The sequence below is a fragment of the Pelodiscus sinensis genome, chromosome 27, assembly GCF_049634645.1.
Source record: "Pelodiscus sinensis isolate JC-2024 chromosome 27, ASM4963464v1, whole genome shotgun sequence".
In the NCBI taxonomy this organism is placed as follows: Eukaryota; Metazoa; Chordata; order Testudines; family Trionychidae; genus Pelodiscus; species Pelodiscus sinensis.
Window position 1 is genome coordinate 9273435 of NC_134737.1, and position 60534 is coordinate 9333968.

Consider the following 60534-nt stretch of genomic DNA (forward strand, 5'->3'; position numbering starts at 1 on the left):
CGTGACAGGTGTTGGCCGTCCGGCGGCATCGGCGCACGAGTCGCAGTGTTGGTTCTTGCACAGGGGTGCCCCTAACCCTACTAACGGGACTGTGTAAGGAGTAAGGCGCGTGTGTCTTGGAAAAGGGTAGGGTCACAAAGTTGTCCTTTTCTTGGTGGGGTGGATTGGTCCGTCGGGAAGGGCCTAAGAGAGGGAGGAAGGCTTTCTTGAGAAGGGGAGACCTCCTCACCGGTTCATTTCCAGACCTTTTCCCCTTTGCCATTTCTTTCCCCTTCTTCAAAGGGAGTAAGATTTGGCGGAAGTAAGGCTGACCCCCCCGTAAACGGGCTTTGGGTCTCTCTCCTTTTTGCCCTCTCTGCCTGGGCCCAAAGTGAGCTCCCTCTAACTAGGGTTTGCGTCTTCACTTGCCCAGCCTTCCTCCCCCGCAAGGACGCTAAAACAAAAGGCAGGACTAGGCAGCACTTTAAAGCTAGCTCTAGAAACAAGCCCCTTTTAGTGAATTGGGGGTTGGTCCTGTCGCCCTCCCGTCACCCTGACCTGCACGCACTCTCAACCGCGTCCACGCCGAGCGAAGCCTGCACCCAGCTGGCCACCACTTCTGCCGCTGCCAGGACTCCTGCTCACTGCCGCAGGTAGGCGCGGAAGTCGGGCTGCGGGGATCATTTCAAAGAGGGGCCTCGTGCACTGACTCTGAACGGATGTTGCCGTGCAGCGTAGGGAGTCGGCGCCTCACTTTCCTTCTCCTCTTTTCTCTCCCTAGCAGCTGAAAGGAGGAAACGGACAAGAAGACAGCAGCGCTGAAGAAAGAGCGGGAAAAGAGAGCGGAAGCAGAAGCCACGGGAAAAGGACGCCCACGTGACACGCATGGCTCTCCCTGTATCGGGGACGCTGGCCTTCCACTTCAACTTCCTTCCCCTTTGAGGCGGCAGGTCCAGGGACCTCCCTGTAAACAGGGATGAAGGTCCACCCCTTAGAGCAAAACTGCTTCATGAGGAAGCTAGAGCTGAGTGACCCCCCTTTAAGAAGGGGAGCGGTCGCTCTGTGGGTTTCGGCTCTTTAGGAGCTAGCCTTTTAAATAGATCTGGGACGGTGACCTGTGCCTGTAACTGGGGTGCAGGTGTCCCTTTTTCGCCTCGCCTCGTCTTGTCCCGCCTGGACTTGCTTGGCAAAAAGACCACCCTCTCCTGAGGGCATGGAGGTCTGGGCTTTTTTCCTCCGCTGCCACCTAAAAGCTTCACGACCACCCTGTAAGGAGGGTTTGGGTCACTTTGCCACACTGCGTTAGCCACAGGTCGCTTTGACGTGCCAGGCCAAACAGCTGCCCTGTAAGCAGAGGGCAAGGTCTTTCCCCTCTTCAAGTAGGGAGGCCTTTCCATGGCTGTGGCTGAAGGACCGCCCCCCCTTTAAAAAGGGCGGCGGTCTCCTAGGCTTGAAGCTGCCAGGTGCCACTGACCTCTCCCTTTAAGCAGGGGTTCAGGTCTCCCCTTTTTAGCCTGTCTATGGAGGCTGGCACATGCCGGACACAGAGACTGCCCCCTCTACAGAGGGCAGTGGCGGTCTCTCCCATTGCACACTTTTCTCCTCTGACCCGTCATTGTTGTCCGGCTTAAGGGCCACCCTGTACGGAGGGTTTGGTTCTCCTTTGCCACGCTTCTTTCTCCCAGGGGAACTTTGCACGGCCAGGCAAACTTAGCAAGGGAAAATGGCTTCTCCCTCTCCCTCCTCAACTAGTGGGACCTTTTGGGGCTAAGGGACTCCCCCTTTAAGAAGGGTTGAGAGCCTCTCCTTTCCTTAGCCCTAGTAAACTGCCCCCAGCAGGATTTCTCCTTGGCTTTTTTGGAATTTCTCGTCCCGTGGTGTTAGGGACCTCTCTGAATGAAGCCGGGGTCTCCCGGAACACGGTGTGGCGAAGGGGCGGCTGTAAGGGGCTGGTGGAGGCCGTGATCAATTCGACCCTTTTTCCAAAAAAGCCAAGAAAGACCCACCGGCAGCGATCCCAATGTTCCCAGGTCTGGAAATGAGCAGGTCAGGCAGGGGGGCGCCTTTCAGCTTCTCCCTTCCATGTCCCGCCTCCTCCTTTCCTCGTGCCCTTCCTACGTGACACTGCCCCGCCAACCTCAGCTTTGACCCTTGCTTTTCTTCTGCACACCAATCACGTTGCTGGCTGTAGGTGTATTGAGTGAGAAGGGGCTGTCCTCGGTGTCCCCGTTACAGCCCTTTTGTCTCTGTGCTGGTAGACACGGGCTCTGTTTCGGACTGTGTTTGACATGCTTGAGAACTGTCCTTCGTGACAGGTGTTGGCCGTCCGGCGGCATCGGCGCACGAGTCGCAGTGTTGGTTCTTGCACAGGGGTGCCCCTAACCCTACTAACGGGACTGTGTAAGGAGTAAGGCGCGTGTGTCTTGGAAAAGGGTAGGGTCACAAAGTTGTCCTTTTCTTGGTGGGGTGGATTGGTCCGTCGGGAAGGGCCTAAGAGAGGGAGGAAGGCTTTCTTGAGAAGGGGAGACCTCCTCACCGGTTCATTTCCAGACCTTTTCCCCTTTGCCATTTCTTTCCCCTTCTTCAAAGGGAGTAAGATTTGGCGGAAGTAAGGCTGACCCCCCCGTAAACGGGCTTTGGGTCTCTCTCCTTTTTGCCCTCTCTGCCTGGGCCCAAAGTGAGCTCCCTCTAACTAGGGTTTGCGTCTTCACTTGCCCAGCCTTCCTCCCCCGCGAGGACGCTAAAACAAAAGGCAGGACTAGGCAGCACTTTAAAGCTAGCTCTAGAAACAAGCCCCTTTTAGTGAATTGGGGGTTGGTCCTGTCGCCCTCCCGTCACCCTGACCTGCACGCACTCTCAACCGCGTCCACGCCGAGCGAAGCCTGCACCCAGCTGGCCACCACTTCTGCCGCTGCCAGGACTCCTGCTCACTGCCGCAGGTAGGCGCGGAAGTCGGGCTGCGGGGATCATTTCAAAGAGGGGCCTCGTGCACTGACTCTGAACGGATGTTGCCGTGCAGCGTAGGGAGTCGGCGCCTCACTTTCCTTCTCCTCTTTTCTCTCCCTAGCAGCTGAAAGGAGGAAACGGACAAGAAGACAGCAGCGCTGAAGAAAGAGCGGGAAAAGAGAGCGGAAGCAGAAGCCACGGGAAAAGGACGCCCACGTGACACGCATGGCTCTCCCTGTATCGGGGACGCTGGCCTTCCACTTCAACTTCCTTCCCCTTTGAGGCGGCAGGTCCAGGGACCTCCCTGTAAACAGGGATGAAGGTCCACCCCTTAGAGCAAAACTGCTTCATGAGGAAGCTAGAGCTGAGTGACCCCCCTTTAAGAAGGGGAGCGGTCGCTCTGTGGGTTTCGGCTCTTTAGGAGCTAGCCTTTTAAATAGATCTGGGACGGTGACCTGTGCCTGTAACTGGGGTGCAGGTGTCCCTTTTTCGCCTCGCCTCGTCTTGTCCCGCCTGGACTTGCTTGGCAAAAAGACCACCCTCTCCTGAGGGCATGGAGGTCTGGGCTTTTTTCCTCCGCTGCCACCTAAAAGCTTCACGACCACCCTGTAAGGAGGGTTTGGGTCACTTTGCCACGCTGCGTTAGCCACAGGTCGCTTTGACGTGCCAGGCCAAACAGCTGCCCTGTAAGCAGAGGGCAAGGTCTTTCCCCTCTTCAAGTAGGGAGGCCTTTCCATGGCTGTGGCTGAAGGACCGCCCCCCCTTTAAAAAGGGCGGCGGTCTCCTAGGCTTGAAGCTGCCAGGTGCCACTGACCTCTCCCTTTAAGCAGGGGTTCAGGTCTCCCCTTTTTAGCCTGTCTATGGAGGCTGGCACATGCCGGACACAGAGACCGCCCCCTCTACAGAGGGCAGTGGCGGTCTCTCCCATTGCACACTTTTCTCCTCTGACCCGTCATTGTTGTCCGGCTTAAGGGCCACCCTGTACGGAGGGTTTGGTTCTCCTTTGCCACGCTTCTTTCTCCCAGGGGAACTTTGCACGGCCAGGCAAACTTAGCAAGGGAAAATGGCTTCTCCCTCTCCCTCCTCAACTAGTGGGACCTTTTGGGGCTAAGGGACTCCCCCTTTAAGAAGGGTTGAGAGCCTCTCCTTTCCTTAGCCCTAGTAAACTGCCCCCAGCAGGATTTCTCCTTGGCTTTTTTGGAATTTCTCGTCCCGTGGTGTTAGGGACCTCTCTGAATGAAGCCGGGGTCTCCCGGAACACGGTGTGGCGAAGGGGCGGCTGTAAGGGGCTGGTGGAGGCCGTGATCAATTCGACCCTTTTTCCAAAAAAGCCAAGAAAGACCCACCGGCAGCGATCCCAATGTTCCCAGGTCTGGAAATGAGCAGGTCAGGCAGGGGGGCGCCTTTCAGCTTCTCCCTTCCATGTCCCGCCTCCTCCTTTCCTCGTGCCCTTCCTACGTGACACTGCCCCGCCAACCTCAGCTTTGACCCTTGCTTTTCTTCTGCACACCAATCACGTTGCTGGCTGTAGGTGTATTGAGTGAGAAGGGGCTGTCCTCGGTGTCCCCGTTACAGCCCTTTTGTCTCTGTGCTGGTAGACACGGGCTCTGTTTCGGACTGTGTTTGACATGCTTGAGAACTGTCCTTCGTGACAGGTGTTGGCCGTCCGGCGGCATCGGCGCACGAGTCGCAGTGTTGGTTCTTGCACAGGGGTGCCCCTAACCCTACTAACGGGACTGTGTAAGGAGTAAGGCGCGTGTGTCTTGGAAAAGGGTAGGGTCACAAAGTTGTCCTTTTCTTGGTGGGGTGGATTGGTCCGTCGGGAAGGGCCTAAGAGAGGGAGGAAGGCTTTCTTGAGAAGGGGAGACCTCCTCACCGGTTCATTTCCAGACCTTTTCCCCTTTGCCATTTCTTTCCCCTTCTTCAAAGGGAGTAAGATTTGGCGGAAGTAAGGCTGACCCCCCCGTAAACGGGCTTTGGGTCTCTCTCCTTTTTGCCCTCTCTGCCTGGGCCCAAAGTGAGCTCCCTCTAACTAGGGTTTGCGTCTTCACTTGCCCAGCCTTCCTCCCCCGCGAGGACGCTAAAACAAAAGGCAGGACTAGGCAGCACTTTAAAGCTAGCTCTAGAAACAAGCCCCTTTTAGTGAATTGGGGGTTGGTCCTGTCGCCCTCCCGTCACCCTGACCTGCACGCACTCTCAACCGCGTCCACGCCGAGCGAAGCCTGCACCCAGCTGGCCACCACTTCTGCCGCTGCCAGGACTCCTGCTCACTGCCGCAGGTAGGCGCGGAAGTCGGGCTGCGGGGATCATTTCAAAGAGGGGCCTCGTGCACTGACTCTGAACGGATGTTGCCGTGCAGCGTAGGGAGTCGGCGGCTCACTTTCCTTCTCCTCTTTTCTCTCCCTAGCAGCTGAAAGGAGGAAACGGACAAGAAGACAGCAGCGCTGAAGAAAGAGCGGGAAAAGAGAGCGGAAGCAGAAGCCACGGGAAAAGGACGCCCACGTGACACGCATGGCTCTCCCTGTATCGGGGACGCTGGCCTTCCACTTCAACTTCCTTCCCCTTTGAGGCGGCAGGTCCAGGGACCTCCCTGTAAACAGGGATGAAGGTCCACCCCTTAGAGCAAAACTGCTTCATGAGGAAGCTAGAGCTGAGTGACCCCCCTTTAAGAAGGGGAGCGGTCGCTCTGTGGGTTTCGGCTCTTTAGGAGCTAGCCTTTTAAATAGATCTGGGACGGTGACCTGTGCCTGTAACTGGGGTGCAGGTGTCCCTTTTTCGCCTCGCCTCGTCTTGTCCCGCCTGGACTTGCTTGGCAAAAAGACCACCCTCTCCTGAGGGCATGGAGGTCTGGGCTTTTTTCCTCCGCTGCCACCTAAAAGCTTCACGACCACCCTGTAAGGAGGGTTTGGGTCACTTTGCCACGCTGCGTTAGCCACAGGTCGCTTTGACGTGCCAGGCCAAACAGCTGCCCTGTAAGCAGAGGGCAAGGTCTTTCCCCTCTTCAAGTAGGGAGGCCTTTCCATGGCTGTGGCTGAAGGACCGCCCCCCCTTTAAAAAGGGCGGCGGTCTCCTAGGCTTGAAGCTGCCAGGTGCCACTGACCTCTCCCTTTAAGCAGGGGTTCAGGTCTCCCCTTTTTAGCCTGTCTATGGAGGCTGGCACATGCCGGACACAGAGACCGCCCCCTCTACAGAGGGCAGTGGCGGTCTCTCCCATTGCACACTTTTCTCCTCTGACCCGTCATTGTTGTCCGGCTTAAGGGCCACCCTGTACGGAGGGTTTGGTTCTCCTTTGCCACGCTTCTTTCTCCCAGGGGAACTTTGCACGGCCAGGCAAACTTAGCAAGGGAAAATGGCTTCTCCCTCTCCCTCTTCAACTAGTGGGACCTTTTGGGGCTAAGGGACTCCCCCTTTAAGAAGGGTTGAGAGCCTCTCCTTTCCTTAGCCCTAGTAAACTGCCCCCAGCAGGATTTCTCCTTGGCTTTTTTGGAATTTCTCGTCCCGTGGTGTTAGCGACCTCTCTGAATGAAGCCGGGGTCTCCCGGAACACGGTGTGGCGAAGGGGCGGCTGTAAGGGGCTGGTGGAGGCCGTGATCAATTCGACCCTTTTTCCAAAAAAGCCAAGAAAGACCCACCGGCAGCGATCCCAATGTTCCCAGGTCTGGAAATGAGCAGGTCAGGCAGGGGGGCGCCTTTCAGCTTCTCCCTTCCATGTCCCGCCTCCTCCTTTCCTCGTGCCCTTCCTACGTGACACTGCCCCGCCAACCTCAGCTTTGACCCTTGCTTTTCTTCTGCACACCAATCACGTTGCTGGCTGTAGGTGTATTGAGTGAGAAGGGGCTGTCCTCGGTGTCCCCGTTACAGCCCTTTTGTCTCTGTGCTGGTAGACACGGGCTCTGTTTCGGACTGTGTTTGACATGCTTGAGAACTGTCCTTCGTGACAGGTGTTGGCCGTCCGGCGGCATCGGCGCACGAGTCGCAGTGTTGGTTCTTGCACAGGGGTGCCCCTAACCCTACTAACGGGACTGTGTAAGGAGTAAGGCGCGTGTGTCTTGGAAAAGGGTAGGGTCACAAAGTTGTCCTTTTCTTGGTGGGGTGGATTGGTCCGTCGGGAAGGGCCTAAGAGAGGGAGGAAGGCTTTCTTGAGAAGGGGAGACCTCCTCACCGGTTCATTTCCAGACCTTTTCCCCTTTGCCATTTCTTTCCCCTTCTTCAAAGGGAGTAAGATTTGGCGGAAGTAAGGCTGACCCCCCCGTAAACGGGCTTTGGGTCTCTCTCCTTTTTGCCCTCTCTGCCTGGGCCCAAAGTGAGCTCCCTCTAACTAGGGTTTGCGTCTTCACTTGCCCAGCCTTCCTCCCCCGCAAGGACGCTAAAACAAAAGGCAGGACTAGGCAGCACTTTAAAGCTAGCTCTAGAAACAAGCCCCTTTTAGTGAATTGGGGGTTGGTCCTGTCGCCCTCCCGTCACCCTGACCTGCACGCACTCTCAACCGCGTCCACGCCGAGCGAAGCCTGCACCCAGCTGGCCACCACTTCTGCCGCTGCCAGGACTCCTGCTCACTGCCGCAGGTAGGCGCCCAAGTCGGGCTGCGGGGATCATTTCAAAGAGGGGCCTCGTGCACTGACTCTGAACGGATGTTGCCGTGCAGCGTAGGGAGTCGGCGGCTCACTTTCCTTCTCCTCTTTTCTCTCCCTAGCAGCTGAAAGGAGGAAACGGACAAGAAGACAGCAGCGCTGAAGAAAGAGCGGGAAAAGAGAGCGGAAGCAGAAGCCACGGGAAAAGGACGCCCACGTGACACGCATGGCTCTCCCTGTATCGGGGACGCTGGCCTTCCACTTCAACTTCCTTCCCCTTTGAGGCGGCAGGTCCAGGGACCTCCCTGTAAACAGGGATGAAGGTCCACCCCTTAGAGCAAAACTGCTTCATGAGGAAGCTAGAGCTGAGTGACCCCCCTTTAAGAAGGGGAGCGGTCGCTCTGTGGGTTTCGGCTCTTTAGGAGCTAGCCTTTTAAATAGATCTGGGACGGTGACCTGTGCCTGTAACTGGGGTGCAGGTGTCCCTTTTTCGCCTTGCCTCGTCTTGTCCCGCCTGGACTTGCTTGGCAAAAAGACCACCCTCTCCTGAGGGCATGGAGGTCTGGGCTTTTTTCCTCCGCTGCCACCTAAAAGCTTCACGACCACCCTGTAAGGAGGGTTTGGGTCACTTTGCCACGCTGCGTTAGCCACAGGTCGCTTTGACGTGCCAGGCCAAACAGCTGCCCTGTAAGCAGAGGGCAAGGTCTTTCCCCTCTTCAAGTAGGGAGGCCTTTCCATGGCTGTGGCTGAAGGACCGCCCCCCCTTTAAAAAGGGCGGCGGTCTCCTAGGCTTGAAGCTGCCAGGTGCCACTGACCTCTCCCTTTAAGCAGGGGTTCAGGTCTCCCCTTTTTAGCCTGTCTATGGAGGCTGGTACATGCCGGACACAGAGACCGCCCCCTCTACAGAGGGCAGTGGCGGTCTCTCCCATTGCACACTTTTCTCCTCTGACCCGTCATTGTTGTCCGGCTTAAGGGCCACCCTGTACGGAGGGTTTGGTTCTCCTTTGCCACGCTTCTTTCTCCCAGGGGAACTTTGCACGGCCAGGCAAACTTAGCAAGGGAAAATGGCTTCTCCCTCTCCCTCTTCAACTAGTGGGACCTTTTGGGGCTAAGGGACTCCCCCTTTAAGAAGGGTTGAGAGCCTCTCCTTTCCTTAGCCCTAGTAAACTGCCCCCAGCAGGATTTCTCCTTGGCTTTTTTGGAATTTCTCGTCCCGTGGTGTTAGCGACCTCTCTGAATGAAGCCGGGGTCTCCCGGAACACGGTGTGGCGAAGGGGCGGCTGTAAGGGGCTGGTGGAGGCCGTGATCAATTCGACCCTTTTTCCAAAAAAGCCAAGAAAGACCCACCGGCAGCGATCCCAATGTTCCCAGGTCTGGAAATGAGCAGGTCAGGCAGGGGGGCGCCTTTCAGCTTCTCCCTTCCATGTCCCGCCTCCTCCTTTCCTCGTGCCCTTCCTACGTGACACTGCCCCGCCAACCTCAGCTTTGACCCTTGCTTTTCTTCTGCACACCAATCACGTTGCTGGCTGTAGGTGTATTGAGTGAGAAGGGGCTGTCCTCGGTGTCCCCGTTACAGCCCTTTTGTCTCTGTGCTGGTAGACACGGGCTCTGTTTCGGACTGTGTTTGACATGCTTGAGAACTGTCCTTCGTGACAGGTGTTGGCCGTCCGGCGGCATCGGCGCACGAGTCGCAGTGTTGGTTCTTGCACAGGGGTGCCCCTAACCCTACTAACGGGACTGTGTAAGGAGTAAGGCGTGTGTGTCTTGGAAAAGGGTAGGGTCACAAAGTTGTCCTTTTCTTGGTGGGGTGGATTGGTCCGTCGGGAAGGGCCTAAGAGAGGGAGGAAGGCTTTCTTGAGAAGGGGAGACCTCCTCACCGGTTCATTTCCAGACCTTTTCCCCTTTGCCATTTCTTTCCCCTTCTTCAAAGGGAGTAAGATTTGGCGGAAGTAAGGCTGACCCCCCCGTAAACGGGCTTTGGGTCTCTCTCCTTTTTGCCCTCTCTGCCTGGGCCCAAAGTGAGCTCCCTCTAACTAGGGTTTGCGTCTTCACTTGCCCAGCCTTCCTCCCCCGCAAGGACGCTAAAACAAAAGGCAGGACTAGGCAGCACTTTAAAGCTAGCTCTAGAAACAAGCCCCTTTTAGTGAATTGGGGGTTGGTCCTGTCGCCCTCCCGTCACCCTGACCTGCACGCACTCTCAACCGCGTCCACGCCGAGCGAAGCCTGCACCCAGCTGGCCACCACTTCTGCCGCTGCCAGGACTCCTGCTCACTGCCGCAGGTAGGCGCGGAAGTCGGGCTGCGGGGATCATTTCAAAGAGGGGCCTCGTGCACTGACTCTGAACGGATGTTGCTGTGCAGCGTAGGGAGTCGGCGGCTCACTTTCCTTCTCCTCTTTTCTCTCCCTAGCAGCTGAAAGGAGGAAACGGACAAGAAGACAGCAGCGCTGAAGAAAGAGCCCGAAAAGAGAGCGGAAGCAGAAGCCACGGGAAAAGGACGCCCACGTGACACGCATGGCTCTCCCTGTATCGGGGACGCTGGCCTTCCACTTCAACTTCCTTCCCCTTTGAGGCGGCAGGTCCAGGGACCTCCCTGTAAACAGGGATGAAGGTCCACCCCTTAGAGCAAAACTGCTTCATGAGGAAGCTAGAGCTGAGTGACCCCCCTTTAAGAAGGGGAGCGGTCGCTCTGTGGGTTTCGGCTCTTTAGGAGCTAGCCTTTTAAATAGATCTGGGACGGTGACCTGTGCCTGTAACTGGGGTGCAGGTGTCCCTTTTTCGCCTCGCCTCGTCTTGTCCCGCCTGGACTTGCTTGGCAAAAAGACCACCCTCTCCTGAGGGCATGGAGGTCTGGGCTTTTTTCCTCCGCTGCCACCTAAAAGCTTCACGACCACCCTGTAAGGAGGGTTTGGGTCACTTTGCCACGCTGCGTTAGCCACAGGTCGCTTTGACGTGCCAGGCCAAACAGCTGCCCTGTAAGCAGAGGGCAAGGTCTTTCCCCTCTTCAAGTAGGGAGGCCTTTCCATGGCTGTGGCTGAAGGACCGCCCCCCCTTTAAAAAGGGCGGCGGTCTCCTAGGCTTGAAGCTGCCAGGTGCCACTGACCTCTCCCTTTAAGCAGGGGTTCAGGTCTCCCCTTTTTAGCCTGTCTATGGAGGCTGGCACATGCCGGACACAGAGACCGCCCCCTCTACAGAGGGCAGTGGCGGTCTCTCCCATTGCACACTTTTCTCCTCTGACCCGTCATTGTTGTCCGGCTTAAGGGCCACCCTGTACGGAGGGTTTGGTTCTCCTTTGCCACGCTTCTTTCTCCCAGGGGAACTTTGCACGGCCAGGCAAACTTAGCAAGGGAAAATGGCTTCTCCCTCTCCCTCTTCAACTAGTGGGACCTTTTGGGGCTAAGGGACTCCCCCTTTAAGAAGGGTTGAGAGCCTCTCCTTTCCTTAGCCCTAGTAAACTGCCCCCAGCAGGATTTCTCCTTGGCTTTTTTGGAATTTCTCGTCCCGTGGTGTTAGGGACCTCTCTGAATGAAGCCGGGGTCTCCCGGAACACGGTGTGGCGAAGGGGCGGCTGTAAGGGGCTGGTGGAGGCCGTGATCAATTCGACCCTTTTTCCAAAAAAGCCAAGAAAGACCCACCGGCAGCGATCCCAATGTTCCCAGGTCTGGAAATGAGCAGGTCAGGCAGGGGGGCGCCTTTCAGCTTCTCCCTTCCATGTCCCGCCTCCTCCTTTCCTCGTGCCCTTCCTACGTGACACTGCCCCGCCAACCTCAGCTTTGACCCTTGCTTTTCTTCTGCACACCAATCACGTTGCTGGCTGTAGGTGTATTGAGTGAGAAGGGGCTGTCCTCGGTGTCCCCGTTACAGCCCTTTTGTCTCTGTGCTGGTAGACACGGGCTCTGTTTCGGACTGTGTTTGACATGCTTGAGAACTGTCCTTCGTGACAGGTGTTGGCCGTCCGGCGGCATCGGCGCACGAGTCACAGTGTTGGTTCTTGCACAGGGGTGCCCCTAACCCTACTAACGGGACTGTGTAAGGAGTAAGGCGCGTGTGTCTTGGAAAAGGGTAGGGTCACAAAGTTGTCCTTTTCTTGGTGGGGTGGATTGGTCTGTCGGGAAGGGCCTAAGAGAGGGAGGAAGGCTTTCTTGAGAAGGGGAGACCTCCTCACCGGTTCATTTCCAGACATTTTCCCCTTTGCCATTTCTTTCCCCTTCTTCAAAGGGAGTAAGATTTGGCGGAAGTAAGGCTGACCCCCCCGTAAACGGGCTTTGGGTCTCTCTCCTTTTTGCCCTCTCTGCCTGGGCCCAAAGTGAGCTCCCTCTAACTAGGGTTTGCGTCTTCACTTGCCCAGCCTTCCTCCCCCACGAGGACGCTAAAACAAAAGGCAGGACTAGGCAGCACTTTAAAGCTAGCTCTAGAAACAAGCCCCTTTTAGTGAATTGGGGGTTGGTCCTGTCGCCCTCCCGTCACCCTGACCTGCACGCACTTTCCATGGCTGTGGCTGAAGGACCCCCCCCCCCCTTTAAGAAGGGTGGCGGTCTCCTAGGCTTGAAGCTGCCAGGTGCCACTGACCTCTCCCTTTAAGCAGGGGTTCAGGTCTCCCCTTTTTAGCCTGTCTATAGAGGCTAGCACACAAGGAAGCTAAAACAAAAGGCAGCACTATGCAGCACTTTAAAGCCAGCTCTAGAAACAAGCCCTTTTAGTGAATTGAGGGGTTATCCTGTCGCCTCCTGTCACCCTGACCTGCACGCACTCTCCACCGCGTCCACGCCGTGCGAAGCCTGCATCCAACTGGCCACGACTTCTGCTGCTGCCAGGACTCCTGTTCCCTGCCGCAGGTTGGTGTGGAAGTCAGGGAGCGGGGCTAATTTCAGAGAGGGGCCTTGTGCACTGACGCTGAACGGATCTTGTCGTGCAGTGTAGGGAGTCGGCGTCTCACTTTCCTTCTCCTCGTTTGCTCTCTCTAGCAGCTGAAAGGAGAACACGGACAAGAAGACAGCAGCGCTGTAGAAAAAGCGGGAAAGAAGAGCAGAAGCAGAAGCCACGGGAAAAGGACATCCACTTGGTATGCGTGGGTCTCCCTGTATCGGGGACGCTGGCCTTCCCTTTAAACTTTCCTCCCGTTTGAGGCGGCAGGTCCAGGGACCTCCCTGTAAACAGGGATGAAGGTCCACCCCTTAGAGCAAAGCTCCTTTATAAGGAAGCTGGAGCTGGATGAACTCCCTTTAAGAAGGGGAGCGGTCTCTCTGTAGGTTTCATCTCTTCAGTAATTATCCTTTCAAGTACTCTGTTATAGTTACCGCTCCCTCTATGGAGGGTTTGGTTTTCGTTTGCCATGCTTCTTTCTCAACGGGTAATTTTGCATCGCCAGGGAAATCACTTCCTCTGTCAGCAGGAAAAATGTCTTCTCCCTCTCCGTGGGTCCCTTTTGGGCCTTTCGCCAAAGGACTCCCGTTTAAGAAGGGTTGAGAGCATCTCTTTTCTTAGTCCTATAAATTGCCCTTTAAGAGTAAAAGCTGGGATTTTATTGTCAAGTGTGTGTGTGTTTTTATGTAGAATGGGGCATGCATTTTTATTTTGCAAATTGAATATCGGTCCTGTGATCTTAAGCCTGACTAGAAAGGTTTTCCCGCCTTTTTTCATTACAGCCATGGGTAAACGAGTTCCAGTCGGAACCGGAATCTCCTCAGGAATGTTGCAAGCTTTTCCTGTAAGGATAGATTCCATAGGTTCTCTTACAGGAGTTTCTCAGCCACAGGTTTTATAAAAAGGCTAGCAGTTACTCAGATCTCCGCTGCCCATCCTAGTGACAGGTTGCATGGATCTTCCTTTCTAGGCCACCTGGACTGCGGACCAGCTAAGCCGATGCGAAGACTTCCCTCAGTTCCAGCAGGCATCATCTCTCCAGCAGCCTTGCCAATCACATATCACCTACAGCTGTGGAAGGACCAGGCTGCGTGGGATCTCCTCAGAGTTCTTCTCTCAAGGCTCTCATGAGCAAAGAGATTGAGGTCCTGAGCAACCAACTTGGGAACTAAGGAAGAAGGTTTCTATGAAATTGTCTCTTGTTACTTTCTTTCTCTTCTTGTTATTTGTTATCTAGCCAAGGGTGTTTGTTTAATGGGTCCTGGTTTCATACCAACACGGGACTGACTACTGTGCTTGTGAAAGTGATTTTATGTTGTTCTACTGTTCTTTAGTTACCCGTCCCACACCCTCTTTTGTAAACTTTTCCCCAAGTAAACCTATACCTCTTTGGTTTACATACAATGAATCTTCCATTGGTTGTTAAAGGGAAAGGGAGGCACCGCACCAATTGATAGATGCTGGCAGTCCCAGTAAAGGACAGAAGATCTGTTTTAGTTAGGGCATCCCCTGCAGCCTAACTTCTCAATCCTTTTGATACCTAAGAAATGGTGACTGCGGCAGGACTTCTGTGATTGGTTGTTGTCTTAAGGGAGGTCCTGTCAGTTTTGTTTTCTTTGGTACAGTAGTCAGTGAGGCCCAACGGCTCTGGGAGGGATTTTTACGGTCCTGGTCCCTGACCGCAAGCGAAGCTTGGGCACCCCGGAACCAGGGGAGTCCCATGGTGGAAGAAGCGTATGCCTTGCTAGAGCAAATAGGGAGAGCCCGTTAACCCTTTCATTCCCTTTTCATTGTGGCCGAGGATAAGTTTTTTTTATTGAAAAGTCTCGAGAAGAGACAAGTTTGGGGACGGCGCAGGTCACCCCAGAAGCAAGCGTGTCTCTGGCTGCCTGTCAGTAGCGGCTGCTTGTCAGCAAGCGACAGGGACTAGTCGGGATAAGCTTTTTGTCAGGATATATTCTTTTTCTAGAGGGCAGAGGTAAGGCCCTTAGGAGATCTCGAGCCACGATGGAGCGTATATTTTCATGGAAAGGATGGAAGATGGAGTCTAATAAATTGTCTTTGGAGTTTGGTGTGAATTTATTTGGGAAATCTAGGAGTCCTTGCAAAGAGGGCGTGAACAAATGGTACTAGATGTTAATGCTGAGACAGCAAGAGCCACCTCATTAACCAATCAGCTCTCACAATTGGAAACACAACTAGCTGAAGCCCAAAGTGTGTCCATGACAGCACACCTGACACATGATGATTTTAAAATACTGCTAAGAGCATGTGAAACAGGACTTTGTAGCGCTTTAAAGACTAACAAGTTGGTTTATTGATGAGCATTCGTGGGCCAGACCCACTTCCTCAGATCAAATAGTGGAATTTTCTTCCACTATTTGATGTGAGGAAGTGGGTCTGGCCCACGAAAGCTCATCACCTAATAAACCATCTTGTTAGTCTTTAAAGTGCTACATAGTCCTGTTTTGGGTTTCAGCTACACCAGACTAACACGGCTACATTTCTATCACTATTTAAAAAGCATGTGTGCAAGCAGAAGATGTTTTGCCATATTCAATTAGCATGATCACACGTAGACATCCAAGGTAAAATAACTGCAGTCTAATGAGAGAACAAGATCATTTCCCTCTTGAACTAGGAAGGCCGGCATCCAATCTTAAACGACAGAAGCCTTGATACAGGTATCCCCGCGTTTTGCTGCTGCCAGAACTCCTGCTTACTACCACAGGTTGGTGCGGAAGTCAGGGAGCGGGGCTAATTTCAAAGAGGGGCAGTGTGCAATAATTCTCAACGGATGTTGCCGTGCAGCGTAGGGAGTCGGCGCCTCACTTTCCTTCTCCTCTTTTCTCTCCCTAGCAGCTGAAAGGAGGAAACGGACAAGAAGACAGCAGCGCTGAAGAAAGAGCGGGAAAAGAGAGCGGAAGCAGAAGCCACGGGAAAAGGACGCCCACGTGACACGCATGGCTCTCCCTGTATCGGGGACGCTGGCCTTCCACTTCAACTTCCTTCCCCTTTGAGGCGGCAGGTCCAGGGACCTCCCTGTAAACAGGGATGAAGGTCCACCCCCTAGAGCAAAACTGCTTCATGAGGAAGCTAGAGCGGAGTGACCCCCCTTTAAGAAGGGGAGCGGTCGCTCTGTAGCTTTCGGCTCTTTTTTAAGAGCTAGCCTTTCAAATAGATCTGGGACGTGACCTGTGCCTATAACTGGGGTGCAGGTGTCCCTTTTTCGCCTCGTCTTGTCCCGCCTGGACTTGCTTGGCAAAAAGACCACCCTCTCCTGAGGGCATGGAGGTCTGGGCTTTTTTCCTCCGCTGCCACCTAAAAACTTCACGACCACCCTGTAAGGAGGGTTTGGGTCACTTTGCCACGCTGCGTTAGCCACAGGTCGCTTTGACGTGGCAGGCCAAACAGCTGCCCTGTAAGCAGAGGGCAAGGTCTTTCCCCTCTTCAGGTAGGGAGGCCTTTCTATGGCTGTGGCTGAAGGACCCCCCCCTTTAAGAAGGGCGGCGGTCTCCTAGGCTTGAAGCTGCCAGGTGCCACTGACCTCTCCCTTTAAGCAGGGGTTCAGGTCTCCCCTTTTTAGCCTGTCTATGGAGGCTGGCACATGCCGGACACAGAGACCGCCCCCTCTACAGAGGGCAGTGGCGGTCTCTCCCATTGCACACTTTTCTCCTCTGACCCGTCATTGTTGTCCGGCTTAAGGGCCACCCTGTACGGAGGGTTTGGTTCTCCTTTGCCACGCTTCTTTCTCCCAGGGGAACTTTGCACGGCCAGGCAAACTTAGCAAGGGAAAATGGCTTCTCCCTCTCCCTCTTCAACTAGTGGGACCTTTTGGGGCTAAGGGACTCCCCCTTTAAGAAGGGTTGAGAGCCTCTCCTTTCCTTAGCCCTAGTAAACTGCCCCCAGCAGGATTTCTCCTTGGCTTTTTTGGAATTTCTCGTCCCGTGGTGTTAGCGACCTCTCTGAATGAAGCCGGGGTCTCCCAGAACACGGTGTGGCGAAGGGGCGGCTGTAAGGGGCTGGTGGAGGCCGTGATCAATTCGACCCTTCTTCCAAAAAAGCCAAGAAAGACCCACCGGCAGCGATCCCAATGTTCCCAGGTCTGGAAATGAACAGGTCAGGCAGGGGGGCGCCTTTCAGCTTCTCCCTTCCATGTCCCGCCTCCTCCTTTCCTCGTGCCCTTCCTACGTGACACTGCCCCGCCAACCTCAGCTTTGACCCTTGCTTTTCTTCTGCACACCAATCACGTTGCCGGCTGTAGGTGTATTGAGTGAGAAGGGGCTGTCCTCGGTGTCCCCGTTACAGCCCTTTTGTCTCTGTGCTGGTAGACACGGGCTCTGTTTCGGACTGTGTTTGACATGCTTGAGAACTGTCCTTCGTGACAGGTGTTGGCCGTCCGGCGGCATCGGCGCACGAGTCGCAGTGTTGGTTCTTGCACAGGGGTGCCCCTAACCCTACTAACAGGACTGTGTAAGGAGTAAGGCGCGTGTGTCTTGGAAAAGGGTAGGGTCACAAAGTTGTCCTTTTCTTGGTGGGGTGGATTGGTCTGTCGGGAAGGGCCTAAGAGAGGGAGGAAGGCTTTCTTGAGAAGGGGAGACCTCCTCACCGGTTCATTTCCAGACATTTTCCCCTTTGCCATTTCTTTCCCCTTCTTCAAAGGGAGTAAGATTTGGCAGAAGTAAGGCTGACCCCCCCGTAAACGGGCTTTGGGTCTCTCTCCTTTTTGCCCTCTCTGCCTGGGCCCAAAGTGAGCTCCCTCTAACTAGGGTTTGCGTCTTCACTTGCCCAGCCTTCCTCCCCCGCGAGGAAGCTAAAACAAAAGGCAGGACTAGGCAGCACTTTAAAGCTAGCTCTAGAAACAAGCCCCTTTTAGTGAACTGGGGGTTGGTCCTGTCGCCCTCCCGTCACCCTGACCTGCACGCACTCTCAACCGCGTCCACGCCGAGCGAAGCCTGCACCCAGCTGGCCACCACTTCTGCCGCTGCCAGGACTCCTGCTCACTGCCGCAGGTTGGTGTGGAAGTCAGGGAGCGGGGCTAATTTCAAAGAGGGGCCTCGTACACTGACTCTGATCGGATGTTGCCGTGCAGCGTAGGGAGTCGGCGCCTCACTTTCCTTCTCCTTTTTTCTCTCCCTAGCAGCTGAAAGGAGGAAACGGACAAGAAGACAGCAGCGCTGAAGAAAGAGCGGGAAAAGAGAGCGGAAGCAGAAGCCACGGGAAAAGGACGCCCACGTGACACGCATGGCTCTCCCTGTATCGGGGACGCTGGCCTTCCACTTCAACTTCCTTCCCCTTTGAGGCGGCAGGTCCAGGGACCTCCCTGTAAACAGGGATGAAGGTCCACCCCTTAGAGCAAAACTGCTTCATGAGGAAGCTAGAGCGGAGTGACCCCCCTTTAAGAAGGGGAGCGGTCGCTCTGTAGCTTTCGGCTCTTTTTTAAGAGCTAGCCTTTCAAATACATCTGGGACGGTGACCTGTGCCTGTAACTGGGGTGCAGGCTTCCCTTTTTCGCCTCGTCTTGTCCCGCCTGGACTTGCTTGGCAAAAAGACCACCCTCTCCTGAGGGCATGGAGGTCTGGGCTTTTTTCCTCCGCTGCCACCTAAAAGCTTCACGACCACCCTGTAAGGAGGGTTTGGGTCACTTTGCCACGCTGCGTTAGCCACAGGTCGCTTTGACGTGCCAGGCCAAACAGCTGCCCTGTAAGCAGAGGGCAAGATCTTTCCCCTCTTCAGGTAGGGAGGCCTTTCCATGGCTGTGGCTGAAGGACCCCCCCCCCCCTTAAGAAGGGCGGCGGTCTCCTAGACTTGAAGCTGCCAGGTGCCACTGACCTCTCCCTTTAAGCAGGGGTTCAGGTCTCCCCGTTTTAGCCTGTCTAGGGAGGCTGGCACATGCCGGACACAGAGACCGCCCCCTCTACAGAGGGCAGTGGCGGTCTCTCCCATTGCACACTTTTCTCCTCTGACCCGTCATTGTTGTCCGGCTTAAGGGCCACCCTGTACGGAGGGTTTGGTTCTCCTTTGCCACGCTTCTTTCTCCCAGGGGAACTTTGCACGGCCAGGCAAACTTAGCAAGGGAAAATGGCTTCTCCCTCTCCCTCTTCAACTAGTGGGACCTTTTGGGGCTAAGGGACTCCCCCTTTAAGAAGGGTTGAGAGCCTCTCCTTTCCTTAGCCCTAGTAAACTGCCCCCAGCAGGATTTCTCCTTGGCTTTTTTGGAATTTCTCGTCCCGTGATGTTAGGGACCTCTCTGAATGAAGCCGGGGTCTCCCGGAACACGGTGTGGCGAAGGGGCGGCTGTAAGGGGCTGGTGGAGGCCGTGATCAATTCGACCCTTTTTCCAAAAAAGCCAAGAAAGACCCACCGGCAGCGATCCCAATGTTCCCAGGTCTGGAAATGAGCAGGTCAGGCAGGGGGGCGCCTTTCAGCTTCTCCCTTCCATGTCCCGCCTCCTCCTTTCCTCGTGCCCTTCCTACGTGACACTGCCCCGCCAACCTCAGCTTTGACCCTTGCTTTTCTTCTGCACACCAATCACGTTGCCGGCTGTAGGTGTATTGAGTGAGAAGGGGCTGTCCTCGGTGTCCCCGTTACAGCCCTTTTGTCTCTGTGCTGGTAGACACGGGCTCTGTTTCGGACTGTGTTTGACATGCTTGAGAACTGTCCTTCGTGACAGGTGTTGGCCGTCCGGCGGCATCGGCGCACGAGTCGCAGTGTTGGTTCTTGCACAGGGGTGCCCCTAACCCTACTAACGGGACTGTGTAAGGAGTAAGGCGCGTGTGTCTTGGAAAAGGGTAGGGTCACAAAGTTGTCCTTTTCTTGGTGGGGTGGATTGGTCTGTCGGGAAGGGCCTAAGAGAGGGAGGAAGGCTTTCTTGAGAAGGGGAGACCTCCTCACCGGTTCATTTCCAGACATTTTCCCCTTTGCCATTTCTTTCCCCTTCTTCAAAGGGAGTAAGATTTGGCGGAAGTAAGGCTGACCCCCCCGTAAACGGGCTTTGGGTCTCTCTCCTTTTTGCCCTCTCTGCCTGGGCCCAAAGTGAGTTCCCTCTAACTAGGGTTTGCGTCTTCACTTGCCCAGCCTTCCTCCCCCGCGAGGAAGCTAAAACAAAAGGCAGGACTAGGCAGCACTTTCAAGCTAGCTCTAGAAACAAGCCCCTTTTAGTGAACTGGGGGTTGGTCCTGTCGCCCTCCCGTCACCCTGACCTGCACGCACTCTCAACCGCGTCCACGCCGAGCGAAGCCTGCACCCAGCTGGCCACCACTTCTGCCGCTGCCAGGACTCCTGCTCACTGCCGCAGGTAGGCGCGGAAGTCGGGCTGCGGGGATCATTTCAAAGAGGGGCCTCGTGCACTGACTCTGAACGGATGTTGCCGTGCAGCGTAGGGAGTCGGCGCCTCACTTTCCTTCTCCTCTTTTCTCTCCCTAGCAGCTGAAAGGAGGAAACGGACAAGAAGACAGCAGCGCTGAAGAAAGAGCGGGAAAAGAGAGCGGAAGCAGAAGCCACGGGAAAAGGACGCCCACGTGACACGCATGGCTCTCCCTGTATCGGGGACGCTGGCCTTCCACTTCAACTTCCTTCCCCTTTGAGGCGGCAGGTCCAGGGACCTCCCTGTAAACAGGGATGAAGGTCCACCCCTTAGAGCAAAACTGCTTCATGAGGAAGCTAGAGCTGAGTGACCCCCCTTTAAGAAGGGGAGCGGTCGCTCTGTGGGTTTCGGCTCTTTAGGAGCTAGCCTTTCAAATACATCTGGGACGGTGACCTGTGCCTGTAACTGGGGTGCAGGTGTCCCTTTTTCGCCTCGTCTTGTCCCGCCTGGACTTGCTTGGCAAAAAGACCACCCTCTCCTGAGGGCATGGAGGTCTGGGCTTTTTTCCTCCGCTGCAACCTAAAAGCTTCACGACCACCCTGTAAGGAGGGTTTGGGTCACTTTGCCACGCTGCGTTAGCCACAGGTCGCTTTGACGTGCCAGGCCAAACAGCTGCCCTGTAAGCAGAGGGCAAGGTCTTTCCCCTCTTCAACTAGGGAGGCCTTTCCATGAATGTGGCTGAAGCACCCCCCCCCCCCTTTAGGAAGGGCGGCGGTCTCCTAGGCTTGAAGCTGCCAGGTGCCACTGACCTCTCCCTTTAAGCAGGGGTTCAGGTCTCCCCGTTTTAGCCTGTCTCTAGAGGCTGGCACACGAGGAAGCTAAAACAAAAGGCAGCACTATGCAGCACTTTAAAGCCAGCTCTAGAAACAAGCCCTTTTAGTGAATTGAGGGGTTATCCTGTCGCCTCCTGTCACCCTGACCTGCACGCACTCTCCACCGCGTCCACGCCGAGCGAAGCCTGCATCCAACTGGCCACGACTTCTGCTGCTGCCAGGACTCCTGCTCACTGCCGCAGGTTGGTGTGGAAGTCAGGGAGCGGGGCTAATTTCAAAGAGGGGCCTTGTGCACTGACGCTGAACGGATGTTGTCGTGCAGTGTAGGGAGTCGGCGTCTCACTTTCCTTCTCCTCGTTTGCTCTCTCTAGCAGCTGAAAGGAGAACACGGACAAGAAGACAGCAGCGCTGTAGAAAAAGCGGGAAAGAAGAGCAGAAGCAGAAGCCACTGGAAAAGGACATCCACTTGGTATGCGTGGGTCTCCCTGTATCGGGGACGCTGGCCTTCCCTTTAAACTTTCCTCCCGTTTGAGGCGGCAGGTCCAGGGACCTCCCTGTAAACAGGGATGAAGGTCCACCCCTTAGAGCAAAGCTCCTTTATTAGGAAGCTGGAGCTGGATGAACTCCCTTTAAGAAGGGGAGCGGTCTCTCTGTAGGTTTCATCTCTTCAGTAATTATCCTTTCAAGTACTCTGTTATAGTTACCGCTCCCTCTATGGAGGGTTTGGTTTTCGTTTGCCATGCTTCTTTCTCAACGGGTAATTTTGCATCGCCAGGGAAATCACTTCCTCTGTCAGCAGGAAAAATGTCTTCTCCCTCTCCGTGGGTCCTTTTTGGGCCTTTCGCCAAAGGACTCCCGTTTAAGAAGTGTTGAGAGCATCTCTTTTCTTAGTCCTATAAATTGCCCTTTAAGAGTAAAAGCTGGGATTTTATTGTCAATTGTGTGTTTGTTTTTATGTAGAATGGGGCATGCATTTTTATTTTGCAAATTGAATATCGGTCCTGTGATCTTAAGCCTGACTAGAAAGGTTTTCCCGCCTTTTTTCATTACAGCCATGGGTAAACGAGTTCCAGTCGGAACCGGAATCTCCTCAGGAATGTTGCAGGCTTTTCCTGGAAGGATAGATTCCATAGGTTCTCTTACAGGAGTTTCTCAGCCACAGGTTTTATAAAAAGGCTAGCAGTTACTCAGATCTCCGCTGCCCATCCTAGTGACAGGTTGCATGGATCTTCCTTTCTAGGCCACCTGGACTGCGGACCAGCTAAGCCGATGCGAAGACTTCCCTCAGTTCCAGCAGGCATCATCTCTCCAGCAGCCTTGCCAATCACATATCACCTACAGCTGTGGAAGGACCAGACTGCGTGGGATCTCCTCAGAGTTCTTCTCTCAAGGCTCTCATGAGCAAAGAGATTGAGGTCCTGAGCAACCAACTTGGGAACTAAGGAAGAAGGTTTCTATGAAATTGTCTCTTGTTACTTTCTTTCTCTTCTTGTTATTTGTTATCTAGCCAAGGGTGTTTGTTTAATGGGTCCTGGTTTCATACCAACACGGGACTGACTACTGTGCTTGTGAAAGTGATTTTATGTTGTTCTACTGTTCTTTAGTTACCCGTCCCACACCCTCTTTTGTAAACTTTTCCCCAAGTAAACCTATACCTCTTTGGTTTACATACAATGAATCTTCCATTGGTTGTTAAAGGGAAAGGGAGGCACCGCACCAATTGATAGATGCTGGCAGTCCCAGTAAAGGACAGAAGATCTGTTTTAGTTAGGGCATCCCCTGCAGCCTAACTTCTCAATCCTTTTGATACCTAAGAAATGGTGACTGCGGCAGGACTTCTGTGATTGGTTGTTGTCTTAAGGGAGGTCCTGTCAGTTTTGTTTTCTTTGGTACAGTAGTCAGTGAGGCCCAACGGCTCTGGGAGGGATTTTTACGGTCCTGGTCCCTGACCGCAAGCGAAGCTTGGGCACCCCGGAACCAGGGGAGTCCCATGGTGGAAGAAGCGTATGCCTTGCTAGAGCAAATAGGGAGAGCCCGTTAACCCTTTCATTCCCTTTTCATTGTGGCCGAGGATAAGTTTTTTTATTGAAAAGTCTCGAGAAGAGACAAGTTTGGGGACGGCGCAGGTCACCCCAGAAGCAAGCGTGTCTCTGGCTGCCTGTCAGTAGCGGCTGCTTGTCAGCAAGCGACAGGGACTAGTCGGGATAAGCTTTTTGTCAGGATATATTCTTTTTCTAGAGGGCAGAGGTAAGGCCCTTAGGAGATCTCGAGCCACGATGGAGCGTATATTTTCATGGAAAGGATGGAAGATGGAGTCTAATAAATTGTCTTTGGAGTTTGGTGTGAATTTATTTGGGAAATCTAGGAGTCCTTGCAAAGAGGGCGTGAACAAATGGTACTAGATGTTAATGCTGAGACAGCAAGAGCCACCTCATTAACCAATCAGCTCTCACAATTGGAAACACAACTAGCTGAAGCCCAAAGTGTGTCCATGACAGCACACCTGACACATGATGATTTTAAAATACTGCTAAGAGCATGTGAAACAGGACTATGTAGCGCTTTAAAGACTAACAAGTTGGTTTATTGATGAGCATTCGTGGGCCAGACCCACTTCCTCAGATCAAATAGTGGAATTTTCTTCCACTATTTGATCTGAGGAAGTGGGTCTGGCCCACGAAAGCTCATCACCTAATAAACCATCTTGTTAGTCTTTAAAGTGCTACATAGTCCTGTTTTGGGTTTCAGCTACACCAGACTAACACGGCTACATTTCTATCACTATTTAAAAAGCATGTGTGCAAGCAGAAGATGTTTTGCCATATTCAATTAGCATGATCACACGTAGACATCCAAGGTAAAATAACTGCAGTCTAATGAGAGAACAAGATCATTTCCCTCTTGAACTAGGAAGGCCGGCATCCAATCTTAAACGACAGAAGCCTTGATACAGGTATCCCCGCGTTTTGCTGCTGCCAGAACTCCTGCTTACTACCACAGGTTGGTGCGGAAGTCAGGGAGCGGGGCTAATTTCAAAGAGGGGCAGTGTGCAATAATTCTCAACGGATGTTGCCGTGCAGCGTAGGGAGTCGGCGCCTCACTTTCCTTCTCCTCTTTTCTCTCCCTAGCAGCTGAAAGGAGGAAACGGACAAGAAGACAGCAGCGCTGAAGAAAGAGCGGGAAAAGAGAGCGGAAGCAGAAGCCACGGGAAAAGGACGCCCACGTGACACGCATGGCTCTCCCTGTATCGGGGACGCTGGCCTTCCACTTCAACTTCCTTCCCCTTTGAGGCGGCAGGTCCAGGGACCTCCCTGTAAACAGGGATGAAGGTCCACCCCTTAGAGCAAAACTGCTTCATGAGGAAGCTAGAGCTGAGTGACCCCCCTTTAAGAAGGGGAGCGGTCGCTCTGTAGGTTTCGGCTCTTTATGAGCTAGCCTTTCAGATAGATCTGGGACGTGACCTGTGCCTGTAACTGGGGTGCAGGTGTCCCTTTTTTGCCTCGCCTCGTCTTGTCCCGCCTGGGCTTGCTTGGCAAAAAGACCACCCTCTCCTGAGGGCATGGAGGTCTGGGCTTTTTTCCTCCGCTGCGACCTAAAAGCTTCACGACCACCCTGTAAGGAGGGTTTGGGTCACTTTGCCACGCTGCGTTAGCCACAGGTCGCTTTGACGTGCCAGGCCAAACAGCTGCCCTGTAAGCAGAGGGCAAGGTCTTTCCCCTCTTCAACTAGGGAGGCCTTGCTGTGGCTGAAGGACCCCCCCCTTTAAGAAGGGCGGCGGTCTCCTAGGCTTGAAGCTGCCAGGTGCCACTGACCTCTCCCTTTAAGCAGGGGTTCAGGTCTCCCCTTTTTAGCCTGTCTATGGAGGCTGGCACATGCCGGACACAGAGACCGCCCCCTCTACAGAGGGCAGTGGCGGTCTCTCCCATTGCACACTTTTCTCCTCTGACCCGTCATTGTTGTCCGGCTTAAGGGCCACCCTGTACGGAGGGTTTGGTTCTCCTTTGCCACGCTTCTTTCTCCCAGGGGAGCTTTGCATGGCCAGGCAAACTTAGCAAGGGAAAATGGCTTCTCCCTCTCCCTCTTCAACTAGTGGGACCTTTTGGGGCTAAGGGACTCCCCCTTTAAGAAGGGTTGAGAGCCTCTCCTTTCCTTAGCCCTAGTAAACTGCCCCCAGCAGGATTTCTACTTGGCTTTTTTGGAATTTCTCGTCCCGTGGTGTTAGGGACCTCTCTGAATGAAGCCGGGGTCTCCCGGAACACGGTGTGGCGAAGGGGCGGCTGTAAGGGGCTGGTGGAGGCCGTGATCAATTCGACCCTTCTTCCAAAAAAGCCAAGAAAGACCCACCGGCAGCGATCCCAATGTTCCCAGGTCTGGAAATGAGCAGGTCAGGCAGGGGGGCGCCTTTCAGCTTCTCCCTTCCATGTCCCGCCTCCTCCTTTCCTCGTGCCCTTCCTACGTGACACTGCCCCGCCAACCTCAGCTTTGACCCTTGCTTTTCTTCTGCACACCAATCACGTTGCCGGCTGTAGGTGTATTGAGTGAGAAGGGGCTGTCCTCGGTGTCCCCGTTACAGCCCTTTTGTCTCTGTGCTGGTAGACACGGGCTCTGTTTCGGACTCTGTTTGACATGCTTGAGAACTGTCCTTCGTGACAGGTGTTGGCCGTCCGGCGGCATCGGCGCACGAGTCGCAGTGTTGGTTCTTGCACAGGGGTGCCCCTAACCCTACTAACGGGACTGTGTAAGGAGTAAGGCGCGTGTGTCTTGGAAAAGGGTAGGGTCACAAAGTTGTCCTTTTCTTGGTGGGGTGGATTGGTCTGTCGGGAAGGGCCTAAGAGAGGGAGGAAGGCTTTCTTGAGAAGGGGAGACCTCCTCACCGGTTCATTTCCAGACATTTTCCCCTTTGCCATTTCTTTCCCCTTCTTCAAAGGGAGTAAGATTTGGCGGAAGTAAGGCTGACCCCCCCGTAAACGGGCTTTGGGTCTCTCTCCTTTTTGCCCTCTCTGCCTGGGCCCAAAGTGAGCTCCCTCTAACTAGGGTTTGCGTCTTCACTTGCCCAGCCTTCCTCCCCCGCGAGGAAGCTAAAACAAAAGGCAGGACTAGGCAGCACTTCAAAGCTAGCTCTAGAAACAAGCCCCTTTTAGTGAACTGGGGGTTGGTCCTGTCGCCCTCCCGTCACCCTGACCTGCACGCACTCTCAACCGCGTCCACGCCGAGCGAAGCCTGCACCCAGCTGGCCACCACTTCTGCCGCTGCCAGGACTCCTGCTCACTGCCGCAGGTAGGCGCGGAAGTCGGGCTGCGGGGATCATTTCAAAGAGGGGCCTCGTGCACTGACTCTGAACGGATGTTGCCGTGCAGCGTAGGGAGTCGGCGCCTCACTTTCCTTCTCCTCTTTTCTCTCCCTAGCAGCTGAAAGGAGGAAACGGACAAGAAGACAGCAGCGCTGAAGAAAGAGCGGGAAAAGAGAGCGGAAGCAGAAGCCACGGGAAAAGGACGCCCACGTGACACGCATGGCTCTCCCTGTATCGGGGACGCTGGCCTTCCACTTCAACTTCCTTCCCCTTTGAGGCAGCAGGTCCAGGGACCTCCCTGTAAACAGGGATGAAGGTCCACCCCTTAGAGCAAAACTGCTTCATGAGGAAGCTAGAGCTGAGTGACCCCCCTTTAAGAAGGGGAGCGGTCGCTCTGTGGGTTTCGGCTCTTTTTTAAGAGCTAGCCTTTCAAATAGATCTGGGACGGTGACCTGTGCCTGTAACTGGGGTGCAGGTGTCCCTTTTTTGCCTCGCCTCGTCTTGTCCCGCCTGGACTTGCTTGGCAAAAAGACCACCCTCTCCTGAGGACATGGAGGTCTGGGCTTTTTTCCTCCGCTGCCACCTAAAAGCTTCACGACCACCCTGTAAGGAGGGTTTGGGTCACTTTGCCATGCTGCGTTAGCCACAGGTCGCTTTGACGTGCCAGGCCAAACAGCTGCCCTGTAAGCAGAGGGCAAGGTCTTTCCCCTCTTCAACTAGGGAGGCCTTTCCATGGCTGTGGCTGAAGGACCCCCCCCTTTAAGAAGGGCGGCGGTCTCCTAGGCTTGAAGCTGCCAGGTGCCACTGACCTCTCCCTTTAAGCAGGGGTTCAGGTCTCCCCGTTTTAGCCTGTCTATGGAGGCTGGCACATGCCGGACACAGAGACCGCCCCCTCTACAGAGGGCAATGGCGGTCTCTCCCATTGCACACTTTTCTCCTCTGACCCGTCATTGTTGTCCGGCTTAAGGGCCACCCTGTACGGAGGGTTTGGTTCTCCTTTGCCACGCTTCTTTCTCCCAGGGGAGCTTTGCACGGCCAGGCAAACTTAGCAAGGGAAAATGGCTTCTCCCTCTCCCTCTTCAACTAGTGGGACCTTTTGGGGCTAAGGGACTCCCCCTTTAAGAAGGGTTGAGAGCCTCTCCTTTCCTTAGCCCTAGTAAACTGCCCCCAGCAGGATTTCTCCTTGGCTTTTTTGGAATTTCTCGTCCCGTGGTGTTAGGGACCTCTCTGAATGAAGCCGGGGTCTCCCGGAACACGGTGTGGCGAAGGGGCGGCTGTAAGGGGCTGGTGGAGGCCGTGATCAATTCGACCCTTTTTCCAAAAAAGCCAAGAAAGACCCACCGGCAGCGATCCCAATGTTCCCAGGTCTGGAAATGAGCAGGTGAGGCAGGGGGGCGCCTTTCAGCTTCTCCCTTCCATGTCCCGCCTCCTCCTTTCCTCGTGCCCTTCCTACGTGACACTGCCCCGCCAACCTCAGCTTTGACCCTTGCTTTTCTTCTGCACACCAATCACGTTGCTGGCTGTAGGTGTATTGAGTGAGAAGGGGCTGTCCTCGGTGTCCCCGTTACAGCCCTTTTGTCTCTGTGCTGGTAGACACGGGCTCTGTTTCGGACTGTGTTTGACATGCTTGAGAACTGTCCTTCGTGACAGGTGTTGGCAGGTGTCCGGCAGCATCGGCGCACGAGTCGCAGTGTTGGTTCTTGCACAGGGGTGCCCCTAACCCTACTAACGGGACTGTGTAAGGAGTAAGGCGCGTGTGTCTTGGAAAAGGGTAGGGTCACAAAGTTGTCCTTTTCTTGGTGGGGTGGATTGGTCCGTCGGGAAGGGCCTAAGAGAGGGAGGAAGGCTTTCTTGAGAAGGGGAGACCTCCTCACCGGTTCATTTCCAGACATTTTCCCCTTTGCCATTTCTTTCCCCTTCTTCAAAGGGAGTAAGATTTGGCGGAAGTAAGGCTGACCCCCCCGTAAACGGGCTTTGGGTCTCTCTCCTTTTTGCCCTCTCTGCATGGGCCCAAAGTGAGCTCCCTCTAACTAGGGTTTGCGTCTTCACTTGCCCAGCCTTCCTCCCCCGCGAGGAAGCTAAAACAAAAGGCAGGACTAGGCAGCACTTTAAAGCTAGCTCTAGAAACAAGCCCCTTTTAGTGAATTGGGGGTTGGTCCTGTCGCCCTCCCGTCACCCTGACCTGCACGCACTCTCAACCGCGTCCACGCCGAGCGAAGCCTGCACCCAGCTGGCCACGACTTCTGCCTCTGCCAGGACTCCTGCTCACTGCCGCAGGTAGGCGCGGAAGTCGGGCTGCCGGGATCATTTCAAAGAGGGGCCTCGTGCACTGACTCTGAACGGATGTTGCCGTGCAGCGTAGGGAGTCGGCGCCTCACTTTCCTTCTCCTCTTTTCTCTCCCTAGCAGCTGAAAGGAGGAAACGGACAAGAAGACAGCAGCGCTGAAGAAACAGCGGGAAAAGAGAGAGGAAGCAGAAGCCACGGGAAAAGGACGCCCACGTGACACGCATGGCTCTCCCTGTATCGGGGACGCTGGCCTTCCACTTCAACTTCCTTCCCCTTTGAGGCGGCAGGTCCAGGGACCTCCCTGTAAACAGGGATGAAGGTCCACCCCTTAGAGCAAAACTGCTTCATGAGGAAGCTAGAGCTGAGTGACCCCCCTTTAAGAAGGGGAGCGGTCGCTCTGTAGGTTTCGGCTCTTTAGGAGCTAGCCTTTCAAATACATCTGGGACGGTGACCTGTGCCTGTAACTGGGGTGCAGGTGTCCCTTTTTCGCCTCGTCTTGTCCCGCCTGGACTTGCTTGGCAAAAAGACCACCCTCTCCTGAGGGCATGGAGGTCTGGGCTTTTTTCCTCCGCTGCCACCTAAAAGCTTCACGACCACCCTGTAAGGAGGGTTTGGGCCACTTTGCCACGCTGCGTTAGCCACAGGTCGCTTTGACGTGCCAGGCCAAACAGCTGCCCTGTAAGCAGAGGGCAAGGTCTTTCCCCTCTTCAACTAGGGAGGCCTTTCCATGGCTGTGGCTGAAGGACCCCCCCCTTTAAGAAGGGCGGCGGTCTCCTAGGCTTGAAGCTGCCAGGTGCCACTGACCTCTCCCTTTAAGCAGGGGTTCAGGTCTCCCCTTTTTAGCCTGTCTAGGGAGGCTGGCACATGCCGGACACAGAGACCGCCCCCTCTACAGAGGGCAGTGGCGGTCTCTCCCATTGCACACTTTTCTCCTCTGACCCGTCATTGTTGTCCGACATAAGGGCCACCCTGTACGGAGGGTTTGGTTCTCCTTTGCCACGCTTCTTTCTCCCAGGGGAACTTTGCACGGCCAGGCAAACTTAGCAAGGGAAAATGGCTTCTCCCTCTCCCTCTTCAACTAGTGGGACCTTTTGGGGCTAAGGGACTCCCCCTTTAAGAAGGGTTGAGAGCCTCTCCTTTCCTTAGCCCTAGTAAACTGCCCCCAGCAGGATTTCTCCTTGGCTTTTTTGGAATTTCTCGTCCCGTGGTGTTAGGGACCTCTCTGAATGAAGCCGGGGTCTCCCGGAACACGGTGTGGCGAAGGGGCGGCTGTAAGGGGCTGGTGGAGGCCGTGATCAATTCGACCCTTTTTCCAAAAAAGCCAAGAAAGACCCACCGGCAGCGATCCCAATGTTCCCAGGTCTGGAAATGAGCAGGTGAGGCAGGGGGGCGCCTTTCAGCTTCTCCCTTCCATGTCCCGCCTCCTCCTTTCCTCGTGCCCTTCCTACGTGACACTGCCCCGCCAACCTCAGCTTTGACCCTTGCTTTTCTTCTGCACACCAATCACGTTGCTGGCTGTAGGTGTATTGAGTGAGAAGGGGCTGTCCTCGGTGTCCCCGTTACAGCCCTTTTGTCTCTGTGCTGGTAGACACGGGCTCTGTTTCGGACTGTGTTTGACATGCTTGAGAACTGTCCTTCGTGACAGGTGTTGGCCGTCCGGCGGCATCGGCGCACGAGTCGCAGTGTTGGTTCTTGCACAGGGGTGCCCCTAACCCTACTAACGGGACTGTGTAAGGAGTAAGGCGCGTGTGTCTTGGAAAAGGGTAGGGTCACAAAGTTGTCCTTTTCTTGGTGGGGTGGATTGGTCTGTCGGGAAGGGCCTAAGAGAGGGAGGAAGGCTTTCTTGAGAAGGGGAGACCTCCTCACCGGTTCATTTCCAGACATTTTCCCCTTTGCCATTTCTTTCCCCTTCTTCAAAGGGAGTAAGATTTGGCGGAAGTAAGGCTGACCCCCCCGTAAACGGGCTTCGGGTCTCTCTCCTTTTTGCCCTCTCTGCCTGGGCCCAAAGTGAGCTCCCTCTAACTAGGGTTTGCGTCTTCACTTGCCCAGCCTTCCTCCCCCGCGAGGAAGCTAAAACAAAAGGCAGGACTAGGCAGCACTTTAAAGCTAGCTCTAGAAACAAGCCCCTTTTAGTGAACTGGGGGTTGGTCCTGTCGCCCTCCCGTCACCCTGACCTGCACGCACTCTCAACCGCGTCCACGCCGAGCGAAGCCTGCACCCAGCTGGCCACCACTTCTGCCGCTGCCAGGACTCCTGCTCACTGCCGCAGGTAGGCGCGGAAGTCGGGCTGCGGGGATCATTTCAAAGAGGGGCAGTGTGCAATAATTCTCAACGGATGTTGCCGTGCAGCGTAGGGAGTCGGCGCCTCACTTTCCTTCTCCTCTTTTCTCTCCCTAGCAGCTGAAAGGAGGAAACGGACAAGAAGACAGCAGCGCTGAAGAAAGAGCGGGAAAAGAGAGCGGAAGCAGAAGCCACGGGAAAAGGACGCCCACGTGACACGCATGGCTCTCCCTGTATCGGGGACGCTGGCCTTCCACTTCAACTTCCTTCCCCTTTGAGGCGGCAGGTCCAGGGACCTCCCTGTAAACAGGGATGAAGGTCCACCCCTTAGAGCAAAACTGCTTCATGAGGAAGCTAGAGCGGAGTGACCCCCCTTTAAGAAGGGGAGCGGTCGCTCTGTAGGTTTCGGCTCTTTTTTAAGAGCTAGCCTTTCAAATACATCTGGGACGGTGACCTGTGCCTGTAACTGGGGTGCAGCTGTCCCTTTTTCGCCTCGTCTTGTCCCGCCTGGACTTGCTTGGCAAAAAGACCACCCTCTCCTGAGGGCATGGAGGTCTGGGCTTTTTTCCTCCGCTGCCACCTAAAAGCTTCACGACCACCCTGTAAGGAGGGTTTGGGTCACTTTGCCACGCTGCGTTAGCCACAGGTCACTTTGACGTGCCAGGCCAAACAGCTGCCCTGTAAGCAGAGGGCAAGGTCTTTCCCCTCTTCAACTAGGGAGGCCTTTCCATGGCTGTGGCTGAAGGACCCCCCCCCTTTAAGAAGGGCGGCGGTCTCCTAGGCTTGAAGCTGCCAGGTGCCACTGACCTCTCCCTTTAAGCAGGGGTTCAGGTCTCCCCTTTTTAGCCTGTCTATGGAGGCTGGCACATGCCGGACACAGAGACCGCCCCCTCTACAGAGGGCAGTGGCGGTCTCTCCCATTGCACACTTTTCTCCTCTGACCCGTCATTGTTGTCCGGCTTAAGGGCCACCCTGTACGGAGGGTTTGGTTCTCCTTTGCCACGCTTCTTTCTCCCAGGGGAGCTTTGCATGGCCAGGCAAACATAGCAAGGGAAAATGGCTTCTCCCTCTCCCTCTTCAACTAGTGGGACCTTTTGGGGCTAAGGGACTCCCCCTTTAAGAAGGGTTGAGAGCCTCTCCTTTCCTTAGCCCTAGTAAACTGCCCCCAGCAGGATTTCTCCTTGGCTTTTTTGGAATTTCTCGTCCCGTAGTGTTAGGGACCTCTCTGAATGAAGCCGGGGTCTCCCGGAACACGGTGTGGCGAAGGGGCGGCTGTAAGGGGCTGGTGGAGGCCGTGATCAATTCGACCCTTTTTCCAAAAAAGCCAATAAGACCCACCGGCAGCGATCCCAATGTTCCCAGGTCTGGAAATGAGCAGGTCAGGCAGGGGGGCGCCTTTCAGCTTCTCCCTTCCATGTCCCGCCTCCTCCTTTCCTCGTGCCCTTCCTACGTGACACTGCCCCGCCAACCTCAGCTTTGACCCTTGCTTTTCTTCTGCACACCAATCACGTTGCTGGCTGTAGGTGTATTGAGTGAGAAGGGGCTGTCCTCGGTGTCCCCGTTACAGCCCTTTTGTCTCTGTGCTGGTAGACACGGGCTCTGTTTCGGACTGTGTTTGACATGCTTGAGAACTGTCCTTCGTGACAGGTGTTGGCCGTCCGGCGGCATCGGCGCACGAGTCGCAGTGTTGGTTCTTGCACAGGGGTGCCCCTAACCCTACTAACGGGACTGTGTAAGGAGTAAGGCGCGTGTGTCTTGGAAAAGGGTAGGGTCACAAAGTTGTCCTTTTCTTGGTGGGGTGGATTGGTCCGTCGGGAAGGGCCTAAGAGAAGGAGGAAGGCTTTCTTGAGAAGGGGAGACCTCCTCACCGGTTCATTTCCAGACATTTTCCCCTTTGCCATTTCTTTCCCCTTCTTCAAAGGGAGTAAGATTTGGCGGAAGTAAGGCTGACCCCCCCGTAAACGGGCTTTGGGTCTCTCTCCTTTTTGCCCTCTCTGCCTGGGCCCAAAGTGAGCTCCCTCTAACTAGGGTTTGCGTCTTCACTTGCCCAGCCTTCCTCCCCCGCGAGGAAGCTAAAACAAAAGGCAGGACTAGGCAGTACTTTAAAGCTAGCTCTAGAAACAAGCCCCTTTTAGTGAACTGGGGGTTGGTCCTGTCGCCCTCCCGTCACCCTGACCTGCACGCACTCTCAACCGCGTCCACGACGAGCGAAGCCTGCAGCCAGCTGGCCACCACTTCTGCCGCTGCCAGGACTCCTGCTCACTGCCGCAGGTAGGCGCGGAAGTCGGGCTGCCGGGATCATTTCAAAGAGGGGCCTCGTGCACTGACTCTGAACGGATGTTGCCGTGCAGCGTAGGGAGTCGGCGCCTCACTTTCCTTCTTCTCTTTTGTTCCCTAGCAGCTGAAAGGAGGAAACGGACAAGAAGACAGCAGCGCTGAAGAAAGAGCGGGAAAAGAGAGAGGAAGCAGAAGCCACGGGAAAAGGACGCCCACGTGACACGCATGGCTCTCCCTGTATCGGGGACGCTGGCCTTCCACTTCAACTTCCTTCCCCTTTGAGGCGGCAGGTCCAGGGACCTCCCTGTAAACAGGGATGAAGGTCCACCCCTTAGAGCAAAACTGCTTCATGAGGAAGCTAGAGCTGAGTGACCCCCCTTTAAGAAGGGGAGCGGTCGCTCTGTAGGTTTCGGCTCTTTAGGAGCTAGCCTTTCAAATACATCTGGGACGGTGACCTGTGCCTGTAACTGGGGTGCAGGTGTCCCTTTTTCGCCTCGCCTCGTCTTGTCCCGCCTGGACTTGCTTGGCAAAAAGACCACCCTCTCCTGAGGGCATGGAGGTCTGGGCTTTTTTCCTCCGCTGCCACCTAAAAGCTTCACGACCACCCTGTAAGGAGGGTTTGGGTCACTTTGCCACGCTGCGTTAGCCACAGGTCGCTTTGACGTGGCAGGCCAAACAGCTGCCCTGTAAGCAGAGGGCAAGGTCTTTCCCCTCTTCAACTAGGGAGGCCTTTCCATGGCTGTGGCTGAAGGACCCCCCCCTTTAAGAAGGGCGGCGGTCTCCTAGGCTTGAAGCTGCCAGGTGCCACTGACCTCTCCCTTTAAGCAGGGGTTCAGGTCTCCCCTTTTTAGCCTGTCTAGGGAGGCTGGCACATGCCGGACACAGAGACCGCCCCCTCTACAGAGGGCAGTGGCGGTCTCTCCCATTGCACACTTTTCTCCTCTGACCCGTCATTGTTGCTTAAGGGCCACCCTGTACGGAGGGTTTGGTTCTCCTTTGCCACGCTTCTTTCTCCCAGGGGAGCTTTGCATGGCCAGGCAAACTTAGCAAGGGAAAATGGCTTCTCCCTCTCCCTCTTCAACTAGTGGGACCTTTTGGGGCTAAGGGACTCCCCCTTTAAGAAGGGTTGAGAGCCTCTCCTTTCCTTAGCCCTAGTAAACTGCCCCCAGCAGGATTTCTCCTTGGCTTTTTTGGAATTTCTCGTCCCGTGATGTTAGGGACCTCTCTGAATGAAGCCGGGGTCTCCCGGAACACGGTGTGGCGAAGGGACGGCTGTAAGGGGCTGGTGGAGGCCGTGATCAATTCGACCCTTTTTCCAAAAAAGCCAAGAAAGACCCACCGGCAGTGATCCCAATGTTCCCAGGTCTGGAAATGAGCAGGTGAGGCAGGGGGGCGCCTTTCAGCTTCTCCCTTCCATGTCCCGCCTCCTCCTTTCCTCGTGCCCTTCCTACGTGACACTGCCCCGCCAACCTCAGCTTTGACCCTTGCTTTTCTTCTGCACACCAATCACGTTGCTGTCTGTAGGTGTATTGAGTGAGAAAGGGCTGTCCTCGGTGTCCCCGTTACAGCCCTTTTGTCTCTGTGCTGGTAGACACGGGCTCTGTTTCGGACTGTGTTTGACATGCTTGAGAACTGTCCTTCGTGACAGGTGTTGGCCGTCCGGCGGCATCGGCGCACGAGTCGCAGTGTTGGTTCTTGCACAGGGGTGCCCCTAACCCTACTAACGGGACTGTGTAAGGAGTAAGGCGCGTGTGTCTTGGAAAAGGGTAGGGTCACAAAGTTGTCCTTTTCTTGGTGGGGTGGATTGGTCCGTCGGGAAGGGCCTAAGAGAGGGAGGAAGGCTTTCTTGAGAAGGGGAGACCTCCTCACCGGTTCATTTCCAGACATTTTCCCCTTTGCCATTTCTTTCCCCTTCTTCAAAGGGAGTAAGATTTGGCGGAAGTAAGGCTGACCCCCCCGTAAACGGGCTTTGGGTCTCTCTCCTTTTTGCCCTCTCTACCTGGGCCCAAAGTGAGCTCCCTCTAACTAGGGTTTGCGTCTTCACTTGCCCAGCCTTCCTCCCCCACGAGGAAGCTAAAACAAAAGGCAGGACTAGGCAGCACTTTAAAGCTAGCTCTAGAAACAAGCCCCTTTTAGTGAACTGGGGGTTGGTCCTGTCGCCCTCCCGTCACCCTGACCAGCACGCACTCTCAACCGCGTCCACGCCGAGCGAAGCCTGCACCCAGCTGGCCACCACTTCTGCCGCTGCCAGGACTCCTGCTCACTGCCGCAGGTAGGCGCGGAAGTCGGGCTGCGGGGATCATTTCAAAGAGGGGCCTCGTGCACTGACTCTGAACGGATGTTGCCGTGCAGCGTAGGGAGTCGGCGCCTCACTTTCCTTCTCCTCTTTTCTCTCCCTAGCAGCTGAAAGGAGGAAACGGACAAGAAGACAGCAGCGCTGAAGAAAGAGCGGGAAAAGAGAGAGGAAGCAGAAGCCACGGGAAAAGGAAGCCCACGTGACACGCATGGCTCTCCCTGTATCGGGGACGCTGGCCTTCCACTTCAACTTCCTTCCCCTTTGAGGCGGCAGGTCCAGGGACCTCCCTGTAAACAGGGATGAAGGTCCACCCCTTAGAGCAAAACTGCTTCATGAGGAAGCTAGAGCTGAGTGACCCCCCTTTAAGAAGGGGAGCGGTCGCTCTGTAGGTTTCGGCTCTTTAGGAGCTAGCCTTTCAAATAGATCTGGGACGTGACCTGTGCCTGTAACTGGGGTGCAGGTGTCCCTTTTTCGCCTCGTCTTGTCCCGCCTGGACTTGCTTGGCAAAAAGACCACCCTCTCCTGAGGGCATGGAGGTCTGGGCTTTTTTCCTCCGCTGCCACCTAAAAGCTTCACGACCACCCTGTAAGGAGGGTTTGGGTCACTTTGCCACGCTGCGTTAGCCACAGGTCGCTTTGACGTGCCAGGCCAAACAGCTGCCCTGTAAGCAGAGGGCAAGGTCTTTCCCCTCTTCAACTAGGGAGGCCTTTCCATGGCTGTGGCTGAAGGACCCCCCCCTTTAAGAAGGGCGGCGGTCTCCTAGGCTTGAAGCTGCCAGGTGCCACTGACCTCTCCCTTTAAGCAGGGGTTCAGGTCTCCCCTTTTTAGCCGGTCTATGGAGGCTGGCACATGCCGGACACAGAGACCGCCCCCTGTACAGAGGGCAGTGGCGGTCTCTCCCATTGCACACTTTTCTCCTCTGACCTGTCATTGTTGTCCGGCTTAAGGGCCACCCTGTACGGAGGGTTTGGTTCTCCTTTGCCACGCTTCTTTCTCCCAGGGGAACTTTGCACGGCCAGGCAAACTTAGCAAGGGAAAATGGCTTCTCCCTCTCCCTCTTCAACTAGTGGGACCTTTTGGGGCTAAGGGACTCCCCCTTTAAGAAGGGTTGAGAGCCTCTCCTTTCCTTAGCCCTAGTAAACTGCCCCCAGCAGGATTTCTCCTTGGCTTTTTTGGAATTTCTCGTCCCGTGGTGTTAGGGACCTCTCTGAATGAAGCCGGGGTCTCCCGGAACACGGTGTGGCGAAGGGGCGGCTGTAAGGGGCTGGTGGAGGCCGTGATCAATTCGACCCTTTTTCCAAAAAAGCCAAGAAAGACCCACCGGCAGCGATCCCAATGTTCCCAGGTCTGGAAATGAGCAGGTCAGGCAGGGGGGCGCCTTTCAGCTTCTCCCTTCCATGTCCCGCCTCCTCCTTTCCTCGTGCCCTTCCTACGTGACACTGCCCCGCCAACCTCAGCTTTGACCCTTGCTTTTCTTCTGCACACCAATCACGTTGCTGGCTGTAGGTGTATTGAGTGAGAAGGGGCTGTCCTCGGTGTCCCCGTTACAGCCCTTTTGTCTCTTTGCTGCTAGACACGGGCTCTGTTTCGGACTGTGTTTGACATGCTTGAGAACTGTCCTTCGTGACAGGTGTTGGCAGGTGTCCGGCAGCATCGGCGCACGAGTCGCAGTGTTGGTTCTTGCACAGGGGTGCCCCTAACCCTACTAACGGGACTGTGTAAGGAGTAAGGCGCGTGTGTCTTGGAAAAGGGTAGGGTCACAAAGTTGTCCTTTTCTTGGTGGGGTGGATTTGTCCGTCGGGAAGGGCCTAAGAGAGGGAGGAAGGCTTTCTTGAGAAGGGGAGACCTCCTCACCGGTTCATTTCCAGACATTTTCCCCTTTGCCATTTCTTTCCCCTTCTTCAAAGGGAGTAAGATTTGGCGGAAGTAAGGCTGACCCCCCCGTAAACGGGCTTTGGGTCTCTCTCCTTTTTGCCCTCTCTGCATGGGCCCAAAGTGAGCTCCCTCTAACTAGGGTTTGCGTCTTCACTTGCCCAGCCTTCCTCCCCCGCGAGGAAGCTAAAACAAAAGGCAGGACTAGGCAGCACTTTAAAGCTAGCTCTAGAAACAAGCCCCTTTTAGTGAACTGGGGGTTGGTCCTGTCGCCCTCCCGTCACCCTGACCTGCACGCACTCTCAACCGCGTCCACGCCGAGCGAAGCCTGCACCCAGCTGGCCACCACTTCTGCCGCTGCCAGGACTCCTGCTCACTGCCGCGGGTAGGCGCGGAAGTCAGGGAGCGGGGCTAATTTCAAAGAGGGGCAGTGTGCAATAATTCTCAACGGATGTTGCCGTGCAGCGTAGGGAGTCGGCGCCTCACTTTCCTTCTCCTCTTTTCTCTCCCTAGCAGCTGAAAGGAGGAAACGGACAAGAAGACTCTTAAACCACCACTGCGCCAGAACAACCCAAATACATGGTGTCACCCCGAGACACACCCCAACTCTTACAGCAAACTGCCTTCAAGCATACACAGGACTTTGTGCAATACCTTAGGGTATGTCTACACTAGCCCCCTAGTTCGAACTAAGGAGGCTAATGTAGACATACCTTTAGCTCCCAAGCTGAGAGTAAAGGGGAAAGGGGAGTTTGTATTAAGTTATATACATGATGAGTTAGAGTTTCAGAGAATGTACTATGCATGTGCATTTAAGATTCTATTATGGTATTTGTGCTTAATGTTGCTATCTCAAATATCAGAAAAAGGCATGCCGATAGCTTCCCAATAGGGATGTTGTGGTGAGACAGTATGCGTATGTCTAGGAACTCAGGGAACTGTTAAGAAAGTGCTTGATGAGAAAAATAGCACATATGGGAAAAAGAATAAAGCTTGAAAGTTGCACTGTTGTGACTCGTTTTATGCTTCCTCACTGAATGTGGTATTGGAAAAGAGAGAGCTCCTGCAGGTCCATGAAACCAGAGGGGTTCAAACAAAGAGAAAGTCATTGCAATCAACATGGCAACATATGAGACTCCTGTCCCCGAGCACAGGAACATAAAAGGAGATGCATTTAGCCACAGTCTAGCCTAGCAGGAGGGTAGTTAATACATATGTTCTTTCTACTCACCGTAAGGCCCCTTTATACAGTGTGGTGTCAAGTAGCCTTAGAGCCAACAAGAATCCAGCCCATCTAAGCATCTAATAAATCAAGCAAAATTCACATCTCCCTACAATACGTTTCTGTACTGCAGAGATGAAACATGCCCATTTCAACATCACCTTCAAATGTATACGTTGGCTTTTAATTCTGACCTTTTCAAGCCTGAAAAACAAAACTCCATATCACTCCTTCATAGAACAAAGCCATTGCAATGTTGACTGAGCTTTACATTTCTCTGCATTTACCTTCCCACCATTTTCTGCGTAATCTCAGGAGCAAGGGCAGGTGGAACAGAGGACTTACATAAAGAAACAGACCTTATATGCTAAGGTGACCGGTATTTTCCCAATTTGTGTTTTTAAATCACTTTTGTTATCGCACCATCTCAGAAGCATGTTGAAAAAAAATTCCCAGAAGGCTCTACTCTCTCACCTCTATTACATAAAAATCATTTGAAAGGACCGCCTTCCTCTTATGAACGGGCATTGAAGTGAGTTTGGAATTAGCGTGTGACATGGGATGGTTTGAAAATTCCTTTTTTGTGCCCTGCCCCCCCAGATTCTCAAACAAAGTCTAGGTGACCTGGTGAAAATTCTCCGTCACTTCATTTATTACAAAACATGGTACATGGTACAAGGTTTAGACTGCTTCTGTTGTGTGTTTCCACCACTATTTTCACTAGTATAGTTTGTGTTTCACGTTCCAGCATCTGAGCTTGGACGTTGGTGGCTATTGGGCAGAGAGACTACAGGGGCAAGATTACTGCACCATGATGCAATCATCACAAGGAGATGGTGACCAGTTATAGCGCTCTGAAATCACCCCAGTGGTGAACAAAGAGGCAAACATATAATGTGAGGTCAGTGAGACTCATATAAAAGAGACAGCTGTCAGTCTTGTGTCAAGGTCAGTATCACGAACTGAACAGAGTTATGCCCAAACCAAAAAGGAATATGTTGCAATACTGCTCTCATGTCCAGAGTTTGACCAGTGTATTCAAGGATGGGAAACTATTTAGGTAGAAAGTGACCCTAAACCACCATTTTCAAAAATCCATTTTAGTGGCCTTATAGTGCCGTCCCCCATGCTACTGAAAATGCACATAAATTGTAGTATTGCAAACCAACAGAAAGGTGGTTTTTACAGAGCCACCCTGTAACAAGAAAATATGGCAACCAAACAAGAAGATGAGATTCTCTGTCTGAGAGCAATGCAGAAATCACAGAAAGGTGCAGAAAGCATGGACTAAACAAAGCAGGTGTCCATTTCAAGGCAAACAAACTTTACAAGACTTGGAAGTGCTCATGTCTATTGATCTGTCCGCATGGCCAGATGCCAGGGTGGAAGCACCACCTGCCACCCAGAGCTATGCTAGAGTTAGGGAGCTGAGCATCCAAGATAACATCATAATGCCCAGATTTTTGAGAACTGAAACTCTTTTAGGAATCCAGAGCCGGTAGCTGGGAAGCCAGCAATATCAGGTGCCAGTCAAACATGAAGGATACCTAACACCTGGGGACAAGTTGTGATACATCTGGGGAAATGCAGGCCAAGCAGCAAAAAGGGTCAATTAAAATACACAGCATCCCCACAGACCTTGGAGCAAAATAGGAATACACCTGTTCACTGCAAACGGCACTCATAGCAAACTAGGGAATGTGGTCTAGATGACACCGCTATTAAGTGGGTGCAAAACGTGTCGAAAGACAGTATTACAGGGTAGTCATCAAGCCATCACTATCAGACTTGGGGAATGTACCTACTGGGATCCTGCAGGGGTCAGTCCTGGGTCCTGTATTATTCTATATTTTCAGAAATGGAATGGATAATGGAATGGAAAATGTTATTTTAAAATTTGTGAATGAAAGCTGGGACAGGGCTGCAAGCAATTTGGAGGACAGAATTAGAATTCAAAACAACTTTGGCAAGTTGGAAAGTTGGTCTGAAATAAGCCAAATGAAATTCAGTAAAGACAAATGCAAAGTCCTGCCCTTAGAAAGGAGAAATGAAAAGGACAAATACAAAATGGAGAATAAATGGTTAGGTGCAAGTGCAGGGGTGGGCAATAATTTCTGCAGGAGGCCCACTTCACCGATGTTAATAGTGGTTGTAGTCTGGTCCCGAAAGGGGCAGGGCCTTAGGCAGTAGGGGTGGGACTCAGCTAGAAGGGGTGGTTCCTTCTAGACATCACGAGGGGGAGGAGACTTCGTGCACAATCCAGTGGGGCAGGGAAACACAGGAGATTCCCCCCCCTCCCCTTCTGCCTGCCCCAGTCAGGGGCGTGTGGCACCCAGAGGGAACCAGCGGGGACCCTCCACCTCAGTCAGGTCGGCTACAGGTTTATTACCCACTGTGCTGTCAAGCTACTGCTTGGCTTTCTTGCTTTTTGCCTCTGACTCCCTCTGTTCTTCTGTGCCGTGTTGTTGTAGACATGTTGGCCCCAGGATAGTACACAGACGTGGTGGGTGAGGTAATATTTTTTACTGAACCAACTTCTGCTGGTGAAGGAAACAAGCTTTCGAGCCACAAGGAGGTTTTCCTCAGGTCTGAGAACTGTAGAATCGTGGACTGAACAGAGACACCAGACAATAAACATTTTACAGCTTAGTACAACAGTCTGTGACCCACTAGCCCCTTCCTGTTGTCCTATAACTGCAGAGATGCTAACAGGCCACTCTGTCTTGAATGGTCCCTTGAGTACGGGTATGCTAAACAGCCTGGTCCGCCTGACACTGAGCCTTTCATTTAGCTGTGATGCTCAGAATACGCTTCCCAGACCTGAGAAACAGCCCTGTCTCCCTTAGGTTTCCATTATATACAGGGCTTACAGTTTGACTGAATGTCTCTCTGCCCCTCACTATAAACATTGTTCCAGAACGCTTGCTGTCTCCCTCACCAACACCAGCTGGTTCAATGAACAATATTACCTCACCCACCTTCTCTCTCTCTCTCTCTCTCTCCTTGTCTGTTCTCAGTGTCTGTGTGCCACATGTCTCAAATGACAACCCCTTGCCCACATGGAGCTAGCTTCTGGGCCTTGCTTTAGGTGTGCCCACCCCCATGGGTTTGTTACAACGGCTTTAAATGAATGGTGCATTCATACGTCAGTTTGAATGAGGTTTTAATTCAATCCACAACAAGATGTCACCCAGCTCAGAGCATAGCTCTTGTCTTAGACAGATGTAAGTGAGAGCGGAACCAGACCCTAAGTGCCTCCCCTTGTCAAAAATGGTTCAGGTGAGCTGGTTAACTAAATTACAGAAATCCTACATGGGTGTCCTTGATTCCAGCTAAACTAGAACCAAGAGTAGAAAAGCCTTGTATAAGCAGATTATGTAACACAATATCTACTAGTACAGTGTGTGTGTGTGCAGTAACTATTTAGTACTGTGTAATCTATTATATAATCTAAAATTGATCAGTAGAACAAGCACTCCCAAGATGTGTAACACTGTAATCTATTTCTACCAGGGGTCCAGCTGCTCTGTAAAATATGAAGACTGATAACACTGTTTTCTTAGACTCAGATTCTCCAATGGGTCCATTGTACCATAGATATTGGTTCCTATTTTCCGATGTGTTACATGCCGCTAATCATCAAATGCCACAATCTTCCCATGGTTTTGGTGATAGAGGGATAGCACAGCCCAGAGGGAAAGCATGATATAAAAGCCAGAGAGAGGCAATACTGTATCAGTACGAGGAAAGATGGCCAAGTTGATGCTTCTTACCGGTAAGTTCAACTCTGTAACTTCTCTTAGGCCATGTCTATATTAAATGGAAGGTCACCGCAGCTGCGATTGATCTTCCGGAGTTCCATTTATCGAGTATGGTTAAGACTCGCTAAATCAAACTCAGAGGGTGCCCCCGTCAGCATCCAATACTCCTGCTTGTGCAAGGAGTAAGGGAAGCTGATGTAAGCATTTGCCCCCTTTGGCCTCCCATTGTGGGAAGGTCAGGGAAAGGCAAAACTCCAGCTACATAATTAATGTAGTTGAAATTGCGTATCTTGTTTTGACATCCCCTTTTAGTGTAGACCTGGCCTCACAGGGGCATGTACAGATGGGATTAACACTCCTGGATCAAAGTGTAAACCTACCCAAAATGACCTGAGACGTAAAGGGTGGGTGAGGTAATATTTTTTCTCAGATGAGCTGCTGTTGGTGAGAAAGACAAACTTTCCTTTCCCAGACCTGAGGAAGAGCTCTGCATAAGCTTGAAAGCTAGTCTCTCTCACCAACATGGCTTTAACAACACTGCCTGTTGAGATGTGGAGGACAACTATTTGAGAGGGCTTTGGAAGAAGCTCAGGTGTCTTTCCTGCAACATGAAAGGGGTGAAATGGGGCAACATTCAGGGCCTAGCCAACTGAGTTCCTGTGAAATGATTTATGTAATACTGATGCATGCATGATCAGTTATGGGATTGAGATATTGACCTACTCCTAAATGTCAAGGAGATGGATGGAAGAGATAATGATTGCAATGTCCTTGGAAGCACCTTGACCAGAAGTCCTGCCTCGTTTTGATGTCACAGGCAAGGACAATGTTCTGGATATGATGTCACCAGACATGATGTCACAGCCTAGACCAGTTCTATCCTGAACCTTTTGATACCTGGTTAGGGTGACAGGATGTCCTGATGTTAAGGGCTTTGCTTTATATAACCAACCCTAAGGCCTACCTGACCTGGGGAGGGAAACTAACAGGATTTGATGTATGGCCCAGAGGTCCAAGACCAAGCAGTGATAAGTAGCCCTGCTCCATGAATTTAAACACAAGTGCGGCAAAACTTCTGAGCAAGGCCAAAATGTAAAAAGAGAGATAGAGTGATGTTTTAAAAGACTTTACAAAGAGAGTAGTTAAAGGAAAATGGGTGTTTGGAAATATAAAAGTTAAATAAAAACATTGCAAGACGTTTTCCCACATGTATAACTGGAAAGAAAATTATCTTTTGCAAGGGACAAAGGGGGAGGCAGTGTTTCCTAGTGAATAGAGCACCAGCAAGGCATTCAGAAGACCTGGGTTCTATTCACAGCCCTGCTATGGCCTGCTGAGTGACCTAGAACAAGTCACTTTCCCGGTAGGTGCCTCCGTTTCCCCATATGTAAACTGGCAATCATGATACCGGCCACCTTTGTAAAGCACTTGGAGCTGTATGGACAATAAGTGCTCCATAAGAACAAAGTATTAATAGCCATGATTCTTTATAATAATCCATAATACGAGTTATGTGTTTTTATTAAACACTTGCTCTTAGAAAGCAAATATTAGAAAGCCAAAATAAACACACTTCTTGATCATCTAGTATAGGCAATAAGTGACATTTTTCCTCATCCTTTCCTTTTGATTCTGTAGAGGATATCTGGTTTTTGCAGCCAGAGTAATTCTAAAACTGATTCTGATCAAATATCTGTAGTATTTGTTAATTTCAGCAAATCAAGAGAGATTCCTGTCACCGGGAACAAACTAATTCAGAGGATGTGGGCCCTGAAATAATTCTTATGTCAATTTTTTTATATATATGTGTTTTACAATTCAGCAGCTGTTTAAACAACACTGAGAATGCATATAAAAAACACGGAAAATACATATATATTCCCATTGTACGTACACACACACACACTCCTATTGAGTTAAGAGCTATTCCTAGTGTTGTTTAAACAGCTATTGAACTGTAAAATGCAAAATTTACTTCAGAGATACAAAGACTCAAAAGTTGTCAGTGAACCAAAAAGAGTTCTTTCCTTTACTACTCCAATATTCTCAAATGCACAGTAATGGGGCACAGGAGATATTTTAGGTGCTGCAGTGATACTCATCTAATAGTTGCACAGTCCCAGGTTTAGTGTTGTAATTATTCTCTTTTTCTTTAAAGGTTTGGCACTCCTGCTGAATGCACAGATTGGTATGAGCTTTTTTTAATTCTGAAAACATGTTTTGATTTTTGTTTCCCCTTTGGAAAAGGAGGATAGTTTAATATACTTTGTATTCTTTTAGTTAACTCTTTTAGGTGGAGAGAGTCAAGGAAAGGGGGGGGGGGGGGGGGGAAGTAGCTTACAATCAGTTGTATACTCTTTCTATCTAAGTTAATGTGTTTAACTTATTAAAGCATCATACTAGAATTGGGTTGGTAGTAGGGATGTAAGGGAGTAGTCGACTTGTTGACTATCTGACAAGCCTATGCTTATCGAGTAGTCAAGTCGACTACTTGCTTTCCCACTCTCCTCACTGCCTCTGTGTCAAAGGCAGCAAAGGGGGGGGGGGAGGGAGCAGGACCCAATGCTGGGGAGAACCAGCTTAAATGTCAGTTCCCCCCAGCACTGTCTCTGTGGTGTGGGGGGAAAGAGGGCAGAGGAGACAAGGCCACTTTGAGTCCTAGAACCGGGGCGAGCCAGGACTGCTTAGTTCCAGCTCGCACCGACCCTGGAAGCTAACCCCGCTGCGGAACTGCACTTTAAATGTAATAGGAACTAGGCTGCAGCCTGGGTCTTACTATATTTAAAGTGCAGAGCTGCTGTGGGATTAGCAAGTCCCCCTCCCCCATTGACTAATAGAGTAGTCGATGGAAATTCCATTGACTACTCAATTAGCTGATTATCCGCAATTTAACTTCCCTAGCTGGTAGTCAACTTTGAAAAAGACACTAGAGTTTTGAGTAGCTTTCTTTGTAGATTAAAAAAAGGTATAAAAGGAACAGGTGCCACTGACAAACTAAGGGGGCTTCCCCGAATCTCTGTGAGCTTGAGTAGTGCAACATCAGGAATTAATGTGGCTTGGTACATTGTACAACAAGAGGAGGATTCCTTCATTTAAATAAAAACAAAGAAAGAAAGTTGGCTTTTTGTTAAGCAACTCAGCAGCAGCCTCACAGAAACAAGGTCAATCAGCTCAAATCCCACATCATGACCGACAGTTCCTCGCACAAAAGATTTAATGAAAGAAAAGTGGAAGAAAGATTAAATCAAAATGTTTTTCTCTGTGAACTGATACTTGTGTAAACTTGAGCACCCTAGATTAGTGACTTCTTAGACTGCAAGTATCAGAGGGGTAGCCGTGTTAGTCTGAATCTGCAAGAACAACAAGAAGTCCTGTGGCACCTTATAGACTAACAGATTTATTGGAGCATAAGCTTTCATGGGCAAAGACCCACTTCGTCAGATGCATGTAGTGGAAATTCCATAGGCAGGTATAAATATACAGGCATAAGAGAAGAGTTCCAATCAAGAGTAAGGCTAGAGATAACGAGGTCAATTCAGTCAGGGAGGATGAGGCCCACTTCTAGCAGCTGATGTGGAGATGTGAACACCAAGAGAGGAGAATCTGCTTTTGTAGTTGGCTAGATTGCAAGGAAATATTCCATCAATAAATTTAGATTGACTTTATTTACTAAATTCTTAATACAACCTACCTCAGCTGCATTGTCTGTGAATACAACATAAAACGATCATGGAAAATCATGCTAAGACTCAACTGGTACCTCCTATCTAGTGTAGTGAAGGAGAACCCACTGCAATTTTTATAATTTTGGGGTTTCGCCGATTGTTTTATTCTACTCTTAATATCTCCCTCTCTTCTCTGTAGGCTCTGCCTATCTACTGACATGTTATTTCACCAACTGGGGCCAATATAGACCAGGCCTTGGGAAATTCAAACCTGACAACATTGACCCATGCCTGTGTACTCACTTGATCTATGCTTTCGCTGGAATGTCCAACAATGAGATCACCACGATTGAATGGAATGATGTGACACTCTACAAATCCTTCAATGGCTTGAAAAACCAGTAGGTATCTAGAATAAAGGGGTATCTCTTGTCCATCACTGCTGTGGATGGTAATAAAACCTAGTCCCAGATTCAAAATGATCTGGACAACTCAAGAAATGGTCGGAAGTAACTAGGATGAAGTTTAATAAGGACAAATGCAAAGTGCTCCACTTAGGAAGGAACAATCAGTTTCACACACACAGAATGGGAAGCAATTGTCTAGGAAGGAGTACTGCAGAAAGGGATCTAGGGTCATAGTGGACCACAAGCTAAATATGAGTCAACAGTGTGACACTGTTGCAAAAAAAGCAAACATGATTCTGGGATGCATTAACAGGAGTATTGTGAGCAAGACACTAGAAGTCGTTCTTCTGCTCTGCTCTGAGCTGATTAGGTTTCAGTTAGAGTATTGTGTCCAGTTCTACGTACCACATTTCAAGAAAGATGTGGAGAAATTGGAAATGTCCAGAGAAGAGCAACAAGAATGATTAAAGGGCTAAAGAAAATGAGCTATGAGGGGGAAGACTGAAAGAACTGGGCTTGTTTACTTTGGAAAGAAGAAGACTGAGAGGGGACATGATAGTGGTTTTGAAGTATCTAAATGGGTGTCACAAGGAAGAGGGGAAAAAATTGTCCTCCTTGGCCTCTGTTGATAAGACAAGAAGCAATGGGCTTAAACTGCAGCAAGGGACGTTTAGGTTGGACACTAGAAAAATCTTCCTAACTGTCAAGGTGGATAAAAACCGGAATAAATTGCCTAAGTAGGTTGTGGAATCTCCATCTCTGGAGATATTTAAAAGCAGGTTAGATAGATGTCTATCAGGGATTGTCTAGATAGTGCTTGGTCCTGCCAGGAAGGCAGGGGACTGGACTCAATGACCTCTTGAGGTTCCTTCTAGTTCTCGTGTTCTATGATTCTATGCCCAACAAAGTTCATGTAGCAACCTTCCTCTTCCAAAATGATCCATGTCTAGGCAATAAATCTCTCTCTATCTTGACAGAGAGAGCAGCTTGATCAAGTGCAGACCAATGACATTTCCAGCTCAGGCATTGCTTGAGAGAATCCAAAGAAAAGAGGCAGATAGCAAGGATGAAAATACATGTTGACTCCCACTGTGGATTTAAGGATGTCCCTAAATCTAGTCTTGGTTTAGTCATCAGACCATGTAACAGAATGCAGCTAAAGAAGGCAAATAAGTCACCATTATTAAAAGTAGCAAGAGACCAAGGCTACGTCTAGAGTGCAAGCCTCTTTCGAAAGAGCGTCTAGACTACAATCAGTACTTTTGAAAAAGCAAGCCACTTTTTCGAAAGAGAGCACCCAGGCAGTCTGGATGCTCTCTTTCAAAAAAGCACAGTTTGCATTAATAGCACCTTTTTTTGAAAGAGCACTTTTGAGAAAAGGCGTTCTTCCTCGTAAAATGAGGTTTTCCATGGTCGAGAAAACTGCCACATTCTTTCGATTTACTTTAGAAAGAACGTGGCAGCAGTCTAGACGCAGGGGAAGTTTTTTAAACCCTGTAGTCTAGACACACCCCAATTGTTTAAGTTGGTCTGTCCGTCACGACTAGAAATAAGCTTAAATATTTTTACCTGTTGGGAAACTTTTTTTAATCCTCCACCCTTTTTGCAGGAACGGACAACTCAAGACCCTCCTGGCTATCGGAGGCTGGAATTTTGGAACAGCACCGTAAGTCCAACCCATCCCCTTCCTGTGGCTGCATCACGGTATTGCAGAGATAGATGGGAACAAGCAGCAGCTACATCCATGGACCCTTTACTCCTCTGCTTCCCTAGATTTACTGCAATGGTTTCCACCCCTCAAAACCGCCAGACCTTCATCAGCTCCGTCATCACATTCCTGCGCCAGTATGAATTTGACGGGCTGGACTTTGACTGGGAATACCCTGGCTCCAGAGGCAGCACTGCCCAGGACAAGGGCCTCTTCACCGTCCTGGTTCAGGTAAAGTGGGAATAAGATATAGGCTGTTGAGACACCCAACAGGCAATTCACATGGAAGGAAATTGAGGATAAGGCCCCAAATCTCAGTAAATTCCCTTTAGTGTAGATCTGGCCGAAGTAGTATTAGCGTGATGGGTCTACTTCAGAGGATAAATCAGATTCTGTGTTAATTCAGAATTAGAGTAATTGATTTAGGACAAGATACATACCTGCTCTTCACAAGGGAGCACTCAGACAATCTCACTGCAGCACTCTCCTCTGCAATACAGGTGACAGAACCTCCCCCGGGTGCTCCCACCAGTGGACTCTCTGGTCCTTAGAGTACTAGACTCAAACCTAAACACTGAAAATATTGAGAGTCACAATTTCAGCATCGTGATTGTAACGAGGCTCCTCTACTAACAGATTAAAAGTCTCCCAGGGCAGACAAATGTCTTTAATTCCATCCCCCAAGATCACAATATGAGGCAGGCTTCCTTTCAGTTGCACTGGTCAGGAGGATCTCAAGCACATACATTAGAGACGGAAAGGGGCTTGACGGCTGCTTGAGCACTTCTCTGGCCTCATGACGGCCATGAGGACTCAGCCATGGTGGTAGGTAACAACTAACTTTTTCCTTGATGTCTCCTAGGAAATGCTGGAGGCCTTCGAGCAGGAGGCCAAGCAGGTTAACAGACCCAGGCTCCTGGTCACCGCCGCTGTGGCTGCAGGGCTCTCTAACATTGAGTCAGGCTACCAGATTCCTCAGCTTGGCCAGTGAGTACCAGGCTTTCAGATGGCAGAGTTGTCTTCTTTTTCATAAAAGCTGACTTTCTTTTCCCATCTAACAAAGGCAAATATGCATCATATGGCAGTTGCCAAGCAAGGGCAGGAAGGTCAAAACGTGACCTCTATTTTAGTCGTTAGCAACACTAAACTGTAGTTATGAAGGCCATGTCTTCACTAGGCGGAAGATTAATGCCACCATGATCGATCTTCTCCCGGAGTTTGATTTAGTAGGTCTTGGAAAGACCCACTAAATCAAACTCAGAGAGAGCCCTCATCAGCGGCTGGTACTCCTGTTTCTGCAAGGAGTAAGGGAAGTTGACAGGAGCATTTGCTCCCATCGGCCGCCTGCTGTGGGGGCAGCGGCTAAGCTTACATTAAGATATGTCAACTCCAGCTTAATTAACATAGCTGGAGCTGCATATCTTAATTTGACCTTCCCCTTTAGTGTAGATCTGGCCTAAGTAGTGTTAGGGGGACGGGTCTACTTCAGCGGATAAATTGGCATCCTAGAACAGAAGACAGCCTGAGGATCTGATATTCAGATTTCGAATAGTAGGACAACTCATTAGGTCTCCCCTGCTTTGGTAGGTGCACTGAGCCAATGAAGGATATGCTCCTAGGACACAACTGCACTTAGTGGTAAGCACTCCTTGGCAACTATGAGTTAAACCCTAATCCCACCATAGAGATGCACAAGACCCAAAGAGGAGCAGAAATACCATGCATGCAGAAAATGGGAGCATGACAAGTGTCACCTCTGTGGAGCCAGCACTAACAAGAGCATGAACCATTCCGCGGTTTTAAAAGAATTTGAGATAGATGCATGTAAGATGCATGTTCCTTGTAAGCTGATAGCTTGGGCGGCCTCCCAGGAGTGATTCAAATGCCACCCAGCTGATGAACAGAATGCCTACAGCAGGCAGGAGTCCACAGCATGTGTTTCTATTGGTGGTGCATATCCGTACCTACCACTGTGCCCATAACAAAATATATTACACACAATGATGGACAACATTAGAGGGAACCATGTACGTCATGCTCCTCCCAGGTATCTGGACTACTTCCATGTGATGACCTATGACTTCCATGGCTCCTGGGAAGGATACACTGGAGAGAACAGCCCCCTGAACCAAGGCCCGGCAGATACTGGCAGCAATATCTACTTCAATGTTGTAAGTATCTCTTGAAAGCTTAGGGGCGAGGTTCTTTAGGCCTGTAATGACATCAGCCTTAAAAGTGCCAACAAATGTAAGACTTACCCTTGCAGTTTGCAGCTCCTTGGCGAGACTTTAGCTCATCTGTTGCCTCTAGGACTATGCCATGAATTACTGGTTGAACAACGGGGCTCCGGCTGAGAAGCTCATTGTTGGATTCCCAACCTACGGACACACCTTCATCCTGAGCAACCCATCCAACACTGCCGTCGGCGCGCCCACCTCCGGCCCCGGCCCTGCTGGGCCATACACAAGACAGTCTGGGTTCTGGGCTTACTATGAGGTATTGGTGCTCACTCATCCCACACAAATCAAATACTCATGCCATAAGAACGGCCATAATGGGTCAGACCAAAGGTCCATTTAGCCCAGTATCCTGTCTGCCGACAGTGGCTAATACCAAATGCCCCAGAGGGAGGGAACACAACAGGTAATCGTTGCGTGATTCCTCTCCTGTCACATCAAACTGTTAGCCAGTGGTCTCAAGTTGTAACAAAGCCCACTGAATAATTACAACTAGCTAATTCTTAAACAAAATAATAGTTTGTTCATGGACAAAGAGAAACAAAACAAGGATCCAGAATCACAGAATGCATTATTTCTGGTGACTGATTCTGCCTGATTCAAAAACAAATGCTATTACATTAGCTAATTTCAGCTTAATGTGTCAGAAACAGGATAAAATCCTCCCTCGTCCTTGCACATCACAAATGCCTTGTTTGACACAAAAGGTAAACGAAGCGATTCATTCCTGAGTCCACAAGCTAAAGCAATTAGGAGACCTACTCTAATTCTTTTCCCTGCGGTGTGTCTAATTCTTCCACATCATCTCTGGATGTTATTTAAATTAATTTAACCGGGGCTGATTAAGGAATGCAGTTCCTTAGAGACAATACGGATGGTCATGATTAATGAGCAAGCCAGAGAAATTGTCACAGGTTGGACTTGTTCTTTTTGATAGGATGCTCATTAAAATTCTTCTCTTTGCCTTAGATCTGCACTTTCCTGAAGAACGGAGCCACCCAGGTTTGGGATGCCCCTCAGTCTGTCCCTTATGCCTACCAGGGCAGCGAGTGGCTTGGTTATGACAATATCAAGAGCTTCAACATCAAGGTATGGTGAGACCTTCTGATGCACAAATGCTGGATGAAGCTCCCAGCCGGCATTCACATGTGCACTGATTTGAGCTTCTTTCCTGGCACTTCACAGGCTCAATGGCTGATGAAGAATAACTTTGGAGGTGCTATGGTTTGGTCCCTGGACCTGGATGACTTCACTGGCACTTTCTGCAACCAGGGCAAATTCCCCCTGATCAACACTTTGAAGAATGCCCTGGGCCTGCAGAGCACTAGTGAGTAACTTCAGCACGACAGGCTCACAGAATGAACATCCTGTTTGCAAGCAGAGATGAGACTCTGCTTGCTAGTAGTGAACTGTTTATTGCTTTCTGCTTGATTCAAGCCAGCCCTGATAATAGGGTTACCAGGTGTCCAGTTTTCGCCCAGACTGTCTGTTATTAGGGTCCCCTGTCCGGTAAAAAAAAAACAGGTGAAATGTCCAGTATTTCCTGTTTCCCTTGGATGGAATCCCGGCAGGTCCAATTTTCCCCTGCTGCGTCCCCGCCCCCCCCCCCCCGCCACCCCCCCCTTTTTTTTTTTGCTTAACAACTTTGGTCTCCCCCCTCTTTTTTTTCCTCAACAGAATTTTTTCCTGGTAGTTTTTTTTTTTTTTTTTTTTTTTTGAGGGGGAGTGGGGTCTGTATTATTTGTTAAACCATCTGGCATCCCTAGCCCTGAATAGCATCTCTCTTAAGATCAGATATAGGCAAGTAACTATCCGCAACTCCTTATTTTAGAACATTATTTTCCCTTTCCCCTTGCAAAAATGCCTTTGAGTGAGCTGCAAAGTCAGCTGTTCAGTGGCAAAGGGACCTAGCTCTGTGGCTTTTCCTCTGCCTGAGAGAGTTTGCAGTTCATTTCAATTGATAATATCTATTAATGGTAAGACAGGCTCTGGAGTAGCAGAATGAAGATTGAGTCCTGCTTACAGCGCTATAGGGAAGACCCAGCAGAGGAAAAGAAGGAGCTGCCGCAGATCAGGCAGGAATGGGCCTAAATTTTTGGAAACCGGATCCAAATTGGAATGTAATAGTTCAGTGTCATCTTTATTAAAGAGCCATCAGAAGCCCAGATCTGAATCTAAGCAAACTTCAGTGACTATGAATCCAAGCGCTGAAAGTTGTTTCTTGGAGCTCCATCACTGAAGTGGTGGCGGGGGCGGGGAAGAGGGGAGGAAAATGGGAGGGTAGCTAAATCAATCCTCCTGAATGAAGTGCACATGTGGCCTGTTTCCTGGTAGGATCATGCTTGATTTGTGATTCTCTTCTTTCATTTCAGGCTGCACAGCCCCTGCTCAGCCTATTTCCCCAATCACAGAAGCGCCCAGCAGCGGGAGCGGGAGCGGTAGTTCCGGTAGCAACCCCAGCAGCGGTTCCGGCAGCAACCCCAGCAGCTCCGGGGGTAGCGGCTTCTGTGCCAGCAAGGCCAGCGGCCTCTACCCAGACCCATCTAACAAGAACTACTTCTACCACTGCGTGAATGGGAAAACCTACCTGCAAAATTGCCAGGCTGGTCTGGTCTTTGACTCCAGCTGCTCCTGCTGCAACTGGGCATGAACACAGATCAGGTTATGACAACTAATTAGCCGTCCTAATCTAACCAAATGCCACAAATGAATTAGAATTAAATAAAGCATCCAGCAGAAGCAATAGCCACACCCTCTGTGGTTTGTTAACCCACCCAACCCTTCGAGTGCTTCCACAGTGCTGTGTGGTCTGGTTGAATCATAGAATCCCAGGGCTGGAAGAGATCTCAGCAGGTCATCTAGTCCAACCCTCTGCCCAAAGCAGGACCAACCCCAACTCAATCATCCCAGCCAGGGCTTTGTCAAGCGGGGACTTAAAAACCTCCAGGCATGGAGATTCCACCCCCTCCCTAGGGAACCCATCCCAGTGCTTCCCCACCCTCCTAGGGAAATAGTTTTCCTAATATCCAACCTAGACCTCTCCACTGTAACTTGAGACCATTGCTCCTTGTTCTGCCATCTGCCACCACTCAAAACAGCCTCTCTTCATCCTCTTTGGAGTCAAAGGTCCCCTGCACAGTGGTTCACTTTTGAGAAAGTATTTCACCAGTGGACATCACGCCTGTGCACAAGGCCTCTGACAAGTCCCACTTACCCCTATTTTGAGGATTTAAGTGGTGCACAAACCTTGTGCGTAGGCTCCTTTGCACAGGAATTCAGCCTCTGCGAACAGGACCAAAGCCCTTATAGAGACTGAGGAAGTGACCTCTGCTAAGCTTATTAGCATACCTATTGGATATTTAATTGTTTTAATAGGTTTTATCTGCAATGCTCTCACCTCAACAATTGATGTGCTTGTTTAGAAAAATCCACGTCCAAACTTAGAACCCTGGGCTGTTATGGCCTCTGCGGAGAACACAAAGTACAGGAATAAGGTCTCTGCCTTGCTGGGGAAACTCTCACAGTGACTGCAGGAACTGTGGGCCGTCTGGGGACACCCTGGTCAGGTGTCTCCATTCGAGAGAGTGACGGCCAAGGAGCTGGGAGCCTGGGTGCCCTGGCTGGGCCACGACAGGTGTGGTTGCCCTAACCCGTAACAATGGGTCTCCAGTATGAACTAAGGGTCCAAACGGACTTGGCAACTCAAATCAAATCTCAACCATAACGGAGAGGCTCCAGACAACTGCCACATGAAATTCAGGCCCAAGTTCCCCCAAAAGGTTTGCAAACCCAGTGGGAGACCTGTTAAGATGAACAGATTGGTTTGCTTGCTTGCAAGCTCTGTCCAAAAGTTTGTCCAATTCCAGTACACAAACACACCCATAAATATTCTTATTTCTACTAGCTGGAGATATCAGTGTCTAGAGCAGGAGTGGGGAATATACCACCCAGGGGCTGGCTTGCCTGGATAGCGTTCCAGCCTACAACCCTCTTCCTGCCCAGACCCCCCCCCCCCACTTTGTTCCTGAACCCTCCCTTCCACCCAGACCTCCCACCCACAGCCTGCTCCTGCACCCTCCCTGCTGCGCAGACCACACACACCCAGCCTGCTTCCCAACAACCCCCTCCCACATGCTGAACTCCTCATTTTGGCCCCACCCCAGAGTGTAGGGGGACCTACAAAATCTACTAGCCTGGGCCCCCCAGGCTCCGGTGTGCAAGGGGAATGTGGGGCTTGGGGTTTGTTTGGGTTTTTTTGCTTTTCACTTCTGTGCAGCCCCTACTGATGTCTCTGTAAGTCAGCAGCTCCCAACCCAAAAAGGGTTCTCCACCTCTGCTCTAGAGCTATGTATGCAGTGTCCTTGTAGCCATGTTGGTCCCAGGATATCAGACAGTCAAGGTAAATGAGGCAATATCTTTTACTGGACCAACTTCTGTTGGTGAGAGAGAAAAGCTTTGTGTACGCATGAGAGCTTGCCTCTCTCACAGAAAGGAGTTGGCCTGATAAAAGATATCACCTCCCATACTTTGTCTCTCTAGTATCTGAAGAATTAATTGTCAGGGAAAAGAATGACTCGGGCTATCAGGAAAGGAGAACATACAATGAGATGTTACCTTGCCTATCATTTGTGACAAAGCTCCCACTCAGCTCTGGTGGGTCCTGAGCTTTCAGGTGAATTGCTTGCCTCAGAGGCTCATGGCTGCCCTCAATTTAAGCACCACACCTAGGGCAACAGCTTGCTGTTTGTTGAGCTCTGCTCATCATTGGCCTGCTGAAGGTATAGAGGGAACCAAACTCCACAGTCTCAGTGGACCCCCAAATGGAACAGGGCTGGGGAAACCTCTTTCTTTTCCCCGAGTGGAATGGAAGTGGGTGTTGGAGGGAACCGGGGCCCACTTTCTACTCTGGGTTCCAGCCCAGGGCCCTGTAATAGCAGTTGCCTGTAAAAGTCTCCAACACCTGCTGTGAGACAGCTACAAAATCCCTGGGCTATTTCCCCCCACCTTCTCCATCACCTTATCTTCCTACTAGACTTTGCTGGTGCTTGCTCCTCCCAGACTCTCTGTAGCATCCCCTCTGTCCTCTCAGCTTCCTGTGCACTAACAAACTGCAGAGCAGCTCTTTTTATAACCAGTCTCAACTGGTTCTTTAACTGGTCCCAGGTGTTCTAACTAGCCTCAGTTCACTTGACTCTGTAAGCCATTTAACTCCAGATGCTTAATTGCTCTCATTGATTATGGAAAGAGCTTGCTGGTTCTGGACTAGCCCTTGCCAGTTTACCCTGGGAACAGAGATTTACTCAGTCTGAGGCAAATATACCTCCCTTCTTCTGTTACTCTTTTGTATCTCTCTGGTCCGACCCTGTGGCTGTCAGACATTCCTATTGTATTGACATGCTGGTGGCAGGTTCAGTGAGGCTGGCAAACCTGGCATTTGCAAGTCCTGGGGCTGGTCTGTAAATACCTTTAAAAGACCTTCTGTAGGTCAGCACCTCTACCTGACACTGAAAAAAAGAAAAAGAGAAGAGAATGTACTAGGAGCCTTCGTGGTGCCTGTTAGCCTGATAAATCCATTTTATAGCCCAGTAACTGAACTCCTCTATGGCAAAATGGTCTCCATATGAGAATACAGATGCATCGTTGGGGTTGGACTGGGCTTGACTTTTGTGTGGGTGTGTCCACCAAGAAGCCTCTTGCCCTGCTTGCCCCTTTTCTTCAATAATTGCAGTCCTCATGCTCCACAGAGCACAGAATTCACTTGCTCCTCGCACCATACAGAGCCCACATCAGACCAAAAGGACAGAGAGTGGACAGAACCAATACCTCACCTCAACTACTCTGCATTGGCCATATTAGCCAGTAAGCCCCACCTCATTTCTAGCAGCTCCAGTTGGGATCATGGGGACAAGTTGGATTCACACTACCCTCATGGGCCTATCAGGTCCAGCAAAGCCCTAAACTATGAGCAGATGTCACCCTCAACTCTTGGAACTCCAAGCCCCTTGATTTCCTCATTAGAACAGAATCCAGGGGAGCCCAGGCATAACGGCAGATGATGCAAGACTGTGATACAGACATAGTGGACCCTCCAAAGCTTTGAAGGCTTTGGAAATTTTAAGGAATCATCCTAGGATTTCATTAGAACACCATAAAGACAATTCTGAGCACCAGCAGATTAATGTTTATCACTTACGGAGCATGGTGAATCAGAAGCTCGACTGGTGTAAATGGGCATAATCCCACTGACTTAAATGGAACCATACCGATTTATACCAATTGAAGACCTGGCCCTGAAAGCAAAGACTTAATAGATGATATAAAAATACAACACTCTTGCTGTGACAAATTTACAGTCCAAGACAGATGAGTTCAGACCAGTGTTCCCTGTAAGCCATGCACTTGTGCGGCCATGCAGGAGAGATTCAAATGCTGCCCAGCTAATTAGCAGAATGTTGGCAGCTTGGTTTTTGTTTCTATTGGTGGTGCACATTTGCACATGCCTGGGTGCACATGAAAAAAATTAATTCCATGCATGCATGCAAAACATCTGCACATGGATGGAAAAGATTAAAGGAAACCTTGGTTCTAACCCCAAAATTCAGGTCCAGATCTAGATTTCACAAACCCTCTGCTAATATCATTTTCTGATGAGATTACAAATTTGGTTTATAAAGGAAGTAGCATTAATATATCATCTTTCAGCTTCTATAGGGCTTTTGACTTCATACTACGACTCATTTTGATTAAAAAACTAAAATCAACATGGCACATAATCAATGCATTAAAAACTGGCTGACTGCTATATCTCAAAATTTAATTATAAACAGAGAATCATCAAGTGGGTGTTTTTCTTTTAAAGCCCCACAAGGATCAGTTCTAGCCCTATGATGTTTAACATTTTTTATCAATGACCTGGAAGAAAACATAAAATCATTACTGATCAAGTTTACCAATGACACAAAGATGGGGGTGGTGGTAAATAAATAGGATGAGAGGTCACTAAGGGCTTGTCTCCACAATGCCAGGGAACAACGCTGCAGTGATCAATCCACCAGCTGTCAATTTATCACGTCTGCTTAGACATGATAAATCAATAAATCGATCTCTGAGTACATTCCCATCGATGCCAGTGCTCTACTAGGACAAGAGTAGCCAGGGTCAAACAGAAGAGCAGCCCCCACCGACCTTATCCCTCAGATAAGACTCTGCAGTTAGTATGTTGACTTCTGCTACACTATTTGCAAAGCTGGAGTCACGTAAATTAGATTGACAGCAGGAATTAGTGTAGACTAGGCCTAATTCAGAGTGATCTGGATCTCTTGGTAAATTGGGAACTAGCAAACTATGTGCACTTCACTACAGCTAAGTGTAAAGTCAAACATCTAGGAACAAAGAACGGAGACCCTACTTACAGGACAGTGCACCCTCTCATGGGAAGCTGTGACTCTGTAAAAGATTTGAGGGGTAAATAATCAGCTACGACATGTGCTCCCAGTAAAACGCTATAGCCAATGTGCAACTTGGACATATAAATACGAATATCAAGAAGGAGTACAGAAGTTATATTACTCCTGCACTTGGCACTGCTGCAACCACTACTAGAATACTGAGGACAAATCTGTTGTCCACAATTCAAGAAGAATGTTGAAAAATTGGAGAGGGTTCACAGTAGAGTCGCAAAAATGGTGAAAGTCTCAGAACATATGCCGTACAGTGAAAACTAATGGAGCTCAATCTGTTTATCTTATCAACATGCAAGTTAAAGAGGGACTTAATCTCAGTTTATAAATGCCAGTGCAGCAAACTAAGTTACAAAATAAAATGTCTGAAAGTTAAAGATAGACAAATTCAGGTGAGAAATAAGGGTGCACATTTTTAACGGTAAGGTCAATTAAACATTGGAACTATTTATCCACATCTGTGCTAGGTTCTCTATCCCTAGCAATCAAGAATGGATATTTTTCTATAAGATCTACTCTAGTTCAAGCAGGAATTAACCGAAGGTCTGCTGATGGGGGAGTGGCACTATACTTGAAAGAAAATGTCGAATCAAATGCAGTAAAAATCTTAAATGACCCTAAATGTTCCATAGAGTCTCTATGGATAGAAATTCTATCCTCCAATAATAAAAATATAGCAATAAGGATATATCATCAACCACCTGATCAGGACAGTGATAGTGAATATAAAATGCTAAGGGAGATTAGAGAGGCTATCAAATTAAAAAATTCAATAATAGTGGGGGATTTCAACTATCCTCATATTGAGTGGGTATCCGTCACCTATGGACAGGAGGATGCAGAGATAAAATTTCTTGGTATCTTAAATGACTGCTTCATGGAGCAGCTGGTTCTGGAACCCACAAGGGGAGAGGTTATTCTTGATTTAGTCCTAAGTGGAGAACAGGATCTGGTTCAAGAGGTAATATAACTGGACGGCTTAGAAATTGTGACCATAATGTAATACAATTTAACATCCCTGTGGTGGGAAAAATGCCTCAGCAGCCCAATACTGTGGCATTTAATTTCAAAAAGGGGAACTACACAAAAATGAGGAAGATAGTTAAACACAAATTAAAAGGTACAGTGACAAAAATAAAATCTCTTCAAGCTGCATGAAAACTTTTCAAAGACAACATAATAGAGGCCCAACTTAAGTGTATACCCCAAATTAAAAAACACAGTAAGAGAACCAAAAAAGTGCCATTGTGGTTTAACAACCAAGTAAAAGAAGCAGTGACAGATAAAAAGATATCTTTTTAAAAGTGGAAGTCAGATCCTAGTGCAGAAAATAGAAAGGACCATAAACTTTGTCAAATTAAGTGTAAAAATATAATAAGAAAAGCTAAAAAGGAGTTTGAAGAGCAGCTAGCCAAAAACTCAAAAAGTAATAGCAAAATGTTTTTTAAGTACATCAGAAGCAGGAAGCCGGCTAAACAACCAGTGGAGCCCTTGGACGATCAAGGTGGTAATGGAGCACTCAAAGATGATAAACACATAGCGGAGAAGCTAAATGAATTCTTTGCTTCAGTCTTCACGGCTGAGGATAGTGGGGAGATTCCCAAACCTGAGCCATTCTTTTTAGGTGAGAAATCTGAGGAATTGTCCCAGATTGAGGTGTCATTAGAGGAGGTTTTGGAACAAATTGATACACTTAACAGTAACAAGTCACTTGGACCAGATGGCATTCACCTAAGAGTTCTGAAAGAACTCAAATGGAAAATTGCAGAACTTTTAACTATGGTTTGTAACCTATCTTTTAAATCAGCTTCCATACTTAATGACTGGAAGATAGCTAATGTGACGCCAATATTTTAAAAGGGCTCTAGAGGTGATCCTGGCAATTACAGACCAGTAAGTCTAACTTCAGTACCAGGCAAATTAGTTGCAACCATAGTAAAGAATAAAATTGCCAGCTTCCTCAACTTCACTGCAACCTCCCAGCCAGAGAGCCCATGAAAAAGTGTGTAGGTATGATTGTTCCCACAGGTGTTTATCCAGCCTGTTCTTAAAAGCCTCCAGGCCTGGGCAGTGGGTAAACCTAAGGCTGGGGAACACAAGCCCCAAGCTTTGCTCCCAAATAAAATTAACAGACAGCAGGTTTAAAACAAACCAAAGGAAGTTTTTCTTCACCCAGCACACAGTCAACCTGTGGAACTCCTTGCCAAAGGATGTGGTGAAGGCTAGGACTTTAACAGGGTTCAAAAAAGAGCTAGATAGATTCATGGAGGTTAGGTCCATCAATGGCTATTAGCCAGGATGGGTAGGAATGATGTCCCTAGCCTCTGTTTCTCTGGAGATGGGTGACAGGAGAGGGATCATGTGAGGATTACAGTACCTGTTGTGTTCTTTCTCTCTGGGCATTTGGTATTGGTCACTGTCGGCAGACAGGATACTGGGCTGGATGGACCATTGGTCTGACCCAGTATGGACATTCTTGTGTTCTTATGTTTTAAGGCAGTTTTATGGCCTGTGGGAGACAGGAAGTCAGACTGATCACAGTGCTCCCTTGTGGGTTTATAATCTATTAATTCAATTTGCATTTTGGTTTTTGTCTATTTCTACAATCTAACTCAGACCAATACAATACCTGGGGGACAGATAGTGCAGTTTGCACGAGAAAAGGAGACACTGCACCCGATTCTGATCTCATTCAACAATTAGTAAATTGCTTTACTCCACTGATGGCTAGTCCCACTCCTGGCATAGACACAGAGAAGCTATATAAAAACATAAATATTCTTGCTGGAAGGTTGCAATGTAACAAATTTATTTTTTAGTATTCAAAACAATCATACACATGAGCCCAACATCATAGAGACGGAAGCAGACTGCTCCCTAAGTCAAAGAGGTACAGTTAATTCCACCTTACTTTTGTCTGGCTAGCTTTAAACAAACTGCTGCTAGACCTAGTTTGCGCACTTCACTACAAAGCCCCCTCGCTTGTAAGCAGGACCAGGGGGAAAACTCTGACATTTAACAATGTTTAAATACAAAATAGTTACATAAAGTTCTCTTGGAATCTCCAATCTCATTCAAGTAACCATATTTACAGGGTTTTTTTTATCTAGGAACATTCAACAAACCTATTAAAAGGTTATTTGCACTGCAAAAGAAATACATTTTAATCAGGAGCATTAAATTAGTATATGAACCAGCACACTGGAAAATGAATGCTTATCTTTTATATCTCCTTAGCTCTGCCCTTTCCATGGTGGTAAGACTATTATACAAGAT

At 50.8% G+C, this 60534-nt stretch overlaps 1 protein-coding gene across 1 annotated transcript; it reads left to right on the forward strand.

The window, feature by feature from the left end:
- Window positions 1-42706: 42706 nt before the first annotated feature.
- LOC102447603 (acidic mammalian chitinase-like) lies at window positions 42707-52506 on the forward strand. The gene is made up of 11 exons (XM_075910065.1): window positions 42707-43144; window positions 43940-43969; window positions 45646-45847; window positions 47463-47519; window positions 47627-47792; window positions 48424-48548; window positions 49609-49732; window positions 49872-50057; window positions 50768-50887; window positions 50984-51125; window positions 52171-52506. The coding sequence occupies exons 3-11, from the start codon at window positions 45771-45773 to the stop codon at window positions 52446-52448; spliced, it is 1275 nt and encodes a 424-aa protein (XP_075766180.1). The 5' UTR covers window positions 42707-43144; window positions 43940-43969; window positions 45646-45770; the 3' UTR covers window positions 52449-52506.
- Window positions 52507-60534: the final 8028 nt, after the last annotated feature.

Coding starts and splice junctions, on each gene's coding strand:
- LOC102447603 (XM_075910065.1), top strand. CDS start 45,771: ATGTCCAACAATGAGATCACCACGATTGAATGGAATGATGTGACACTC. Junction 45,848..47,462: donor TTCAATGGCTTGAAAAACCA/GTAGGTATCTAG, acceptor CCCTTTTTGCAG/GAACGGACAACTCAAGACCC. Junction 47,793..48,423: donor TCTTCACCGTCCTGGTTCAG/GTAAAGTGGGAA, acceptor GATGTCTCCTAG/GAAATGCTGGAGGCCTTCGA.